The 55,364-nt window shown below is 43.1% G+C and overlaps 1 protein-coding gene across 1 annotated transcript; it reads right to left on the reverse strand.

Annotated features, from left to right (window-relative positions):
- Nucleotides 1-5,801: 5,801 nt before the first annotated feature.
- TRAF6 (TNF receptor associated factor 6) lies at nucleotides 5,802-28,000 on the reverse strand. Its single transcript, XM_037040529.1, has 7 exons — nucleotides 27,800-28,000; nucleotides 21,476-21,793; nucleotides 18,333-18,483; nucleotides 17,493-17,651; nucleotides 15,782-15,853; nucleotides 13,760-13,837; nucleotides 5,802-12,239 (listed from the first exon to the last, which is right to left on the reverse strand). The coding sequence occupies exons 2-7, from the start codon at nucleotides 21,769-21,771 to the stop codon at nucleotides 11,370-11,372; spliced, it is 1,626 nt and encodes a 541-aa protein (XP_036896424.1). The 5' UTR covers nucleotides 21,772-21,793; nucleotides 27,800-28,000; the 3' UTR covers nucleotides 5,802-11,369.
- Between the last annotated feature and the right edge of the window lie 27,364 nt (nucleotides 28,001-55,364).

Below are 55,364 nucleotides of genomic sequence, written 5' to 3' on the forward strand. Positions count from 1 at the left end.
TTGTGCAGGTACTGCCAGAAGAAAACCACAAAGCCCTGGGAACAAACCCACATCTGCAAAAATATCTCCACCCCCAACCCCCGGTACAATTCAGTATCAACAGCAAATGAACCAGTATTAATAAGGATGTAAAGAGATTAAGACTATAATTGAGAAAGGAGAGAAATAAACTATAGTATAAATTCTAGTAACTTAATATGCACAAGGTTTCTGGACAAGAAATGAATGTTAAAAAACTGTGCCGGAAAGAAAATATTGCTAATTGTGTAGAAGACCACAGTGGATTTTGTCTCAGTAGCCTCTAGTATTTACCACTATCTTTTCTTTCTGCATCCACCTCTGGTGATGTCAGATATTGACCCCCTCCGACCTTAGGCAGCCTGCTCTGAGACTGCCAGGGATCTGCTCTCTATGGTTATGACTCAGCAGTCAGGTTTAAGTACGATAGGGTGGGGCAGAATTTCTCCAGGAGCCGGGGCTATTGTTTCCCTTCAGGCTGCTGCTGCTCAGAGGTCAGTGGTCTATCTGAGCAGGATGGCTGCTGCAGTATGGGTGATTACTCAGCATTGTGATTCCTGCGAGTACTCTCTCAGTTCTTTCTTCCAAGCCTCCTCCCCTAGTCTCTCCTCCCCCAGTCTCTTCTCAAGTTCCTCTAGTCCACTCTGACCCGCCTTTGCCAGGGATGTTTGTGGCTGTCTCCTTCACTTGTCAGTCTAGTCACTCTGCACTCAGTAGTCAGGCTTAAACACCACAGAACCAGAGCAGAGTCTTGGGGGTGGGGCTGTTGTTTCCCCTCAGGCTGCTGCTGCTGCTCAGAGGGGAGTGGTCTGCCTGAGCAAGATGGCTGCTGCTGTTTGGGAGATGACTTAAAACTTGGATCCCTGTGGCTACTCTCTCCATTCTCCAAAGCTTCCATCCCCAGTCTCTTCTCAGGCATCTCCAGCCCACTCTGCTCCCACCTTTGCTAGAATCCCAGGTGAGTGACAACAAATGAAAATTTGTGCGTTGGCCCTTTAAACGACTCTTTGCATATCCAGCTGTCTGTCTCTGGCAGAGAGCAACCCTGCTGCTTTTCACCGCTGGTTGTCATCTGTGTACTTTGGGGCTCTGGTGCTCTAGGCTGGGGATCCCAGGTTAGGGTTTAGACCCCATTCTTCTCAGGGGGATCCAACCTACCGCTTAATTAGTTCTCCAGTGCTGCCACCTGTGGGTGCCCAGCCAGCCCTCTCGAGTCTCCACTGCACTCCTTACCAGTCAGATTGTGCCGAAGGTGGTTTTTCTGTCTGTCCGAGGTTATAAGGCTTCTGTTTTGCAATTTTTCAGTTGTTTGTTCTGGGTAATTTATCCACAGTTTAGTTGTAATTACAGATTGTTCCTGGGAGGAGGTTAGTGTGGCTTTCATTCACTCCTCTGCCATCTTGCCGACTCTCTTAAATCTCATTTTTTTAATATGGTAAAAAATACATGCAATTTGCCATTTTAATCACTTTTAGGTGTATAGTTGAGCAGCATGGAGCACACCATATTTGCATTGTTGTGAAACCATCACCACTATCCCTCTCAGAATGTTTTCATTTTCCCAGCTGAAACTCTTTCCCACTGAAAAAATCCCATTGCCCCTCCCCCAACCCCTGGCAATCACCATTTTATTTTCTACTTCTGTAGTTTTGACTATTCCAAATACTTCATGTAAGTGAAATCATACAGTATTTGTCCTTTTGTGCCTGGCTTATTTTGCTTAGAATGAGGTCTTCAAAGTTCATCTATGTAATAGCATGTGTCAAAATTTTCTCTTTTTTAAAATTGAATATTATTCCACTGTAGGTATATATCACCTTCTGTTCTTCAATTCATTCACTGATGGATAGTTGTGTTGTTTCCACTTTTTGGTTATCATGAATAATATCTTCATGAATATGGGTATACAAATATCTTGAAATTGGTTGACTTTATCACATAGAAAACTACCTCAATAAAATTATTTTACAAGAAAAATTATTTTTCAAGATGCAAAGAGCTAATAAATGGTAGGTGCTATTATCAGTAACTTAAAGTTGGTATTTTTGATCACAGTGAGTTTTTAAAAATTAAGTTAATAAAAAAGACATGTTCATAGTTTTCAAAAAAGAAATATACAGAAAAGTATAAAGAAGGAAGCAATTATCTGTAATCTCACCTAGAAATAACATGGAAAGATTACTGTACAAAGGTTACTAGAGTTTAATTTTACTTTAAATTAGTAGAAGAAACTGAAGTGAAATGAAGAGTTGATGAACTTAGGCCCTTCATTCACAGCAGAGATATTCATTCTAAACTACTTCTCTAAAAAAATGAGTTCTGAAAAAAATATTGAGATTGGTTTTTCTATTTAAATATGTGTTTCTTGATGGCAAAGCTTAATTCCCCCACGTGGACAATTGTTTCATCCAAATCAGAGGATATTTCTGATGTTTGAACAACTGAAATGCCTGAATTTTTAGATTAAAAACAAAGGAACAAGGTTGAAAATCTTAGCAACCTTTCAGATAAACTTCAAAGGGAGATTGTTAGGGAAGGACTAGTTTGTGAGCCAGATATTTACAAAGGTGGCCGATCACTTACTTCAAAGGCAGGAGGAAGCGATTATCGCTAGTGTCCGACACAAATCCAAGGGGGATACACGTGAATCCTGAATCTCAGTCCGTTTTCTCCACCCTCTGAATTAACTGGTTCTTGGTTTTGACTGTATCTGCTCCAGCCTGAATGTTCTCATGCAGAGGTATCATAAACACATTCTGTGTGCAGCTTTCGCTCTCTGCCAAAAAGAGTTATTTAAAATTTGGAAATAAGGCAGAAAGTTAAGCGGCATATTGAAGGATGATTTAATTTCCCGGGAGAATGTGTCTGTGTTTTGTCCTGCTACTTATTATTTGAATATAGCTCAGATACTGTGAGATTACACATTAATTTGTATTTTTCTATCTGATAGGAAAGATTATCCCACAGGTTATAATTTTATTAGCCTACAGGACATTGACCAGTTTCTTCTGTAACCAAGCAATCTTAACATTCTCTCTTGTTTTGAAAATGCTGGTGAATCACATAGACTCTTTTTCCTTAAATGCTCTTGGAATCAGCTTTACCATCTAATGGTTCCATTATAAATTAATGAGCTGAATAAAACCCATGACACATGTCTGTTCTCTATTTGAGTGAGAGCGACGATTTTACCATTTTCACAATTAGACTTAGTTGACAGACCTCAGACGGTACTTCCTCAGCCCTTCTTCTGTGACTGTGTGTTGGGTCACCTCTAACTCTCGATGCCTCTGTGAGTGACGTCCACAGTGTCCTGTCCTCCGCAGCCCTGCTCGGCCTCTGTAGACTCATGCCCGTGGCTTGTTTTATGGAGTCCGTCCCTTTCCTGGTTGGCCTTCCTCTTTTCCTGCTGCCTCCTCTTCCCCCTGCGTTACTGTCTTTTCCAAAGAGCCCGGCCATCTCACCATGTGCCGGCAGTAGGACAGCTTCAGTGCTGTGACGACTTACTCTCTTTTGCAGAAGAGTCACCTGGGGTGTCCATTTAGGATTCAGACTCCCCAGCCTACCCCTCAGGAAGTCAAAAGCCCTGAGCTTGGCATGAGGCCTAATGACATGCGTTTCAGTAGGCAGCCCAGGAGACGCTGAGGCTGTGGTCCTCAGACCAGACACCTTGGGAAAGCCCTGCAGTGAACTGCCTGGGGGTGCCGGTCCTGAGCCGACTTGGTTCTCACTGCTCAGCCTGGGCAGAGGCAAAGCGGGTTAAACGTTGATGCCTTGGGATGAACTACCGTTCAACAGTCCATTTTCTTAAACTCCATTTTGGCAAAAGCAGTTGATCTCATATGTTCACCCACCGATTGGCTGAAAAGGACTGGGAAGGGGAGAGGGGCACCCAGGAATGTGTATATGTAGGTTGAAATCACTGATATTCCTCTTTCTAATGTTATAAAAATGGTAGTTTTGCATGGGTTGACCTAATCATTCCTCAGGTGTTTCCAATTTGAAGCTAATTTGGCAATCAACGTGTGACTGACAGTGGGGGCATGGAATTTCCAGTGTCTGGGGAAAGTGTCTTACGGCTTTGATCAGATTTAAAGCAAAAACAAACAAACAAACCCAAGATGCTCTTCCAAGAAACATGCTTAAATGACAACGTTTCGCCCACCAGCTCAGGAAGTTTTGTGGATTCAAAAGGCCGAGGACTCCAGTTAACCCTGTTCCCACATGGCTCTCTGAGGGCTGCCCCCTTCAGGGATGGAGCTTTGCTGCCCCCTGCTGCCACCTGGTCCTCAGGCTGGGTTGGCCCTCCTGGCACCCGTCTTCGTTTAGAGTTTTGGAGGAGCTAGAACAGGCTGTCCTCTCATCCCCACTGACAGAGTGGCCCCGTGCCAGGCAGGCACGGGCGCCACAGACGTGCTGTTTTGTCACTCACACATTATACTGAACTACCGGCAGTGCAGGGCGCAGGCCAACGTTGCGCTTTGACGGGATGCTTGGCCCTGTCTAGTCCGGAGCACACCCTTCGGGGGATGGGATTCCGATGCCGAGGAAGCTCCTTCACAGCTCTGTCCTGCAGGTGACGGAGAGCGAGGCAGTATCATTCTTGTTTCTACACACCTTGATTTCTCTCCCCCAACGAGGAAGAAGCTAAGTCTTGCCTCCATTTGGACATGTATTTAAATATTCTGCTTTGCGTTCTCTTTGAATGGGTTATGTTATCTGCCTGGTGGTTCCTTCAATAAGAGTTAATGAAATCTTTTGTTTTTAATTTATCGAAGCTTGATAGTCCAGAATGTTTTTTGGAAATTTTATTTATTTTAGAGAGACGGGAAGGGACGGAGAAAGAGAGGGAGAGAAACATCAATGTGTGAGAGACATATTGGTTGCCTCTTACATGTCCCCAGTTGGGGACCTGGCCAGCAACCCAGGCATGTGCCCTGACTGGGAATCGAACCATTGACCTTCTGGTTCACAGGCTGCCTGGCACTCAATCCACTGAGCCACCCCAACCAGGGCTGTACAAAGATTAATTTTAAAAGCATGACCAAAAAAAGATCTGTCAGCGGTGTAACAGACATTCACAAGAATGAATCAGAAGTGTCAAGAAGCCACCCTAAAATAGAGGTGGAATGTTTTTAAAAAGTTATGGCTTATTCGGGGATTAATACTTGTATTTCACTTTTGAAACTTTAATGAAAAAAGTTGAGTTTTGTAAAGCATTGACATGTCTTACCAGCGCTTCCCCCCCGTTCAGGGTAACGGTCTCTTTGTGAAGAGACAGGCGTTGACGCCTAGAAAGCTTCCCAGTGGTTTTGACCGCCCTGCAATGGAGGCAGCAGCCTTGTAAGAACTCGCCTGGGCAGGTGGCTGAGAGGCAGCCGAGCCTGGAACTGGGGAGCTGAGGCTCTCGTTTACTGGTTGGAAGTTCATGCTGCTGTCTGCCTGGTTTCACACTTTCTGTTTACCTGCTGGGGTGTCCCCTCTCGGGGCCTCCTTCTGTTTTGCAAAATGCATTCTCAGTGGCCTGAGGGCAAGAACCACAGTTTAGGCCACAGATGAGAATGAATCCCCACTCACCATTTCTTGAAGGACCTAGATATTGTTTATTTTGAGTGAGAATGAGTGCCTGGAATCATTCTTCCCTCCCACTATAGAGTTACAGTCCCCGAAATAGAACAAAGATAAAGCAGAAATCAAAGCGGTCTAGTTATTTTATTAAAAGTATCTGGAAAAGCACGTATTTTCAATATATACATATTTCATTTTGATTCAGAGTACTTCTGGGGTAGCGATATGAGTGCATTATACAGGCTGGAAAGAGTATCAACAATCAACAGAAGAATTAGGCATGTCAGTCGGGCACTTGTTTTCCTTCTTATTCTGTAAGATGCCATTCAAGGAACAGCTTTGGGCACATCCTTGCAACCACTACTAAGATGTGATCTGAAGCAGAAACTCCGTGCGCCTGTGAGATCCATGTGACTCCACATTCACAACCCAGATTCAGAAAGAGCAGGTCACAGAGCCACTAAACAGAGTGCGGAGACCCTGCTTCCCCTCCGCCCACCCTGGGCTCTCTGGGTGCAGGGCCCTGATGGAGACCGTCAGCGGCTAAGCCAGGCAGGCAGGACGGGCTTGTTTTCTGTGGGGACGGTGGGGGGAGCCCCAGGGGTGCGGCAGTAAGTCTGGGTAATTCCTTGACGCTCTCCACCCCTTCCACACTACCTCTCTTAAAGGGAACACCGCCTTTCAGTCTGTGTGCGTGCAGCGCCCCCTCCTGCCACACGTCCTCCCCACGCCCTTTCTCGACACACTGCTTTCAGAGTCCAGATGGCCTGGGAAAACCACTCACAAACTCTGTGGTGATAATTCAGTTCTGAGCAACGGCAGGTGTTTTGATAAAACTCTTCCACCATATGCTTTGATTTTCCAAAAGTCAGATTTCATTCCATAGCTTGTCACAGTTGTAAAATTGTACGAGGCTCCCTGGACTTGTGAAGTGTCTTTCTTAATAGGTCCACACATTACTGTCACCCATTACTTAGTGATATCTAAACTTCAAATTTTGGCCCCTACTTTACAGGTAAATGGACACAAAGACAAAAAGAACTGATTTGCCCATGTTCAGTCAGGAGCAAAACCTACAGCTTAGCTCCTAATTTGATGGTTTCTATGCTAAATTACACAGCCTCCTATCCTCTGGGAACATAATCCTGGAACCTTGTATAAGCACAACGGAGCCCAAATACATTCTCACCACAGGAATCGGATAGTTTATCAAGCATGAAAAGGACATTAGAATATTGCGTACCACTGATCATGACTTTCAGATAAATCCATTACTAAAAAAACATCCTTTCAGGCAAAATAAATAAGATTAAAATTCAGCATAACAGATTTACAAGTTTGAAACTAGCTTGATACGTGGACTACAGTTTCCACCTACACGCACATATCACGTTCCCCAGAGAGGGCAAGACAGTCCCACTGAGGCTGTTCAGTCGCCTTGGCCGTGAGGTGTTTATTTAAGAGAGAGCTCCTAGCTCAGAGAGCTCAGTAGCTGCAAGAAGGGGCAGTAAAAGTAACATGTTAGATGACATAAGAAAAGGTCATTTGCGGAGGGACGATCACTGTACAATTCTCTCAACATTTCTGCATGTTTGAGAAATTTCATAGTAAAGTGCTATGGGCGGGGGCGGCACAAAAGATGCCATCTATGCCTTACGGCCTAAAACCGACACGCTGAACTCTCAGGAGTTGGTCAGCTGTAACCAGTATTGTCACCAAATGTTCATTACTAAACATCTGAGTGGGATTTGAGGCAAGCCAAGAGCAGCAGTAACTGAACAAGGGGAAAGTACTTCAAAGTCCTAAGTTAGGGAAATCTCAAACAGTTAAAAATGGCCTGCTCATCAGGGATTGGAGGATTCTCTGGATAAAGGAATGACAAGCAACCGCTCTTCCCTGAGAAGGTATCCTAATTGAGTGTGTAGTTCACAAACATGCTGAGTTGCTAAACTTACGGGCATACACAGTAGTGGAGGACAGTTTTACATCTTTATACCTACTACAAAACTGATTGCTAGAGACCAGTATCTCCGTATTAGTGCATCATTCAGGGGAAACACTTCACCTTTCATTCTATTTCACTGCTTTTCTCTTCCACGTTTAGTCTCCAAAACAAAAGTTGCATCATGTTACAGCAGCGGTTTTCAACCCTTTCCATCCCAGGGCACACACAGTCTACTCACTGAAGTTCTGTGGCCACCAAAAACCTGATATATATTTTTTTGCTGATCTGACCACAAAACAGATACAATTTTGATTCATTCACACTGGACGGCTATTGTGCTGGCTGGCTTCATTTTTTAATTTGACAATCTAGGGGGGAAAAGGTCAGTGCCCCTGACTGAACCGTCAGGTGTGCATGTACTAAAAATGCCTGTGCCACGACGTCGAAGACCGCTGTGTACACAACAGCCAGAAGCTGTCACTGCCCCACAGCCAGGACAGTAGAAACTCCCGAACTACAAAATCGACAGCCCGACTTGTTCTCCAATAGAAAAATGCGTCTTGAGGCAAGTTGCATTCAACATTGGGTCGGCTATGTCTGAGAAACAAGGAAACAACTGATTTTCAAGTTAGCCATGTCCACAGATGATGTCAAAAGTTAAGTTAAAAGGTTGATAAAACATAAATACATGGCCTAAATACTCGTAGGCCAACTGAGCTGGTTTCAGAGGGCCGGGCAGGAGGAGATAGGAGAAACAGGCCAGCTCTCCAGGAAAGACCTGATTGGGAGGAGAAGTCATAACAAATGCTTCTATTTGCAATGACGGTGTGGCCATGACTTTTACCTGCTATTGACAATGAATGACTAGTGTAAAGTAAGTGCTGGTTTATTACAAAATGCCAAACGTTGAGGGTTAACAAAAATTGCTTATTGAGACCCAGATGACAGACACTAAGTTGAAGTCAAGTGTTATGTCAGCAGAAAATAAAGCCATTTTCTACTGGCTAAATCCTTTTCTAAGTATTGTCAACACGTTGCTAGTAAGAACTCAGTTTCTTAGAGCAGAATGTCATGGTTGGAGTGGACCGTAGAAACATCTAATCTAACTGCTTATCTTACAAATAGGAAACCTGAAGTCACACAAAAAGCTGGTGTTGTTTGGACTATCATTCCTGAGTAGGAAAAACAAAAACCAAAACCAAAACCAAGCAGGAAATGACTCCTCAGTACCTAATACACAGCCATGCTTTTAATAGAAATTTAACCAGACCAGGAAGCTTTTAAATATCATTTCCTTTTTTGATGGGGTTGAGTATTTTGTGGCAACTCTTAATTTTTTGCTCTGATAAAAGTACGCTTTTTAAAAATAGAAAATGTAAATACAACCTACAAGAAAGCACACAGAAAATAAGTCATCAAAAATAGTCTATTTCCTTCCGGCTTTCTTCGGGGCAACAAAAATAACTACTGCTCATGGTTTAAATGGAACTGGAAAACTTTCTTCACTGACACACGATCTCCCAGACGGTGGCGCCGCGGTGCGGTGCTTCTGGGGGCTGGTCAGAGAGCAGGCAGAAACTGCCGGCCAGAGGAACTGAGGACTCGGTGGGGCCTTTTCACTCCAAAGAGAAACCCACCAGAGCAGAGGCCTGAACGTGGGCTGGGGAAGGAAGGCAGACAGATAAGGGAAAGGTCATAGTAACCTTTCTAGGTTGGGTCTGCCTAGAACTGAAACCATTCTTCTCCATGAAGTCTCTTGGCTTCCTCTTAATATTAAGGCTGATCTTTTCTTTCTAAAAAATTTGTATTAAATTTATTTGGGTGACATTCATTAATATAATGATATAGTTTTCAAGTGTACATTTCTATGGTTCATAATGTGTATACTGCATTGTACGCCCGCCAAAGTCAGGTCATCTTCTGTCACCATGTTTGTCCCCTTAACTACTCCCTCGGCCCCTCATTGCCTCTGGAACCCACCACACTGTTGTCTGTATCTATGACTTCCAGTTCTATATCCTGCATATGAGTGAAATCACATGACTCTTGTTTTCTGAGGCTGATCTTTAACACTGGTCAGGGGGCTACAGTCTGGCTTCTCTGGAGACACAGTGCCATCTCTCATCACCACACAACTTGAAACAACCTTGTGTGAACAGCACAGTGTATGGGTCCTCTTAGATTCTTTTTAAAAAACCAAATTTATTACCCACTACATAATACGCTTCATGCTATGTAACACACTGCATAACCTTCTAGCAGGGGTGGATGAGCATAACTGGGTTATTTTTCATCAATCAGGAAAATGCTTCCTCAATCAGTATTTTCTAAACCCTCTGACACACAGTAACGATTAACTCTAGGGACAAGCCCATCTCTTTCCAGCCAAGTCCACTGCTGCGCATAACAGGCAACCCTTTCCTCGCCCTGTGAGCGGACCCTCGGAGAGTGGCAGCCCCGGGGATGGGGAAGCGTGTGCCCATGACGGAGATCCCTGGGAGAATCTCAAACCACATCGTGGCAAGGTTCCCGAAGCTTAGATTCTTGGTAAGAGCCCATACTAGTTCGGGGCACCCCGAGAGCTAGATTTCACCATAACATTGAATACCTATAGGCCGTTAACAAATATATGATGGCCCAGAAACCACCTCTCCCTATTAGGAACATGTAGTCACTTCAATACATTCCATACGACCCCCTCAGGCATGAACTGCCGAACTGAAGCAATTGCTCAAGCTAAGTCCTGATACAACCGCTGTGACTTCCAACCCTAGTCTGCTGAGCCTCAGGTACCACCCTGATCTCCCAAACATTAAGAAATTTTGCTTTTAGAAAATCAATTTGTTCCACTTAACTGAATGAAACCAGAGGGTGTTCAAAGGAGCTGACAATCTGTGGCTTGAATCAGAGGGCTAGTTGAGCCCCTTTAATTTCCACGTTGGTAATTATGTGTACGCATCTCCTCGTCCTACAAGTATTAGGCATCAGAGAACATAAGCAGGGCCATGTAGTTTGCTCTGCATTGAATAGACAAAAAGGGGTTATACAATAGCGTGACACTGAGCAGTAGGTACCCATGTGACTGTCCACATTCTAAACTCTGAAGATGCTACGTTGTAGCCTCAAAGGAACATGTAAGCAAGGTAGAATGAAACACCTGAACAGGAATTATTCAACAGACAACACGTTTACACTGAATAAGTAAGGTTGTATTTAGGGTTTAAACTAGTCCCTGAGTATCCTTAGTAACACCCCGGGGCAGGGAAGGGAGGGAGGGAAATGGGGTGAATGAGAACTTAAGCTTTCCAAGGATTAAGGTTCAAATCCTCTGAATGTGAGGTTAAATAAAATGAGAACTCAACTTTATAGTGGTAACTCTTCTTGCTGGCAACAGCACGAGGCGGTAGTGATTGTCAAGTTTAATATATTACATACATACTACAAAAATAAGCTGAAGTTTTAAGGAACATTATTATAAAAGGTTTGAGCTCTGCTACTCTAACCCAGGGCTTCTGACAGAACATTCTGGAGCAAAAGCCCACAAGAGCACGACAAAGAGGTATACTAACTGACAGAGAGCTGCTGCACTGTGCCACAGGCACTTCGGTTTTAACAACGTTAAGAAGCACGGAACGTGCAGACTGCTGAGGGAAAGCTGCTGTAGGTATTTATGACGGAAAAAGTGGCAAGCGACCTGTCTCACCACATTCACTGGTGGGATTCCATCTTTCCACTGTTTGTTTGTCTGTTTAGACATTGTTATTGAGGGCAGGGCAAGGAAAGGCACTGCTTTCTCCAGAAAAAAAAACAAACAAACAATAAACCAAAGGAGCGGATGCTATACGCCTGCGTCACTACTCCGTGGCTGAAAGCCCTCCCTTCGGAGGCTACCCATGTCAAAACGAGTAGTGACCTCACAGCGTACCAGTAAAGTATCATCCTTAATGAAGGTTCTTTGTCTTAGGGCTTCCAGATGCATAAAAGTCACATAGCCAAAACCTTTTGGGTTCCGTGGGATTGTGGGCCTCTGGAAGGCAAGCAGCTCTGGTTTAGCATCCATTATCTCCTCATGGTTTTGCCTTATAGGTGCTTCAGACTGATCAAGAATTGTGAGGCGTATTGTACCCTGGAAAGGCCAGGGGAGGTGGCTGTCATACTCTCCTTGCATTGTGTGGACAAAGAGGGATATGTAGTTCGCACAGCGCTGAGCCGTGGGCAACTGAAGGTGCAGGCGCATGCAGAGTTTGTAGCCAGGTTTGCCCGTGTAGAATCCAGGGCTATGAATGACAACAGGTTTCTCCTCTTCTTGAGATTTCAAGTGCATCCCGAAGTTACCGATCTTCCAGATGTAAATCCCATTGCACTGCTGTGCTTCTATTTCAGCAACTTTGTCCTCAAGGGTTCGAATAGTTCGTTTGAGCTCACTTACATATATGCTCTGAGTTTCCATCTTCGCAGTCAGCTCCCGGATTTGATGATCTTGTCTTACAAGGCGACTCTCTAATTGTTGAATGGTTTCTTGGAAATTCTGGACCTCTGGGTGACACCCAGAGGAGGCCCGGGGCAGAGAGGAAGACTCATACAGGAGCACGTCACGCTGAGGCCGGGGAGCCACAGCGAGGTTTAAACTCTGAACAGCCTGGGCCAACATTCTCATGTGTGACTGAGTATTCTCCTGTAGGTGGCGTGCCAAGTGAATCCTCTGCATCTAAAAACCAAGCACAGGCTTTAGGCTGGGAATAGGGACTGTGAGGATGAGGAAAGGGGCCTAGCCATGCCAAAGGAAAGGTTTTCGAGTAGTGTTACCGTTTCCCTCAATCCCCTACAACCTTGTCTCCACCCGATTCTCCATCCAAAGAGATTGTCTTGTCTCCTAATTTGCAGGAAAAATGAGGCTATCTGTTGAGTATGCTCCCCTTTTACTCAGACGAACCTCCCTCCCACTTTCAAATGTATCAGGATCCCATCCTTTTCTTCTGACTCAGAGATGACTCTCTTCTCATCCAAGGTTAATGCTCCACCTGGCCTCTTAAATGGCACCCACCCCTTTGAACACCTCAGAGGTGCTGCTCAGTTACTCCCATCCTTCTTTATCTTCCCACCTTCTCTCCCCCTAACACTTTCCTTCAAAATGTAATGATCTTTCCTGTCTTCGTAGTCTTTGCAGGCCATCAAGAACACTGTAATTATTATGTGAAAAAATATTCTTTTAATATTTTAAAATAAATATTTCAGATTTTTTTAAATAAATTTATTTTTTACATTTATTTTTATATTTATAGAGAAGGAGAGGGAGGGAGAAATACAATTGTTCAAAGAAACATCAATTGGTTGCCTCTTGTACACCCTCAACTTGAGACCTGGCTCACTACCCAGGCATTTGCCCTGACCAGTAATCGAACTGGTGAACTTTCAGTTTGCAGGCTGAAGCTCAGTCCACTGAGCCACACCAGCCAGGGCTGAAAAAAATATCCTTGATATAACAATTTTTTAAATAAGAATAATTTATGTATATCACCCAGTCAGGGCACATGCCTGGGTTGCAGGCCAGTTCCCAGCAGGGGACTCATGAGATGCAACCATACATTGATATTTCTCTCCTTCTCTCCTTCCCTTCCTCTCTAAAGATAAATAAATAAAATCTTTAAAAAAATAATAATTTATGTATATTATAAAAAATAAAAAATTATAGATAATAAAGTTACCAATTATCTCACTTAATTACTAACATTTTGATACATTTCCTTGCTCCTTCTATTTTATAAAATTATTAAATGCATGCTTATTGTATAAAAGTCAGATAAAAAACATAATGGAAACGCAAAAGTATACATGTATTCTCCAGAAAGAATGACTTTTAATAAATAATGATCTAGCTGAGACATTTGGCACAAGTGCTCACTAGTCTTGAAGCTAATTTTGGCGACTACAACAACACCTTCTCCTTGCCTGGGTCCTCAGATTCGAAGACTGTCCCCTACAGCTTGTTTCCTGGCCCACTTCCCCTGCTTGTACACATGCACTTCATGTGATCTCAGTCCTACACCTGCCATCCATCATCACCTACTTCCCCAAATCAATATTCTGGGCTGCAATTTCTCCTTGGAGCTAACACTATAGACAATGCACGTCAGCCCCTCCATCCCCACTGGTATTCTCCACTGCACTATGTAACTGAATTTTCTTTATCTATACTCAAGCATGAAAAGAAATAAACACCTTACTTACCTTTTCATTGCAACCAAAAGTACTGAATGTGCACGGAATTGGGGCTGTGGGACAGTCTAGATCAAAATGATTAGGCATCTGAAAACCAGAACAAAGGTTGAAAAATGCTTTTCTCTGTATATCATGTTCTAGTTCGATGAGCTCACACTTGAAATAAAGGTGTGTGTCCCACTGAAACAAAATCATGTATTATCTACGGCAGCATCACAACAGCGGAGTCCGATAGTTGCAACAGACACCAGGTAGCCCAAAAAGATTAAAAAAAAATACTTCCAAAAGTCGAAAATGTCAGTATCTCATATCATCCCTGAAGTCACTCAAAATTTATTTCAAGAACATGAATTTGTTCCTGTGGCTGGAAACTGGAACCCTCTAGTGGCATTTTGAAGGAAAAGCACCTTCCGATGTCACCCTCCACTGCAAACCTAAGCAGGACTCTCACTGTGTGGACTGTCCAGGCCATTCACTCCACAGGCGCCCGTCAATTGTACACGTTAAAGCCACGGAGCACACCCAGCACCTGCCTCGTGACCGCCTTTCACAAACCCCCTTAGCTTTTGTTAACATGGGCACGTTCTGGCTACAGAGGGGAGAGGCTCAGAGGGCAGGAGGCATCCTAAATCACATTAACAAAAGTTCTGAAGAAATGTCTCAGCTCTTGGTATGGGGGCTCTAAAACAGTCTTTAAGGTAAGATCCACTGTAGAGAAACATATTCTTTGAAACTAGTATCAAATTCCCCTTAGAAATTTAGGTTAGCTGTAGTCATAGATGTTTTAAGCAGAAACACCAGAGACCATTTAACCCAACCCCTCAACTTTGCATAATCTAGACTAGTCAGCAATTTTTTGGCAAAGGGTCAGATAGTAAGTATTTTCAGCTTCGTAGTCCCTGTGGGCCCTGTCCCGAGGACGCGACTCTACCACTGTGGCAGAAAACCCGCCATATACTACAGACAGACACCCGGGCACGGAGCCGTTCCAACACAACTTACTTATAACAGCAGTCGGGGGCTGGCAGGCTGGGCCCTTATCTACAATGTCCACTGTCTTGCCAGAGACCAAGCGGGCAAGCCACTGGCACAACCAGGGTCCGAACCTAGGTTTTCTGACTCAACCTAGGATTGTTTCCTACACTAAGTTTTATTTCTATTGGGTTTTAGATGTGTGGTTTCCTTTAAATAGTACAACAGAGCAAAAAGAACAACCAGGGAGGTGAGACTTCACAAGCAAAAAAAGTTTAACACCTTCAAATTAAGGCTTTTTTGGAAAAAAAACCCCCAAAACTAGAGGACTCTGTTAAGACCAATGGAAAAGTTTAGTCGAGTGACAGGTTTTGCATGCCTCTAGTTAGTAAGGTGATCAATGATGCTCTCTGGGTTTGCAGATTTCATGGGTGTACAAATAGTGACTAATATTCAAATCTTGGGGGTAAATCCCCCAAATGTCAGAAGAGAGCAATCAAACCGTTTTCCTATCTCTAGTAATAACGTGAATGCAGTTTCTACTATACTTGCTGCTGCCCACCCATGGCCCACCCTCAGGACCGCTGGACAGAGGGCTGCCGGTCCTGGTCCTGGAGGCTCCGCTCCACATGTCTCAGGGCAGCGGGGACAAATGCAGCTCTGCTGCTGAGCAGACGGTCCTTCTCGCCGTCCTTTCAGCTAGTCTCTGGGTACCCAAGATCCTTATTTCACAGCATGTTAGTATGTGTTTCTTAAGGTGTTTTTTTCTTTAACTGGGGATTTTGATTATTTGTATCTTAAAATTACCTGGTTTTGTCTAGAAATTTTATAAATATACATAAATATGGGTATTAAGTTAATGACTTTAAATACTTAGAGAGGTCTAAGTATTTTGTTCTTTCTGAAAGTATGCATTATATTAATTTATGATACATGTTCACATAGTTCTGACACTTCTTCGACTTGTATTCCTTCTGCCTTACAGATTTAATTAAAAACCTAACTCACTTCTTCAATCTATTAACAAAAATACTAGCTTATGAAAGAGAATCATTATACCTGTTCTCTGATGAGCATGGTATTGCAGTATTCACAGACGACATTGGCCAAAGGACAGTTCTGGTCATGGATCTGAATTTTATTAGAGAAATAAAAGAAAAACATGAGAAAATCTGAAAAAGTAGAAACAATCTATTTTTATAAAAGTCAGTTTTTCACTATAAACAAATTGAGGACATCAGTGTGTGAAAAAAAAGGAGAATAATATATAAAAGATATTTTGTCTCCCTTTGCCAATACAGTGATCAAAAACGTCTCGTGTTTCAGCTCTTTAAAAGAATACAGCAATATGTAAAAACATCTTGTAAGTCACTTCTTTTAACCTGAGGCAGAGCACTTGTGACTAGTTTAGGGCACCATTTACCAACACAATCATTCTCCACAGGCATCCCTCCAAACACTCCCAGCAACATCCTGATGATTGAAACGAAACTCCTAGCAGGAAGGTTGAAGAACAGAAGCAGTATTAGGGCAGGAGGCTCTGGTGCCCAGGTTCTCAAAGGCCCGGAAGGGTAAGCCTTGTTGTCTAAAATACGATGAATTTAAGAAATAATGAACCGTTCAGGTTAAGTCCATTTACTTTACTTAAGTTCAGGAAGACATCGATTTGTTCTAATTATGCCTCAGACTTCTCCCCATTTATAGCAAGTTAGCTGACTTGTTTTGAGTATTTCATCAGCTTCATGAGTATAATATGCTTGATTTCTTAAAATGGAGGAAAAATTACCAAATAAACTGATAAGAAATAAAATTTAAGGAAGTATCTTAATGGCTCTAAAAGAATGTAAGTTATATGTAGGTTGTTTTAATGAAGAGGACACAGACTAAGTATCTGGCGCTAGGATCTGAGTGCTGGCTTTACCATTACAACATTAATATAAAATTACTTATATTCATACAATACGTAAAGTTATTAACCTGCTTACATCTCAGTTTCTGAGTGAAAACACCGCTCTGTCAGCACGATGTTGTCCAGTGCTCTGAAGTGTCCTTTTAAAGATAAATGTTCTAATTGATGTGTAACATACTTACAGAAGAGTGAATTTATTATATGTAAAAGCTCAGTGAATCAGCACCAAAAAACCACACGCTATGGGATGTAATTTATTCTCCATGAAAGTTTTAACGACCCCGTCTCTTTTTCAAAGAGTAGAGCACATGTCTGATTCAGTAATCATCCCGCTTGCTTGTCTCTGCTCCCAGACTGGCCATTAAAGTGTCTCATAGGAAAGTAGATCAGCACATGTCTTTCCTGGGAGGCGTGGTTATCTGCAGATCTACTACAGTGTTAGGTAGCACTGTTTCTTAGAAAACAGTGTTTTCTAAGAAAGATAGACAAATGTGAATCTTACACTTATCTACTAAAATAGTTTGATGAACTTTGTTTCTTAAAAAATCAATCGTCCCACAACTGGTAATATAGACTCAGAATTGGAGTAACATCCTCATCTATGGCATACACCCCTCAAATGTACATAAAAAAAATAATTTGAGGCCCTTGGCCAGGTAGCTAAGCTGGTTAGAGCGTTGTCCTGATATGCCAAGGTTGTGGGTTCAATCCCCAGTCAGAGCACACTGTCAACCAATGAAAGCATAAATAGGTGGAACAACAAACTGATCTCTCTCTCTCTGTCCCCTCCTTCTTCTCTCTCTAAAATCAATAAAAACAAAATTTAAGTAGTGAAATTAACAAATCCAAGTTAGTACATGCCTCTTTATCTTCAAATGCCATCGACACAGCACAGTTTATACATGAAACCTGTCTCCTTGGACACTCCTGGAGAATGTGAATATTAAGGTGGCACTTTTGGAAGGGACGGTGGCATTGGGGACAATTCATAAGAGCAAACTCACAATGTGCTTGATGATCCTATAATAAGGAAGAAATAATCAATTAGTATCTGCCAATCCTTAAGGCATCTCCTAAGCATAATCTCTTCTGAGTATATATACACCATTCTCTCTCCAAACACTCACTCCTTCACAAGGGGCTAAGTAAGTGGGGCAATTTGCAAATATGTTTTAAAATTTTTCGACTAGATCATAAATAGTATTTAATTTCTCATAAAACCACTAAGCTAAAGACAAATTTATTTAATTTAAAAGGAAATCCTTTTACCTGACTGCTTCAGTGAACCTCAGGTTTTAGGACTTCACTTAGTTCATAATGAAATGCACCGTTTAGGAAAAGAGAAAACCGCACAATGAGGGTGGTAAGACCGTGGCTACATGACCCTTGCTGTTTTTTCCCAAACAAGAGAAATGAAGTTATGGGATTAATACATGACATCTACATATAAAATGTTCTTCAATTTTATAGCAAAATAATGTTTTCCTCCCAAATTTGAAGAATACTGATTTCTTTATCATCATTTGGCAAAGCCAGAGTAGCTGAGATAAGAAATTTATGGTTTCTACTTATGTATCTATCCAGTGATGAAAGGGCTGCTGCCTGCCGGGCACTGGCAGTACACGGACAAACACAGCAAAGTCTGGGTTCTCTAGCAACTGCCTCATCTATATGCTAATGGCTAGAAAAGGACTTTAATACCTCAAGATGTCTCAGTTCCATCTTGTGCAAACAACCTGCATTTGGACACTTCACCGTCAGAGAAAGAATCTCCCGTTTTGCAAAATTGTCAGGGAACAGTTGAGTTTCCAGGAGTATTTCATTATCAACTGGACACTTGTGACCTGCATCCCTAAGAGAAACAAGTAAGGCACATACATTTAGTAGATTTAAACAAATATTAACATGAAAAAGTTCAAACAACTTTAATTCACTGTGTATAAATTCTCTATTTGTTATTTCCTATGGAAAAATCATTTAACACACTGTATTGCACAATATTCCGGGGGCGGGGGGAACCCCTGTCCTTTTGTGGGCAGTTCAGGAGCTGTTCTTTCATACAATGAATACAACTGGTACCACATTGGTTACCTAGAAGAAATGATGGGATTTTAGATTGTGGGACAGATCTCAACCAAAAAATGAGAAAAATTAACTGCGTAAGGTCAAATTCTGATTGTTGTAAAATGAAGTAAAAGGTAAGGGAGCGTGCACCAGCTGTACAACATGCTAGTGAGAGGAACTACACATGCTGCTCGCAACACCAGCGACAAGTCTACAGTGTGCTCCCTACATGTGAGCAGAAATTAACCCAGCCAGCAGTACCCCTACCAGCACACATTTTAAGGTTTACTCTGAACGGTCATGATAACATTCTGCCTCATGAACAAGTTTTCCTTCACTTTTATGACTAGGGTATAATTTTGCAGGGGTTAAAGGACCTCTATTTCCTGCTTTCCTAGTGGCTTGGTTATTTCATCTTATGATGAGGAAGACCATCCTCGGGAAGTTTGGATGTCTGTTCACCTCCCTTTAACTTTTTGGGATGTCTCAATCTTCACTCTCAAACCGTGGCAGGTCGGGTTGGCCACAGAAGCACCAATCAGACATGCGAACACCCGCTGAGCACCCCTGTGTGGGAGCCAGCACTAGCCAATCAGCAGTGCTATTGCCTGGTAGGCACAAAGGCGCGGGAAATGGGGTCTGCGGGCAAATGCCTTAGAACCGACAGAGGTGAGAGGCACGGCCAGTCTCGAATGGGGCTTCTCTCGGGCTGGTGTGGTCAGTACTCTGTCAAATGTTTTATAAGAAGCATGGAAAACTATAAACAAATTTATTGAAATATACACCCAAAACCTAAGTGACAGATGTCACTTAGAGAAAAGAAACTTGTACAGCAAACTGGAAACCATTATCCAGAGCAAACGGAAGTAGATTAACATGTGCTTTAATTTCACACAGGACTATTTGGGTGAGACATTTCTAAGCCATTCCTTCAAGAACATTAGAGTCACAGTGGTGGTTACTTCCAGCTGAGAGGGAGAGAGAAAAAATAAGCCTCGGACTTCCTTTTGTGGGTTTTACTTCCTTTTCAGACCACTGTCCATTACTTTCATGAACACCTTGCTATTAAAAAACTGATAAAGATGAGCCACATTCCTGGGCATGATGACACTTGGTAAAATATTGTATATCTCTACAAAAAAATCAAGAATCCATAATATGGTGCATACAACTTACTAAGAATGAATCATAAAGAATCAGAAAATCTGAACATTAGTGGTTACTAGTGAGGAGAGTACCTCAGTAATCAAAAACCTTCCAACAGGAAAAAGTGCATGAGCAGATGGCTTCACTGGTAAATCCCACCAAACATTTAAAGAAGAATAAATGCCCATCCTTCCTAAACTCTTTCAAAAAGTGGAAGAGGAAGGAATACTTCCAAACTCATTTTATGACTTGCATTACCCTGACACCCAAACCAGACAAGGACACAGGAAAGGAAGTCAGTTTAAAAGGTGATAGGGAGTAGCCAGCTTAACCTACTTACAAATGATTTCAGCAGCATAAACTAGATGCTTATTTATCGAAGAACATAAAATCCTCCCACTTCTTCCAATGTTTTTTTGTTGTGTACAAAACTCCTTAGTCACCTAAAATAGTCCCATCTAATAGTTCTGAATTATAGTAAAATGTCTTCATTTCTTGGGAGATGAACTTGAATCATTTGTGGAAATCCCACGTACCTCCATTCAGTTACAGCAACCATGATTCACTGAGCACTTACTATGTGTCAGCAGACAGGAAATTGCCAGAAGTAAAACAGATCTCCACCCCTACTCTCAAGGAGCTTATTTTGCACTTAGGTAAGACAGATTGGGAGTGTGGAGACAGGGGAAGGCATGCTCTGGTATGAAGAGAGTAGCCAGAGCTCCTATGAGAGGTGAGATCTAAGCCACAGTGGAGGGAGTAGAAGGTAGGTGTTAGCTGGGCAGTTAACTGAAGTCAGGGTGTTCCAAACAGAGAGAACAACCAACACCAACCCCCAGGGCAGGAGCATGCTTGGCATGCTGCAGGAACGGCAAAGGGAACTGGCGGAAGGCAGAAGAGCATAGCAGAGGGGAGGTCAGAAAACGGATTATGGAAAGCTTACGGATTAAGCCCCCTATCCCAGGGGGCTCAACGGGCACTTTGGCTTTTTCTTCTACATGACCTGCTGCAATGTTCTGAGCTGAGACAACATCACCTTGCTTATTTAACCAGGTTCACTTGGGCTGCTATATTGAGAACGTTCTGGAAGAAGGCAAGGGTAGAATCAGGGAGGCCTGGGACAGAGCTGGTGGTGATTCAGAGCAGGGTAGAAGCAGTGATGGCAGTGAGAAGGGACTGAATTTTGGATAAATATAAAGGTAGAGGCATTGATTAGTACTTAAAAAAAATACTGGCTATTTTACAGTTGTCCATATGTATCCGGGAATAGACAGACTTTAATGTGGTTGAAGTCATAATAACTTATCAATTAAGTCAGCACTCTTTGGTTGAGATGATCATATTTTACTATCATTTAAGGCAGATTTATATTATTTTCTTCAAACATAGAGAACTTATCCACTTCTTATTTATGTATCTTAGGGTTAGAGAAGGGCAGGAGACAGAAATTACTTCACACCACAGCAGAAACTAGGCTGAGCATGTCGATGTCTCAAGTTTCTGCCCAGTGTTCTTTTTCCCCCCGAGCACTTTTCACACGTAAGACTACTCACTTCGGTTGTCCCGTGTTCTGTGTGCACTGTTCTCTGCACCTGATTCTGTTATAGGACACAGTTCTCTCTTCCGTCACGTACCTTATTGATTTGGTGATGCAGGCTTTGCAGAACCTGTGGCCGCAGGGTGTTTGCACTGCTTCCCGTAAGGCCATCAGGCAGATGGGGCACTCGTACTTGCTCTCCAGGGGCGGGTCAAACTCCACGTCGTAGCCCTGGATCTCTTCCATGAAAGAGCTGGAGAGAGTCCCTGTGCTGGCGTTCCCACTCACGCTGTCGTCTTTGGCTGCGGCACTGCAGGCACTGGCCATGGCCGCGCAGCAGTCACTCTCAGACTGGCTGGACACACAGCTGTCCTCACAGTTTAACAGACTCATAGTAACGAGATTGTCGACTGCTCTGTAGAAACAGCAAGGAACAAATGCCTTAACACACACACACATGCACACACACACGTCACAGCTTATCCATGCAGGTCACTTTTTAGTTTATGTACATAAGCTGTGCTAATATTATTTATGGAAAACTTTCAAAGCTTTTTGAGCTTTACTTCATGACTACTATTTTACAATAAGTAAAGGGATTCAAATATGTAGATAGAATAAAAAGTTAAAAGAAGCAATCAGCTCAATTGTAATACTTAGCTACATCACAGCTATCTGTTTCAACGTCTGTTTTCTGTGACCGAGGTCAAGAACTTAATTTTCATATCCTCAGTACCCAGCACAAGATCTTTCACGTAATGGGTGTTTATTAAGCCTCTGCTGGAGACCTTACTTATGCTGCTGAAGTTCCTTCACGTATTTCGAGCTTGAGAGAACAGGAGGACCAGCAGGCAGTGCAAGAGCAACGCACAAGGGACGAGATGATCACACTTGGCTGGGAGGTGCGTGGTGTGTCGTGTGGGGCAACCTAGCCTTTTGGACCTTGGTTTCTTTTTTGAGACCTAAAAGCTGTGAGTACTTCCAAATGTTCAGAGATTTCTATTATGTAGAATGAATAAAACTGAAGAAGTATATTTGTATGTCCTGCTTTCAGTCACATGAAATGACCCTGTTTCATGATCTGACAGGAAAAAGAAGTGAGGTTTTGTTTGTCTATGGAAAGCTACTGCTTTCATGGGTAGGTGGGATGCCCTCAAATTCTGAATCACATGACATTTTTGATAAACTAATGTCTAAAAGCAATTCATAGTCTATGTCATCGGGTCCCTGTAGTAGATAATCAGACCTATGGGAAATTCTTAATATGTGCCGATATAAATAGTTCCAGAAACAGAATGTAAGCTTCCAGTCAATGTGGTAGACCATCATCCCCCTGGTGGGTTACAGGAGTAATCCTCTATCTTTTTGCAAATCTCTATAGATACCTTTTTTTCCCCTTTCTCAAGAAGATTTTTGAGTACCACGTGATGAGCACCGAAAACAACGGGGCCTGTTCTGGCTGCAGTGGCAGTAAGGCGAATTGGTAAACTCCGGAAAGGATCAAACACGTTGCTATGTGAAAGCACTTAGAACTGTGTCTGGGAGAATGCGTTATGGTTACGTGCAGCTCCACACAGCAATTTTACATTACAGTCTCATTGCTGCCTCCCTCTGGTCAAAACGGAAACTACGGACCTTGGGAAAGGCGAAGTAACTAACCCGCCGGAGTCAGTAACGGCTGGACTTCGAACCCAAGTCCACTTGGCCCCAGAGCCTGTGCACTTCGTACTACACCACGTTTGTCTCTGTGTTTTGACAAACTTGTCTATAAAGCTGCTTTTAAAATTTCCTTCCATTTATGTTACGCTGGACCAGGGATTTTCAACCTTTTTCATCTCATGGCACACATACACTAATTACAAAAATTCTGTGGCACAACAAAAAATGTTATAATTTTTGCCAATTCAACAGAAAAAAAGTATAATTTTGGTTTATTCACACTGGATGGCTGTTGTCAATTTTTTTTTTTAAATTTGACAATCTAAGGGAAAAGAGCTCAGTGCCCCTGACTGAATGGTCAGGCAGTGCACATTCGTTTGTTTTTTAAATCTTCACCTGAGGGTATGTTTATTGATTTCAGAGAGATGAAGGGGGAGACAGCAAAAGAGAGGGAGAGTGGGAGAGAGAGATGGGGAGAGAGACAGACAGACAGACAGATATCAATGTTAGAAACATCGATCGGTTGCCTTCCGTACGCACCCTGTCCAGGGATTGAACCCTCAACCTAGGTATGCACCCTGACCAGGAATTGAACCTGCAACGTTTTGGTGTATGGGATGACACTCCAACCAACTGAGCCACCCAGCCAGGGTGCATGTTTTAAAGATTCCTGCGGCACACTGGTTGAAACTCACTGCACTAGACTAATGTGCTGCCCACAGCTTCTTCCTAAACATGACCTGCCCAAGCGCTATTGTACTAGCGCTTGACAGGATTTCAAAGATGCAGTAAAGAAAAACTGACATTTTGTTTTATTTTTGTCATCCTACTTTTGAAAAGTTAAAAACAGCTCCCAAAGCCTTGTTACAGCTAATGCAAATTCCGCAGGAAGACTCGGTACGGAGAGAGAGGAAGGAAGGGATGGCAAGATGGTGGCAAACAGAACTAGTCATTCTACCTGTGCTTCAGGGTGGGGGGAAGACCCCCGTTACACCCTCAAAATCTGAAGACATATGACACTGTTACACTGTCCTAGGGTTTATGTCCTTTGTTCTTTTTCTTCCCTTACACATTTCTGTGCCCAATACTTCCTTGGATAAATCTCCTAGAAGCAGAATTACTAGGTGAAAGGGGATGTAACTTTCCCAGGTTTTTAATAGACAATGCTTGTTATCCAATACATATTGAAGGCTTTTTAACTCCTACTCCCAAAAGCTTGAGAGACCATTTTATACATCCTCGATGATTCTAGGTATATTTATCTTTTGGGTATTTAACCATTTATTTTTTAAAAAATAATTACTCCAAGAACTTGGTGTTTGTTACTCAGTTGTACAGAACACATCCAAGTAGTAGTCAGAAGACGAAAGCAAGCTGCCAAGCTAAGTCTACTGCCCCACTGTGCAGCTACAATTCAGGTCACTGGGCAGTCTACACACTGCCCTCTTGCAGCCTGGTTCCAAAGAGCTGAAGGTTGTTAGATTTGAAGAGACCTTTCATGGCAAATGTGTTACTAGGGAAACCTGTGTAATCAGTCACAATTCCTTAAAAAGAATTCCAGTATAGGAATGCAGTGTAGAACATGAAAGTGTGCACTCTTAAAAATCTAGGTCTTCAATTTTTCACACTACTTTTCCTTCCTTCCCTCCTTCTCTCCCTCCCTCCCTCCCTTTTCAGAGACAGGGGAAGGGAGGAAAAAAGAAAGGGAGAGAAACATCAATGCGAGAGAAAAACATTGATCAGTTGCCTCCTGTATACACCGCTACCAGGGACCGAACCCGTAACCCAGGCATGTGGTCTGACTAGGAATCAAACCAGTGGACCTTTCAGTTTGTGGGATGATGCACAACCAACTAAGCCACACTGGTCAGGGCTATTGAGGATTCTTCTTAACTTCAGATGGTACCACAGGTATCCACTTCATGAGAGGCTACAAAAGCAGGATGGATGTGAAGGATGGATGACCCAGGTGGAGCCACATTACAAGAGCCCGAGTAGTCATTCCAGAGGAACTGTCCTGCGTGCCTTATGTTTCTTCATCTTCCAAACTGGACCAAACCACCAGCCCTCTGAGTCAGTAAGAAGAAGCATATCCTGTTTGTAAGGACTGATGAAAATGAACTTTGCTGATGACTGAATTCATAACCAACCAATGAAGCACAAATCTAGTCTTTGGCCTGATGACCGAGCATCAGGCCAATCTACGCAGTACCAGTCCAACCTTACCTGGTCTGGCACCAGCGGACTCTTCTGTAAAGTAACTTACTTCACTTTCTTCCCTTTCCCCTCAAGATGCCTGTGCTTCTCTCCTGTGCTGGGGGGCCCGTTTGGGCTTCTGCTCCGCAAATTGCATTCCTACAGAATCCCAAATAAATGCTTACACTGTCTTTCATTTTGACTTTTTATTTTTTAGGTTAATGAAGCTAAAATAAGTAAGAATGAATATATGTTCTTTCCATAAAATAAAGATTTCTTATAGCCTCTTTTTTACTCTTAACATTCAGAATGTATGTGGTCTCTACATGAATTAATAGAAGGGATGGAACAAAGTTTACCTCATTCCTTCCCTTGCAGGTTGAGAGCTTCGCGACTCCAAGTCCTTTTTGCAGTTGTGAGTCTAGCATAATAAGCACTGACTTAATTAAATATTTTGGGATGTAGCTATTGCTAACTTAATTCAATTGCAAAAAGAATAAATGTTGAAGACAGCCTTGTCATAAATCACAGCTTAAATCCACGTATTTGTATCTGGGAATATACAGGGTCCAGCAGAAGTAACACCTGCTTGAGTGTGGTTGGTAGGGTAATGATATGGGTGTAATAATTTATAGTTTTAATTTGAACATTTCACCTAAAATGTCATATGGTGTGCTTGAGTGTGATGTTGTTACAGAATTACATGCTTATGATTTTGTAGTAAAATATTTTGTAATAAAAAGTGGCATTATTTGTGCTGGACCCTGTATTATAACCCAAAGGGGATTCTGTTAAAAGTCCAGCAGGAGGGTGAGCAGGGAATCGTACAAAAATTTGTTTCCCTAAGATCCACAGGTGCTAATGAGAGAAATGTCTAAGCTAAAGAAATCAACAAGTTATATCTTGAATTGGTCCATTTTAAGCCAATGGAAAGTCATTCACAGCTAAACATGCAACTTGTAAGTAAAACCACATAAAACAAGCAGATTATGTATCATCCACATGTACGATTGAAACCTATATAATCTTATTACCTAGTGCCACTCGAATAAATTTAATTAATTTTTTTAAAAGAACAAGAAATTACCTTTAATTTTCTGCTAAGTTTAGAAATGGGAACTATTTACTAACTCCTTAAAATCTATTCTCAAAATGCAAAGACCGCAAATGCAATACTGCAAAAATAGTCAATTGTTATGCCTTAATTTTGAATAGACTCAAGGGGCAGTCCCCTTCCTAGGTACTATTTGTTTCCCCCAGGAGGCAAAGATTTGAATAACTTTTTTCAAAATCTAAGTGGACAAAAATTTACCAGCATCACAGATTCAAATTTATGCCAGAAAAGACCTCGAGGTACAATCCTGCAATACAGTGAGTATACGGCGCTTGCTGGGTGAAACTCATTATCACGCGGGCAAGAAGTGCCTGAAATACCTTCCTTCCCTGACTTCCAGAGGCCCCGCTGTCCTCATCCCACCCGCAAACGCAGCTTCAAAGTCAGAAAAGCCCCCTTTACCCTCCTTAGTAACCTAATCACCAGGGAATGGATAAAACGCCAACACTCAAAATTTCTGAACGAGTTTTTCTGTCCCTGTGTAGCTAGATATTTAGTCATTTGTTCTCCCGAGAAACAGAAGCGGCATGCAAACACTTTACATGAAAGCTGCTGATACAATACTTTAGGTGCTTTCTGTTCACATTCATGACAGTCCTACCTCTCAGTCCGAGTTCCGCTAAAGCCAAATACTAGGAACAGCTTTATCAACCCAGCGTCTGGAACAATCGCTGAACGACGAGTGCAGAGGCGGGGGAGGAAAGATTCATGTCATCTAAGCCTTTTTTTTTTTTTTTAAACCTGCTGCCTGGGACCTCTAACGATTCAAGGAGGAACCCAAAAATAGCTTTCCCATGACAGTGACAGAGGAAGCCGGTGAGAACTTACAGGGATTTTTTTTTTTTTTTAAAGCTAGTATCAGCTCGGAGGGACGGGAAAATCCAGGAGGCAGTTTCCTTTTCTGGGAAGGGGATAATGCGGGCTGACGCGAAGTGGGCGCGGGATTCCCACCAGGGAAAGGTGTAAGAGGGGAAGGAGGTCGCCGCGGGCTTGGGGCGCAGAGGGGAGGGGAGAGGAGGCGTCCACAGCCCGTGGAAGGCGAAGAGACAGAAGCGACGTCCCCAATACGAGGGAGACAAGAGGATGGGGGCAGCGTCCCCAGCCTCTGGGAAGAACAGGGACAGCGGGCGACCTCCCCAACAGGGCAGAAACAGAGAGAGGGGGCGTCCCCAACCTCCTGGAAGCGAAGGGACAGGGGGCGACGCCCCCTGTCCCGAGGGAAACCAGAGGAGGCTGAGTTCCCAACCTCCGCGAAGCAAAGGGGCAGGGAGCGACGCCCCCAACCCGTGGGAAACGAGAGAGGAGGGGGCTGTGTCCCCAACCTTTAGGAAGCGAAGAGACACCGGGGAGAGGTCCCCAACCCGGAGGAAGAGAGAGGAGAGGGGGCGGCGTCCGCACCTGTGGGAAGAGAGGCCGCGGCCGCTCTGGGGGAGACATCCGAAGGGGACTCACCGCTCTAGTCCGCTGGGCCGCCGATTCCACGCCACCGCACGACTCCGCTGAGCCAAAGCACCAGGAGGGGACAGGCACAGCGCTCCGAGCCGAGGCGGCCCGATGCCAAACTCCCGGCCCGAAGGCCGCCGCTAGCGCGTCCCGGGGCCGCCCGGAGCCCGAACCCCAACCCCGGACGCCCTACTTCCGCCTTCTCTGCTTGCCCGGGGGAGTCGGGGGCGGGGAAAGGGCCGGGGTGGAGACGGAGAGGCCGAGCTGGGCCTCTGCGCCCCCTGGCGGCGGTCCTCCACAGGTGCACGGGCTGCGGCGCAGGCGCAGTGCAAATCCAGCTGTCAAACCAGAGCACTCACGCTGGGTTTCTCTCCCAAAGGAGAACTATGACGTTGAAACCTGTCCCGGAGTAAGTGTGAGCGACCTAGTGAGCAGCCACAACAACAGCAGTAATCAAAACTGTGTTTTTATAGCTTCCTGTATCCAATCAGGAGAAACCCCCACCTGGGCTAGATCACTTGACCTTCGGGGATTCTTATACCACTCCCGGATTGCATCTTCCTTGCCAAGAAAGTTTCCATGGTAGGCAGAACCCAGTATTATCACCTGGTCCTTCTACTTCAACCTGTCCGAGCGAGTCTAGCCCATGTGTTAAACATTTTTTCCCCCTGACACTGCTATCAACACCACCACCCATTTTTTTCTATCCAATGACACAGGAAAGCTATTTTGAATTTTCCCCGTTTAACTGGATGCAAACCTCTAAGGAATGTTAAAGACACTTTGCAGGAGATGCATGAAATATTCCTACCCACCTCTGCAAATTTGACTCATCTTTCACCTCTTGGGGAGGTATTACAGGGTGGTGGTTTTTATGTGTACATACCCTGAAACTACAGTGTTTCGTTTAAATCTAGTTTTTTCCCCTTTATATATTGTGACTTCAGATAATGTGTTTAATCTGCCTTTCTTCATTTTTTTCCATCTTATCTTACAATGGGGATAATAACCTCTTTGGGTTGTTGGAAAGGTGAGATTAACTGGTGATGTAAATACATTATTTAAGACTATTAAGTACAGCAATTTTCAACCAGTGTGCTGCAAGAATTTTAAAAAACCCTCAATACCTCACTATTTAGTCAGGGGCACTGACCTCTTTTCCTTTAGACTGTCAAATTAAAGAAGTGACAACAGCTGACACATCAATAGCCATCCAGTGTGAATAAATCAGAATTATACCTATTTTTCTCAGATTGGCAAAAAATATAACATATTTTTGGTGTGCCAAAGAATTTTAGTAATCGGTGTAAGTGTGCCATGAGATGAAAAAGGTTGAAAATCTCTGATCTAGGATAAAGTGCGTTCTCAATAAGGATAACAGCACTGTATTTCCTGCTATCTGGCTGTCAATATTCACAAAAAAAAAAGCTTAAGTTTTCAAGGTAAGAACTTGTCACTGATTCTCAGACGCCCTCTGCCCTCCTCCTCTTTTTAAAAACATATTTTGAGCCCTGGCCAATGTGGTCAGTGGTTGGAGTGTGGTCCCATAACTGAAAGGTTGCAGGTGATTCCCAGTCAGGGCACATGCCTAGGTTGCAGGTTTATCTCTGGTCATGGTGCCAGCGCGTGTGACCCCCTGGTTCTGACGCATACCATCCCGGTCCTGGCATGGATCCCTGGTCTGGGTGTCTGTGGAGGCAAGCGATTGATGGTTCACTTGCATGGATGTTTCTCTTTCTTCCTTCCTCTCTCCCATTCTCTCTCTCTCCAAATGAAAATGTCCATAAGTGAGGACAAAAAAAGAATAAAATTGAAAGCATACTTTGAAATATTTCAGACATAAAAAGAATTATACACACACATTTGTGTGCCCACTATCCAGGTCCAGAAATAAAACATTGCAGGAGAATTGCCAGCCCCTGTGTACTCCTATTCTTCCCCAGCTCCCCACCTACCTTATACCAATAAATCACTTAGGGGGTGACAGAGCAATCATTACAGGAAATTGAAAGATGGAGAAAAGGCAGAATAAGGGAGTTCGACCTTCCTCCTCTTAATTGTATAAAGCCTGAAGCAAGTTATGTAACCCTCATGACCTTTAGCTTCCTAAACCATAAACATGGGATAATATTTACCTTCCAGGCTATTGTCAGGACCCACTCATTAAAATATACGTGAGAGAACCTGGCACTGGGCTTTCAGAAGCATTAGGTGTTCTGTGTGCTCAAGGGGCCTCCTTCTGCTCCCACAAATCCCATTTGTTCTTCACTGTTTCATATATGGAGGAGAGTTTTACTGCTCATCCATGCCCCAGGCACACAGGAAGCTTTCACTTTCCTGTCTCCTTGCAGTCGTGCAGTGTCACACGACTAGTTTTGACCCACAGGCGACAAGGGAAAAGGATGCGATTTGTTTCAAGGCCAAAGCATTTGATTTTCATTTCAAACCCTTCCCCGTGTGGCAACCAAAGAGACCATGGGGAAGCTATAAAAAGGTGCATCACTAAATTGCTGTGTGGAAGGCAGTTGCTTTAGGAAGGCAGTCTACTTGCATTGGACTTAGGTGAGCAGGACGCAAATGTCTGTTGCTTTAAGACATTGAGATGTTGGGGTTGCTTTCTGCAGGATGACCCAGGCTGTCCTACGCACACTTCCTCCTCGAGGTCATTTCTAACAGTTTGTTTCCTTGTTGGACCAGGAGTCAGAACACCAAAGTTTAACTCCTGGCTCTGCTCCCTACCTAAATCTGGACCTGGTCAGGTGTTTTTTATCTGTAAGGTTGGAATAAAATCTACCCTGTCTTGTTGTCAGAGCTGTGATAAGTTCAAGTGAGATCATATATGCGAAAACGATTTTCAAACTAGGAAGTCCTATACAAATGAAGTGAAGGGAATGTTTAGATGAGGGGAGTTACGGGATGTGTAGAGCTGCCAGGATATTTCATATCCTGAAATGCTGCTGATTTCAGATATTTTGCTCAGCTGTCCTTATATAAATGAGTCAAAGTGTATAAAAATATTATCATCATATCATTCCTGGATTGCTGTTTTTCACATCCTATTTGAAAAATGAAGTAAAATAGACCTTGTAGACTGTTGCAGGTGAGAGATTCTTTTCCCAAACACTACAGTAAGATGGCTAAATTATAAATACAAGCTAAATTGTAAAATTAAAACACAATTCATTCGTTCAAAACATTTATTGAACAACCCTTATGTGTGTGTGGCAGTCAGCCCTGAAGACATATTTGCACCTTGTGTGATCCCCTTGCACAATGAATGGGGTGTAAGCAGTAAGATGTGAAAATGACAGGATGTGACTTCCTAGGCTGAGTTGACTCTAGGGTTCCAAAGGAACCAAGCCAAGAATTCACAGCTGCAAAGGGAGAATTTCTTGGACAATAAGGAGAGATCCTGTAGGAAATACTCTAGGTGACTGCATCCTATTTTATTCAGAAAACAAACTCAAGAGAAACCATAGCTCTCTATGATTCCTTCCATCCACTTCTTTCTCTCTCCCTTCCCTCCCCTTCCTCCCCTCCCTCCCCTTCCCTCCTTTTCCCTTCTCTCCCCTCACCTTTTCTTCCTTCCTTCCTTCCTTCCTTCCTTCCTTCCTTCCTTCCTTCCTTCCTTTCTTCCTTCCTTCCTTTCTTTCTTCATCTTAACATACATCCATTTGTCTATGTACTCACATATGATGTTTACGTCTATTTTAGAGTTAAAATTCACAAATAAGATGGTTTTTATGATGCATGTTATGGGATTGCCCTTGATTGGAAACTGATGGAAAGGGAATCTGATTGATTGAATTGGTTTGTCAGTAAGGACTGGCTTTGCTAATTAGGTATGTGGTATATTTGTATGTGCAGCTCCGAAGTTTTGTCAAAAAATATGTAAAGCATGTGTAAAATAAATGTATAGTAGAATGAGATTCTTTGCAATTATTTGAGTTTATAAAAAGTTAGGTGCCAACCTAAAAATGTGCAATGGAATATATCATTTTACAAGAGTACCTTAAAGTCAGAATCTTTCTCGCACCAGAAACTGGGAGAGCAAGAAAGTAAATGTAATAACCTTTGATGAAACTATAGACAAGAAAGACTCAGTTAATCAGAAGAGGCACTGGAGATGTTGGAGCCTAGAAAAAGGTCAGAGAGATCCAGGGTGGCATTTCCCATGTGCGTTCTGTTTGGGGCAGTGTGGGGGCGACTTTGCCTGCAAGTGCCCCCATCCACCGCAGATGAAAGTAACACTACCAAGACATGATCTGCTTGGGGAGGAGAGGCAGCCAATTTCTCAGAGGAAAAAGGCCGTGGAGCCCCTTTCTCAATGGCTTTTATTGGGTTCTAATACACAGGAATACAGGCAGCAAGGATCAAACAGTAGATAACATTTCAAAGAAATCTGAGGGCTTAATCTGAGTCAGTGTCTATCAGGTAAGGGAGTTGCAGAAACTTTGGGAGACACACTCATTTCCTGCTCGGACCCTTAACATACGAATGGAAACACTCTTAGCAAAGTAGGCTTCACAGGACTTTTAGGAAGTCTTTCTTATGCCCGATCACCCCTATCCTGCTTTAGCTGGGCAAGGGGCTGCACTGCCTCCCCCATCACAGGTTTTTAGGCTTAAGTGGATTAGAGCCAGGAAGCACTTCTCCCAGAAGATATGGGGACTTGGGCTATGTCAGAATAGCTGGGGGGTTAGGGTCCATCACTAAGCCCCCCCGAGTCCTTCCATGATAGCTTTCCAAGTGATCTTGTCTGGCTTAGGTTGCCCCTCCTCTGAGGAGTCTTACCCGACATCGACTAACCGACCAAGCATTGGGGGCAGGGGAGTAAGCCGAGGCAGCGTTCGCTACCAGAGACAAGCTTTGTCTCCTGTGGCTCGCATTCCGGAGGTCACTCACTCATCCTTAGCCATGGGAAGCAGTTACAACTCCTGAAACCAGGCAGAGCGGTTCCCAACAGGCAGGAAGTGCCCTGCATCAAAATCTCCTCTTAGTTGCCCATTTCCAAAGGCAGGAGTTTTGGAGATGGCCTGATGTCATTAACCTTCGAGTTGTAAAAGCAAGTACCTATTCAATGTGTTCATGCTTGCTAATAGTGGCTAAACAAAGCCAAAAAGAAAAAAAGAAAGAAAAGAAAAGAAAACCACACGAAAGGATGTTGCTCAATAGGGGACTCTGGCCTTGGCATCGATTTCAAGTAGAATAAGTTTTAGGGCTGCCCTCACCATCTCTCCCTCCTTCTTCTCACCACACTGCACCACAAAATAAGGGACCGATCTCAGCGAGCAAAGGAGGGAGTAGTCGATGACCACTGAAGTGGCAGGGGCAACCAGGGAAGGGGACTGAAGTGTGTAGACAGGGGAGTGTGCACAGTAAGGGTCTCGGGGAGGTGTTAGGCAGCAGGCTTTGATGGTGTGCCCTTGGCTCAGTGCACTGTCCATGCTGACGGCTGGCTGAGCCACTAGGAATCAGAAGCTGAGTTTTGGAAGCTGCCTTGGAATCTAGGGAAGTTCCCGGTGTTGTCCATGGTGATGGGTGTTCTTTGGTAGAGCCTGTCTACTAACAAGCGGTACAAACACTTGCCCTTCCTTCTTTACCGTCTTCCCAAATCCCAATCGAGAACCCAAACTTTTTGTGGTACACTCATTTTTCCTTCCCCTGGAGAAAGGAGAGGATTTTTTTCTTCTTCATTTGGAAAAATGGGGAGTCTGGGCACATTTCCATTGCCCTGGGGCCGGTGTTTTCATAGTTGTACCGCTGCTCATCAAGCAAAGTTCGGATGATTAGTTGACCCAATCTACTACTTCCTTGAAGGAAAGATGGTACCAGCTACGGATGGAACTATCTGATCGATTTGTGAGTTACATTTTTAATATAAATGAATTGCGTTTGTCTGATTTGTATACTTCTTTCCATCCATTTTCAAAGGCTGTTAGTGCACAGGCATACTGGGTGGATAGTACCAGTTATCAAAGAATACCTTCTCACTTCTCCTGGTACATCCTCTTCTGGATATTTTTAAAACAATTACTATTAAGAAAAATCATCCAGTACTTGAAATATGGCAGGAGGAAGACTACATATCCTTCAGTGTTATTGGTTAATATGTTCACTGAATAATTACTTAGTTATCTATGTCTGAGAATTCACCTATACTTGACTTTGCTATTCACTATTTGATTAGAGATCAGACACATGAACTGAGAAATTTCTGTCTAGTAAAAAATTAAACTCCAGAGGTGAGTCCACTAGAAGATATTAACCAGTTTCATATATTGTAAATGTCTATATTTTGGTTATACTATTACAGTTGTCCCAGTTCTTCCCCTTTTTCCCCCTTCTGCTCAGCAGCCCCCTTCCCTCCAGCAATCTCCCCACTTAGTTCCCGTCCATGGGTCGTGCATATAAGTTCTTTGGTTTCTCCATTTCCTATACTATTCTTAACCTCCCCTGTCTATTTTGTACCTACCAATTATGCTGCTTATTCCCTGCACCTTTCCCCCCATTCTCTGCCTTCCTCCTCCCCAGTGAAAACTCTCTGAATGACCTCCATATTGATGATTCATTTCCTGTTTTGATGGTTTGCTTAGTTTATTTATTTATTTATTTTTAGATTTAGTTTTTGATAGTCATGAATTTGTTGCCTTTTTAATGCTCATAGTTTTCATATTCTTCTTTTTCTTAAATAAGTCTCTCACATTTCATCTAGTAATGGCTTGGTGATGATAAACTCCTTTAGTTTTACCTTGTCTGGGAAATACTTTATCTGCCCTTCCATTGTAGATGATAGCTTTGCTGGATAGAGTAATCTTGGATGTAGGTCTTTGCCTTTTATCTCTTTGAATACTTCTTGCCAGTCCCTTCTTGCCTGCGAAGTTTTGTGTGTGTGTGTGTGTGTGAAATCAGCTGATAATCTTATCAGTACTCCTTTGTAGGTAATTCTGCTTTTCTCTTGCTCCTTTTAAGATTCTCTCTTTATCTTCAACCTTTGGCATTTTGATTATGATTTATCTTGGTGTGGTCTTCTTTGGGTCCAACTTGTTTGGGACTCTCTGTGTTTCCTGGATTTGTATGTCTATTTCCTTTGCCAAATTGGGGAAGTTTTCTTTCATTATTTTTTTCAAATTAGTTTTTAATTTCTTGTTCTTCTTCTTTTTCTGGCATCTCTGTGATTTGGATGTTGGCACATTTGGAGATGTCTCAGAGTCTTTTTATACTATCCTCATTTTTTTGAATTCTTGTTTCTACTTTCTGTTCTGGTTAAATGTTTATTTCTTCCTTATTTTCCAAATCACTGATTTGAATCCTAGCTTCCTTCCTTTCACTGATGGTTCCCTGTAGATTTTTCTTTATTTCCCTTAGTGTAACCTTTATTTATTCCTTTATGTTGTTGCCATACTCAATGATATCTTTGAACATCCTGATCACCGGTATTTTGAACTCTGCATCTGATAGGCTGGAGATCTCCATTTCATTTAGTTCTTTTTCTGGGGTTTTGCTCTGGTCTTTCATTTGGGGAATATTTCTTTGTCTCCTCAATTAGGCAGCCTCCTTGTGTTTGTTTCTGTGTATTAGGTACAGCTGCTTTGACATCCCGTAAAAGGCACCTGTAGATTGTGTGGGGCAGAGCCTTAGGTAATCACCAGGATGGGCCAACCCGATTCACTGCTTTGTGGGTCTGTGTGGGGGGAGGGCTTGGAGAGGGGACTGTGCTGCTGCCTGGCTTCTGGGGATTTGCCCAGCACTCACCCCATTTCCAGTCATTTTACTCATTACCCATATATGACTGGCGCCCTTCTAGCTATTACTCTTACTCTGGTGTTGAATCCTAGAATGGGTGGGTTTGCATCCCTTGTAAGACTGAGAGAGCCTTTGAGCAGAATTTCCTGAAAATCTGGCAGTTTTTTCTGCCGCCCCAACCCCCACTGGTTTCTATCACCAGGAGTTAAGGGAATTTATCTCTCCCGTGCTGGAATCCTGGGCTGTCTGGTCTGGCCTGCGCTGGGATTGCTGGCTCCCAAGGTGTCCCTCCTGATTTGTACCCGCCACATGTGAATGTGGGACCGTCTGTGCCCATTCTGCCACCGCCATTGTCTCTCCATGCCACATCACATGTCCTCGACCCTCTACCCCTCTCTGTCTCCGTTCTCCTACCCATCTGGGTACATGTGGCTTTTTAAATCCTTGATTGTTGGACTTCCATCAATTTTCTGACAGTTCTGGGTGTTATTTTTTGGAGATTTAGTTGTAATTCTTTTTGTGGTTGTGGGAGGAGGTGAAGCATGCCTACCTATGCTTCCATCTTGACTGGAATTCCAGAGTTTCCCAGTTTTGTATCTTTTGAGCAGGTAAATTAATTTCAGGACTCCTTTGCTAACTATATAAAACTTGGTTTTTCTAAGTTTCCTTTGAACCAGCTTGATCATCTTGCTGACTCATTAATTAATGGACTGAATAAAATCTTAGACATATGTTCATTCTCTGTTTGTACAGCAGTCTTGTGTTTAATTTTTGGAAAATTATTTTGACATTACAACATTTTTGCTTGGCTCTGAATCTTTCCAATGTTTGCGTATTGGCTGTATCGGTCAGATTTTTTGCATGTTTGATGTTTGACCTCTTGAATGGGACAATGGGACTTCTTGAATAAATAAGTACATTGGGATTCTTATGAAAAGGTACCTTCCTCATTTTGTGCCCTGTAGCCCCAAACCAAAAATGTAATATTTTAAAACTCTTGGCTTACCCACATTCTGGAACAATTAGAGGCTAATCATTTAGGAAGGTTCTGCATTCACCAGCCTGATTCGTGCACATGCCTGATGGCTGCTGAGTGCAGGAGCTCTCACAACAGCATGGGAAGAGGAGCATCTGAGGCAGAACAAAAGGAAGGGCGTCCTGGACTGTGGTTAGAGCAGGCTTGGTGAGGAGAACAGGAGCTGTTGTGGATTTCCCGCGTTCCTGACTAGAATTTACAATACAGTTTCCCCCAAAGGCAATTGCATGAATAATATCAGTTTCCCTGAATTGCCCATGATGTAGTTGAAATAATGTCTTGACGCAACAGTATTATTTTCAGTAATTGTGTCTTTTCATTGCAATATGAGTCAAATAGTCTTTTGTGGGGCAGGCTGGGAAATTGTTCCCAATTTATAACATCGTTTTTGTAGGAAATACATATTGTGTTAGAAATAACTAAATACAAATGCTTTGGGGGAGAATATAGAATTCTTTTATAGGTTGGAACAGCTGACGATGAGACAATAAGGTTTATTACAATGACAAATTAAGTACATTAGAAGCTGCTTAACTATAAAAGGGAATGTGGAGGATGTGTGTGTGTGCGTGTGTGTGTGTTAATGCTATTACGCCTTTTAGGGTTTTTTTTAAATCATGTAGAGTAGGCCACGTTCCAAATTCCTCTGAAGTCTTTGCCTACATTTGCATTTTCCATATGGTGCTGTTGTTGATACCTTGTGACTGTTAAGAACAAAAATAATTTTCAATTTCAGTATCTCACCCACCAAAAATATAACATACTTCCACCCCAATTTCCACCGGAACAGAACGATTTTCTAAGTAGCGCATTGCTTTCATGAACAACATGAGACTGACCACTTCCTTATAACAAAGTAATTCTCGTGTTCTGAATGGTAGTTTATATGCTACTCCTTTCCTAAAGGACGTTGTGTAGGGCGTACAACACATAGTAATGTTAAAGTAGTAATGATCTTTGAAGATTTGATATGTGCACACTAGACAATATCCAAGAGGGTTTTTTTGAGGCCGATGGGGGTAGTATGGCCCTCTTAAGGAATTTATTAAAGGTCATTTACATTCTTTTGTTTTCTGTGCCCGTAAATTGACATAAAGAGTCAATGCTAGAAATCTGTGTACAAGAGAGGATTTCATTCCCGACCAGAAGGATGTGCTTTCTGATAGGAAATCCTTCCAAACTAAGTTGGGAAGAGCCAACCATCATATTCCAGAGAGGAAATAAAGTATTTGAAATTGGAACACAAATGGAAACTGGTGTGATTCATCAGCTCTAGTTCCATTGCTCTTAAAATAGTTTGTATTTCATTTCTTATATCAAGCATTTCCTAGGTGATTGAAATGCTATCACATAGGAAATAATATTCAAAATAATATAATGATATTAATAAGAATCAAAATAATAAGAAACAATAATATTAATAAGAATATTTAATATAATAATAATATTAAAGAATTAAAGAGTGTACAGTTTTCTACTTATATGGGCATGCCTATGATAAATTAAGTATTCTTCCAAGGTTATTTCTACTATATTAGCCTTTATAATGTCTCAGTGAATTTGTGTGCATGAAACCTTCCCCATATTAAATCATTACTCTAAGATGGATTCCTTCAACAGAAATCGGTAGGTCAAAAGCTATAGATATAGATTTGTGACTTGTGTTACAAATGATTTCCCAGAAAGACTGTCACTTTGTGTTCCATGTGGGGCTCGACGTGTATCTAACTCATTCTCCCTAGAAGTCTACGACTGAGTATTATTTCAAAAAACAAATAAGCACAAGCTAATAATTTTTAAAAGAAATGCAAGTTCACCCACAACATAATATAATCGTGTTACAGAAAGGTGAGAAGTAAAAGATAAAACTTCTCCCCTTATATTTCTGAAACTCACTCAGTTCTACTTTTTTTGAAGTAACCACTAAGATGGAAAAAAAAAGGTGGCCAACTTAAAATTTAAAACCAAGACCTTGCTATTTATACAACTGCATTTGAGAAGGAAGGGCGTGCTTACCTGCTAGGGCTCAGGGACCCCTGCAGCGCGACCCATGCTTTCATCAACGTCACAGCTCCACGACACAGGTACAATCTGAGAGCACCTGTAAGCATTGTCTGGCCTTTTGCTGACGTTCCAGTGGGAGGAGAGAGAGCCCCGGACATTCAGTCAGGAGGGGAAGGTGGACTTTCCAGCCACAGGTTGGCAAACTTGAAAAGGCTGTTGAGAGGTACTGGTAACAGGCACCTTTGAAGAGGGTTACAGGATCCAGTCCGTGAAACATTTAAAATTTATAAGAAGTTGATAGCATTTATCTATGAGAGTGGAAAAGGAGCCCTGGTGCTTATCTAGAGGAGTAAGACATTAACCATTCTGATTGTAGGATGACGTTTGCAACTGCTGGTTATGGATGCTATTTGCCTCATCATTACTTTTTGAGTGTCTTGCCTATTTGCCTATCTTACAGAAAGGTTTCATCTTCTCCCTCCCTTCTTCCCTCTCTCTTTCTCTCTAAATTATCTGAGAGTTTTTTAAAAAATATATCTAAATTACTGGAGAGTTAGGCGTAGATGTTGTTAAACATTTCCCTTAACTTCAGTGTATGAAGAATAAATGCAGTTACATAGTCTCCAAAATAACTACAACACTATTACTGCACTCAAAAATGTAACTTATACAATGAATTTTTTATTAAGTGTATTGGTGTGATGTTGGTTGATAAAATTGTACAAATATCAAGTGTACACTATTACCATACATCCTCTGTATATTGCACCGTGTGCTCATCACCCAAAGTTTAGTCTCCTGCCGTCACCAGACATTTAACCCCCTCTGCCCTTTGCTATGCCTACCCCCTTCTCTTCTGGTAACCCCTGTCTGTCTGTGCCAATGATTATTTGTTTGGTTTTTAAAAATGATTTGTTGCTTTCTGTTTTATATCCTACATATGGTTCTGGTCTTTTTCCATATGATTTATTTTGATGAGCATGATATTCTTGGGATCCAGCCATGTTGCTGCAAATGGCAGCATGTCATCTCTTCATGCTTTTTATGGCTGAGTGGTTTTCCATCATGTATGTGTACAATGCAATCATCCGCTGAAGGACACTTGGGTTGTTTCCATGTCTTTGCTACCATAAGTAACGCTGCACTGAACATAGGGTTATGTACTAAATACTAACCAAACTACATCTGTATTTCAATTCCTCCAGTTTTACCCCAAATAATCCTTTAGAGCTGTTACTTTGGTTTCGTTTGCCATCCAGGATACAGTTCAGGTTTGCAATTGCATTTTCTTGTCACTAATAATTTATACAATTAAACTTTAATTTTGAGATAATTGTAGATTCACATGCAATTGTAAGGTATAATACAGAGAAATCCCGTTTATCCCGTGTCCACCAATGGTAGCATCTTGCAAAACCACAGCCTTTTTACTGTGACCTGCTTTGAGACTAGGTCAGCTTTCTTCCTTTTTTCTTCCCTCCCTCCCTCCCTCCCTCCCTCCCTCCCTCCCTCCCTCTCTCCTTTCCTCCCTGCCTTCCTTTCCTCCTTGTCCTCTTCCCCCTCTTCCCCCTCTTCTCCCTCTTCCTTCTCCTTCACATCCTTCTTTCTTTCGTTGCCTTTGAATGTCCAATGAATCTAGTACCACTTGTGTAAAAGGCTATCTTTCCTCTGCTGAATTGTTTTGGCACCTTCGCAAAAACTCTATGGAGTCCAAGCCTGTGGATGTGGAGGGATGCCTGTCTCACATTTTGTTCACCTGTTCATTCGTTGATGAATGTTTGGATTGCTTCTACCTTTTGACTATTGTGTTATCTTTAAGTTTCTGCGGGTCAGGAATCTAGGCAAGGCTTAGCTGGTCCTCTGCTCCGTTTCGCGGGGCTGCAGTTTTATCAGAGGTTTCACTAGGAGGAAGTCTGCTTCAGGCTCCTTCAGGTTGTTGGCAGAATTCGTATCCTTGAGGTACTGTGACTGACAGGTTTGGTTTTTGCTGTCTGTTGGGTGGGGGGCCTGCTCTCCCTGATGAGGGGCGGCCCAGCTTTCCCTGTGGGGTGGTGCTCTCCACAGGCCCTCACACAGCGTGGAAGTTTACTGCTTCAAACTAGCAAAGGAGAAAAGTCTCTCTCCTGGCTACTAAGACAGTGTCTTCTATGATGTAGAATAGCCAAAGGCGTGAGTAAAACCTTTGTCATATACCCTTGCCTAGAGTAAGTGATAGCTTTTATCTGCATTCAAGCAAAGGGGATTTGTACATAAATATTTTTGTGCACTTCTCTTTATGTGTAATATGCTTCATAGTATATTTTAAAAAATAAATGAATTGAAAAGAAAAATAACCACAATGAGATACCACCTCACACCAGTCAGAATGGCTATCACTAACAAATCAACAAACAGAAAGTGCTGTGGGGAAGAGGGAGCCCTATTGCACTGTTGGTGGGAATGCAAACTGGTGTAGCCAGTCTGTGGAATTTCTGCAAAACACTAAAAATGGAACTGCCTTTTGACCCAGTGATTCCACTGCCGGGATTACACCTTAAGAACCCAGAAACATCAATTCAAAATAACGTATGCACCCCAATGTTCATAGCAGTGCTATTTACAACAGCCTAAGTGCTTATCAGTAAATGAGTGGATCAAAAAACTACGGTACATTTCCACAAGGGAATACTATGCAGCAGAAAGAAAGAAGGAACTCCTACCTTTAGTGACAGCATGGATGGATCTGGAGAGCATTATGCTAAGTATAGTAAACCAGGTCATGAAAAGATAATACCAAATAATCTCACCTATAAGGGGAACCTAATGAACAAAATAAATAAACATGCAAAAGAGAACCAGAGGCATCGGAACAAGGAACAGGCTGATAGCAACCAGAGGGGAGTGGTGAGGGGGATAAGGGTGGAAAGAAGGGGAAGGGATGAGTCAAGGAACATGCATGAATGACCCATGGATATGGACGATGGGGTGGAGACTGACTGTGGGAGCCAGCGGTGGTCGGGCAGAGGAGGGCAAAGGGGCAAACATTGGGACAACTGTAATAGAACACCAATAAAATATTTAATTTAAAAATAGCATAGATAGGTGAAAAGATGGAGATGATCTATTTGTTTATCATGTATCTATAGCAAATTAAAAACAAAAAAAAAGCTAATGCAGAGTAGCAATAGTTATCCTAACAGTAGTTAAAACATTAGTTAAATAGTTAAAACAAAGAAAAAGCATCAAGTAGCATAACTGGTTATTTTATTTTCATCATAGTCTTAAGTTTTGTTTTTCAAAACAATTTTTTTCCAGGAATGGATAATTTCAAGGTCTTTTATCATTCTTTAAACTGTAAAATTTTAGTAGCCTGTGCCTTGGAAGAGCTCTCTGTTCATTGTCTTTATCCAAAGGTGGTGATGAGTTCTCTCCCAAAGCAGGAGCTTTGTTTGCATTGGACAATTGACTTCAATCATGCCTTCAATAATGTTTTTATTCCACTTGACTTGACTGGATTCAATTATGTTTGGGGAGGCGCCACCATTCTTTGGGTTCCATTTCACCATCTCATCTATCCTACAGTATCGCTCCCTATCTTTTTTCTCTCATTATTTTGATATCTTTGTTCATTGGCAATGTGATCCGAGAGTGTTTCTCTAATTTATCTTCTGTATCACCAGGTTGCAAATTTGTCTTTTTATAGCATCCAATGTGTTTATTTTGTGTCTCCCCCTGGATGTTAGTCTCGTCACGCTTCCCTCTTTTCTTGGCTTGTCTTCTTTTCAAGGCCCCTTCTTGTTCAATACATCCCGTTCCTTATAGCAACAACAGGAAATGAATATTTCACATTTTTTCTCTTTCAGAAAAAGCTTTTTTGCACTGAAATATTTGGTAATTAAAAAAATGATTCTCTCGCTGCTGTAGAATTTCTTCATAGATATCATACTGGTTTTGTGCTATTATTCATCTTAGAAAGAGGAGACTTCGGTGTGGAGCTGCTATAAATGAATACTTATGTCTATTTCAATGAGAACCTTTGCACCTTCATTTCCAGGGGCTACCTGCAGTTTCTGCTTGAGTTTTAAACTAGGCCTACTATGTGTAGGAAATACAATGTTATCTTTTTTTCCAACTGTAACTCTTCAAGGCAAATGCACAGGGACTGATGTTGAAATTGTTCTTACTTTATTCAGTGGGTTCTTATTTGACAGAATGAGGAGACAGGTAGGGATAGACGCCTGACTTATTGTATATTTTGCAGGCTCCTTTTAGTTTTGTGACATTGTTTTTTCATATGGTAAAATGAATATGTGGTCATTGAACTGGGACTAAATCTTACACGCATCTGAAGCTGCAGTTGCAAAGAGGCAAAAGGAGTTTGAGCGAGAAGCTTTCTGAAGGGCTCTTTAACCCCTTCCTCTGCCCGATTTCATGGTTAGTGCAGTGCTTCTTGCCCGAAACAAATTTAAAAAAATTAAAAAAAATTTTAAAATTATTGATTTGAGGGAGGGAGGAAGGGAAGGAGGGAGGAAGGGAGAAAGAGAGAGAGGGAGATTGATTGGTTTGTTGTTCCACTTCTCTCTATATTTATTGGTTGCTCCCTGTAGGTACCCAGACCGGAGATCAAACCCACAGCCTGGGTGTACTGAGGCGACACTCTAACCAGCCGAGCTTCTTGGCCAGGGCCTGAAGTCTGTTTCTATTCTTGTTGGTGGCCTCCCAGGCACTGCAACAGCTGCTTGCCTGAGGTAGATTCTCCGCGCGGCTCCACGCTCCAAAGCCTTTCTGCTCCTGGTAGCTGCGTCCAGTATGGCAGCCTCACTCCCCATCTCTAGGCGGGAAGGCATCCCTGCGGCCAACCTGCGGATCAAGAAGGAGGCTTCAATTCCATCTTTGTCCTTGCCTCCCTCCCTTCCCTTCTCTCTTCCCCCTCCCCCATTCCCCTCTGTCCACGCCCCCCCACCAGGATATTTTCTCTGCAAAAATTGAAGTGTAGATTGGGATCCTTGTATGGTCTGAATTGTGTCCCCCCAAATTAATAAATTGAAGCACTAACCCCCAATGCGACTGTATTCAGAGCTGTATTTAGAGCCTTTAAAGAGGTAATTAGGTTAAATGGGATCGTATAAGTGAGCCCTAATCCAACAGGACTAGGGTCCTTATAAGAAGAGGCAGAGCCAGCAGGGATGTGTAGTCGTAGATGAAAGACACAGCAAGAAGGTGGCTATTGCAAACCAAGGAGAGAAGCTCTAGGAGAAACCAAACCTGCTGACACCTTGGTCTTAAACTTGCACCATCCAGAACTGTCAAAAATAAATTTCTAATTGTTTATATTCCCCATCTGTGGTATTTTGTTATGATGGCTCTAGCAGAGTAATGTAGACCCCGTCTACTCATCATTCTGCTAATCTATAGGGACTCTTACTAGGGACCTTGGTATGTGACATTTTTATCACTAATGCCTTATACTGCTGAAATTTTGTCTCATTTTGTAGGTTTTATAGGCATTTTAACAGGTATTGGGAAAAAAAGGTCCACTGGCTTTCCCTTAATCTCCTCTGAAACTTCACATTTCTTATGGCTTCTAGCATGCAGTTTAGCAGTTACATTCTATCTCATTCCATTCATTAAAAGCAACTGTTTTAATGTCGTCTGCCCAATTAACCTGTAGCTTACAAGCAGCAGGTTATGTTCTGTAATCCCTATCTAACACAGCGCATATGCTTTAAAATGCTGGAGAGCTGGCTGATTGATTTAAAACCTCCAATTGGATCCATGGCACAGGGATCTTCTCCATGCTTTCTGTCTCCTAGGTTTTAGAGGGTGAATTCAGATTCCTGAGGACTGGGGGCAGGGGGCCGGGCCCTCTCCCAACACATGGGAGTATTTTGGAGGCCCAGTCTGGTTCCTGCAGGAAGTGATGTACGGGTCTGTTGTTTTCCTCTGGGACCCAGAGGCAGATAGATGTAGACAAACAGCAGGTGAGGAGGAAGTGCTGGAAACGAAGGGAGCTATATTAAGAAAGTGCATCTGCAGTGTCTCCATCCTGCCACCCACTGGGCATGTTCCCGAATTGACTTTTTGCAGTCAGTGGCTCAATGACAGGTGCCGGATGATTTGCGACGGGCACCAGTGTCTCGGTGTGCAGAGACATCACACTGAGTCTCACTGTAGTGCATGAAACACGGTAGGCAGTGCACAAGAGGATTTCAGGTGGAGGCATATTCACATTGGGTGCACTGGACACTGAATTGCTTTCCCAATTTTCTTTCAACCCTTTCAGTTTGGGGAAGGAGAAAGTGCCTGTTTGGTGCTGGTAGATCTTTATGTACACTAACCTTCCCTCCTGCATTGCATCTTTGCTGCTACCACTTGATAATATAAAAATCATTTTTGGTATGTTTTATTTTAGGATTTTTACTTGTTATTTAAATTTTTTATCATTGTTCAAGTACAGTTGTCTCCATTTTCCTGACACCACTTTCCCCTGCCCACCCCCCCACCTCTCACCCTCAGTCCTTCCCCCCTTTGGCTTTGTCCATGGGTCCTTTACACAAGTTCCTTGATGACTCTTCTCCTTCTCCCCAACCCCCGTTATCCCCCTCCCCCACTCTGGTTACTAAATGTGATTCTATTTTTTAAGTAACTAAGGCAACTTCCTTTAAAGACAAATATCAAACAAACAACAGTATAGGTGGTATTTGGATAAAGCGAAAATCGTGAGCGTGATGCAGAGCGAAATAGTGGAGACCCTGGCACCTCATCTTCCTCCCCTTTCGCTTCTACAAATAAAGAAACTGAGGCACCGTTCGAAATGTTTCACTGAGAGGCTGAGTTGGAAGTTAGGGTAATTGGCTAGGAGCATCTGTTATGACCAGGATATTCAAGAAAGGAGAGGCTGTCCCATCAGTACTCAGAGCCCGGTGTCTGTGTGGCTTTTTACTGTGGCATTGCCTGACCCACGAGAGGTCTCTGAGCAGTCACCCTTCCACAGGTCACCAGGAGGCAAAGTGGAGAGCAGTGAGAGGAGAGAGACCATCACGTGTATGGGAGCGTGGCCCCTGAGGCATTAAAAGGCATGGGAATAATTGAGACAATGGTGCAGAGAATCCTCTTGTATATCTCTCACCCAGTTTCCTTTATTACATTAGTGACACATTTGCCACAGTGAACCAGTAAACTTCCTTTAGCATTTTTAAGGTAGATACAATAGGCTAAATAAATAACGCCCTCCCTGCCCCCCCCCATACCAGGCTCTAATCCCTGCAACCTATAAATGCTATCTTCATGGCCAAGACTTTGCAAATTTGATTAAATAGAAGATTTTGTAATGAGTTGATTATCCTGAATTATCCAGATGCACCCTAAATGCAATCACAGTGTCCTTATGAGAGAGGGGCAGAGGGATGCTTGACCCTGTGAGCACAGGGGGCAATGTGACCCCTGAGGCAGAGGCTGGAGTAACGCCGCCACACCCGGTGGAATGCAGCTCCGCGGGCCGGAAGAAGCAAGGAACTAATCCCGCCATAGGAGCTTCTAATTCAAAAGGTCCTGGAGGAGTCTCAATATCTCTCTCCAGTGGTCCCCCTTTATGAAGGCAGCCAGTGCATCTTTCCAGAAATAACAGATGCATATATAAGTAAAATAGAAACTTATATACATATTTTTTCTCTTTTTGTCTACATGTTAGCCTGTGCTTTGGTGTGTAGCCGGATTTCCTGCTGCTTTTTCACTAACAAAGCTCTTGACTATTATTCCATATGAAAGCACGGAATAATATTTTTTTCCTTTTTTTATAGTTCTTGGAAGAAGAGAAAGAGACACGAGGAGTTCAGACTCGTAGAGAAGAGACCATGTGAGGATGAAGGGAGAAGGCAGCATCTGCAGACTGAGGAGAAAAGGACTCCCCTGAGAGCAACTTTGGATCCTAAACTCCCAGGCTCCAGAACTGTAAGAAAATACATTTCTGTTGTCTAAGCTACTGAGTCTCTGGTAGTTTGCTACAGCAGCTCTCTGGATGTATCCAGACTTCTTCTTGTAAGGATATCAATCAGATTGGATGACAGCCCACCCCAGTGACCTCGTTTTAATGTAATCGCTTCTTTAAAGGCTCTCTGTGCATCTAGTCATATTTTGAGTTATGATTTCAACGGGACACAATTCTGTCCCTGACACCCACCTTCACATCAATAGGCATTAAACCGTAGGTTACTTCAACACTACATTACATTGTTATTGATTATTACCAAAGAGAAATGGCATTGTCGGGGAAGGGGAGTTATGGGTCCAGGCCGCCAAAAGTCCACTGAACCAGGAGTTAATTTCTAGTGTCTCACATGGTCTCTGCATAACAGTCTGTGGGCAAAGAGAAGCAGAGAAGCCACAAGGAGACTTAGGAGGTCTTACGACTATTCATGTTGTCTTTTTATGTTTTTCTGATATAATACATGTAGTACATACTAATAAGAGATAAGCATGGCTTTTTGTTATGGTTGGTGTTTTTTGGGGGGAGACGAGGAAGGCAGGGGGCAATACAGAGACTGGACTGTTGAGGGAGGGGAACGAAGATAAATTCTTCTTTGATAGAAGCACAAAGAACGACAAATCTCAGCTAAAACTCGATTCAGCTGGCTTACGTGATGAAGTAAATAAAATAACTGCTACTAGCGGCCGTCTCCCAGTGTGGAAACAAAGACACAGACTTTTGTCTGTCACATTAACGGTAAAGTGAAATTTTTTTCTGCATTGCATTTGGAAATTGTACTCTTTGGTTGACTGGAGGGAAATCCCAGGAAAACTTATAACAACAGAAACATTTAAATAACATAGTCAGTTATAAACTCTGTGGGTGGACACATGCTACAGACAATTCATCGGACATTTCTGCACAAAAATGATGAGAAGTTGATTCTACCTTTCCATCTCTCCCCAGAATCCTTATTCATTGGTTGAAAAGGAACATAGTTTCTAATTAAAATTTGTTAGACATTTAGCCATTGTTCTCATTTATATAGAAAATGAAGCCATGTAGTAACTATAGATAAAAGCCCTCTGTTTAAAAGTATCCCTTCCTTAACCCTCCAAAAATTGTTGTGACATCCTTGGAGCCCCCCGAATTTGGGGGCATGGGGCCGTTGCCAGGTTGGCTTTTGGTGAAGGTATTTATTGCTGCCTTGCAATTGGTCATGTCAGGCCATTTTGTTTACACTTGGCTTGAGGAAGCTCGTTCCTCAAACTTGAATGCCAGCCCTGAGAACTTTGGATCAAATTCATCCTCCAATGGTGGTTGCACTCATTCTTAGATTGCATACAGCTACATAAGAAGGAGGAAGGGAATGCCTTTCTGTATTCGGGGTTTGAGAATGGAACAGGTGACCCAAAATTCGGAAGGACGTCTGGTTGAGTCCTGAACATCAGACATCACTTTTCAGTTTCCCCAACCCCCGGATGAAGATGTGGTCCTCATGTCCTCCCTTGTTTGAGGAATGAGGAGAAGGCATTTATTGCATATTTTCTGGAACCAGTGAGCAGTAGCAAAACAGTGAGGCTGGAGTTCCACGTTGGACTCTGATGGTGGTGGAAGACTGGAGCTACATAGCTGTGGGGCCCTGAGCCCATTACTTCCACCGCCTAAGCTATTGGTGCTGTTTCTTAGTCGTAGGACTTATGGGGGGTTTTCCTAACAGGCAGGAAACGGTGGAGGGGTTGGGAGGGAAGAGAGAAGTCGGGATGAGGGGAAGAGAGGTGAGAACCAAACTTAAGATTCCTTCCAAACTAGTTCACAAATTCAGTGAAACTTTGATATTTTTTTTCCTGAAAGCTCAATGATATAGACCAGTGATTTTCAACTGTGCACCATGTCAGGCACACTGGTGTGCCGCAAGAATTTCTAAAACGTGCAATACCTGATTATTTAGTTAGTGGCACTGACCTCTTTTCCTTTAAATTGTCAAGTAAAATAAGTGACAGTAGCCAACCCAATGATAGCTGTCTGGTGTGAATNAGTCGTAGGACTTACGGGGGGGTTTTCCTAACAGACAGGAAACGGTGGAGGGGTTGGGAGGGAAGAGAGAAGTTGGGATGAGGGGAAGAGAGGTGAGAACCAAACTTAAGATTCCTTCCAAACTAGTTCACAAATTCAGTGAAACTTTGATTTTTTTTTTTCCTGAAAGCTCAATGATATAGACCAGTGATTTTCAACTGTGCACCATGTCAGGCACACTGGTGTGCCGCAAGAATTTCTAAAACGTGCAATACCTGATTATTTAGTTAGTGGCACTGACCTCTTTTCCTTTAAATTGTCAAGTAAAATAAGTGACAGTAGCCAACCCAATGATAGCTGTCTGGTGTGAATCAAAATTATACCTTTTTTGGGGGACAGATTGGCAAAAAAAAATTTTTTTTGTTGTGCTGCAGAATTTTAGTAATGTTTGTGTGCGCTACGAGGTGAAAAAGGTTGACAATGGCTGATACGGAACTTTGTGCCCACACGGTGGCACTAGCTGTTTGGGAAACAGGCTCCAGGCTCCCGCTGCCTTGGAAAGCCTGCTGCGGCACTCCCGAGTTTGTGGGGAATGAGCTGCAGCTGACGTTTAGAGCAATTAATAACGCATTAGAAAATTTACTAACAGGGATAATCAACGTTGAGTTAATTAGAACGCAATTTCGAGACTGCGGAAGTGGAGTAGACACGAGCGTGTGGGGATCCTGGCTCTCCACCACCAGCGCAGCGGCACGTTTGCACAGCGCTGGAGACGCTCATCTAGCGATGACCTGTTCGGGTTCTGCTTCGTTGCCAACTTGAGTTTCTTTCCAGGCTAACGGAAGCAAGACGGCTTGGGAAAGAAGGATGCTCCCTTTGCGGTGTAGTGTAAAGGATCTTGTCCTAGGACCAGGGAGGCTGGGTTTGTAATGTTATTTCTGCTCCTAATTCCCTCCTGTGACATTGAACATGGGATTTTGTCCTTCCAGGAGACTGTTTCTTACCTATAAAATGCATCCATTCAGTGAGATAACCCCTTAAATTCCCTTCCAGCTCTAGCATTCGGTTTGATGTTAGAAGATGAGAGTTTTGCTAGCTGCAGATACAGATACATGCTTACATTTGTAATCACAATGTCAGTAAACAGCGTCTGCTGGATTATGATAAGAGCATGAAATGCAGTGTTCACACACTCAGACCACAGCGGCAGGAGGAGATTTTGATTGGTATCAGGAACCGGAGCTCTTGGCTGTCTGGGAAGAAATTGAATTTGAAAAGGTCTCTTTAAAGGGGCCTGCAGGGAGGCAAGGGGAGTAAGGGTAGGCAGCCTGCTAAGGAAGGATGGAGAGGTGGGGGCAGGGAGGGACAGCGGGGTGCACATGCCCAGTGGGAGCCGGCCGGTGTAGGGCCTGCTGGCACCTCCAGGATTAACCACAGCTAAGCACCCCACGGGAGGGCTGTGCTCAAGGCTGAAACCTGGCCTTGAGTCGTCCAAACTCTCATTTGCCCTTTTCATTCTTTCCTGCTGGCTAAATGGGCCAAGATCTGTCAGCAGTATTTTATTTTTTAATTTGCCTGGAACAACGTGGACTTTCGGGCAGCTCTGACTTCGCTGTTTTCTGATGGGAGTGTGAGTGGGCTCCAGGTGGAATTCGTTATGTGGAAAGGATGTGAAACAAGAGGAGTGTGTGGAATTTTAGTGGCAAGTGGGAGTCCTGTCTCACAGCAGAGGACAGGTGATGGCAACAGGATTTCACCGCGGAAGGGAGAGAAGCCCCAGATATCATGCGGAAGAAGAAGGAAGTATTGGAACTCCCGCCCTGAAGCATCTGATGTGAACAAATCCTTTTATGAAACAAAACAGTGAGAAGACTTTACCTTCATATGCACCCAATACTTTTTGTCCTGTTTGACATTGTTAACACTTTATTTATTTGTAAATATCGTGTTTTTTATATTTATAAAAGTAATACATGGCTGCTAAAAATTTAAAATACAAAAAAATCTATGGTAAGTATGGTAAGAAAAAGAAAGATCTCCCATTATCTCGTCTGACCCTCACGCCCCTGCTCCCCGTGGCCTGAATAATGTTGTTCGATGAGTCTCATCGAACAATCTAACTTCTACCAGAAAAAGTTGGAAAAGATTCCATTTGTGAATTTTTTGAGCTCAGAAACTTTTCCAGTTTTGGTTTGGAACAGAGGGATGACTGACTGCCCATGTTGTCTTGACCTTCAGGGCTAAATCCAGGACAGTCCTGAGCAAGTCGGGACAGTTGTTTACTCTGGTTCCACTTAACCTTCTAAGTCATTCTATGACCTAAGCCTGATCCTCGGAAGCCAGTTCTTGCTACTTTTTTCCTACTCTTTAAGATATCACTGTTTCCCTGTTTCCTTCAAGGTGAAGCAAGGAAACCTGGCCCTTTCTTTCCCTGTGAGGTTAGTGGAGGTGGAGGGCTTTGGAGCCTGAGAGGATGGATGGGAAGGACATCTGTCATGTCAGCCGCCTTGCGATCCTTTCTATTGACCGCACTGTACAATATAAAGATGACATCGAGGCACATCCCAGAGGCCCTGATCCCTGCTGATTTGAACATGTGCACTGTCTTTAGGAAAAAGTCTGTTCCCATCTGCCCAGCCCTACAATGTCCTGTGAACTCCAGGTGAAGGTTTCATCCCCTAGGGCACAAAAACACCAAAGCTCCTAGGAGCCACAGGCCAGTTCCCCCCTGTCTCAATATTACTACAGTGGCTTCTGCCCTGTCTTGAGTTTGCCGAGCAGAAACTTGTCCCCAGGACTGTTATGTGGTTGGACAGGCCCGAGTGCAGAACAATGGGGATACGAGAGGAGTATCTAATAAAGGCAGCAGAGCCCAGAGAAATTCTTGCATCTGCCTCTCTGACCATTTGTGCTGGGGACCGAGTGAGAGCGAGGTGATCCTTCACATACTAGCTGAACACAGCGGTGCTTAGAGGGTAGAGCTGGTCTGAGAGCTATAAGGGGTTTTGGAATACAGACTGTTAGGTGTGCTGATTACTAGGTTCATTAGTGAGGCATCCTCACACCGTTGCTCCAAGGGGCCTTCAGTGCTCTCCTTTTACAAGGGAGCGCAGCGATGAGGGGCATGGGCTCTGGAAGCCCACCCCGCCTTCACTGTGTAGGGACCACGTGACCACTGGCTAACAGTCTTCGTGGCTCTAAGCTGCCGCTGCTTCTCTTCAGAGAAAAGAATATCAGATGAGCAGAACTTTTGTGACAGATGACATGCAAAGCACTCGGAAGCCCAGCTTTTTGCTCTCAATAATTAGGAGCTAATACTATTCGTGCTAGGTTGCAGGCGAGGAAATTGAGGAGTCTGTGGACTGGAAAACTCTGGCCACGTTTAACGTTAGTGTGGTCACAAGAAGCCCAGCCTCCCCTGAGAACTGACCAGGGGGGAGGACTCTGGGGGGGTGCTTTGGACAGCACTTCTACATAATAATAAAAATTATTGTGTAGTTAGTACTTGATGGGGATCGATTGTACTAAGCACAGGCACTGTTCCAAGCACTTCCCTGTAACTCTCACTGTATAACCTCACTGACTCTTTGAAGTCCATACTATTAGTATTTCCATCGTATGGAGGAGGAAACTGAGGCACAGAGTGATAGAATCTTGGCCGAAGCAGAGCTTATGTCGGCAAGACCATTTCCAAACAAGCAGGGGACTGAACTGGCAGCTTTGGCGATGCTCCAGCACACACCCATGCGCAGTTCTACACTCAGGTCCCCCAGCAAAGCTTCCTGAAGAGCCAGGTGCCAGCTGGAGCTGGGGGCTCCTGGGCTGTGATTGGCTGCCACCGGCTGTGTGGTTAGCCCTCCGTGGTGGGGGAGGCTGGGAAGGACAGTGGAAGCCGATAAATAATGCAGCCATCTGTTCTGAGGGACAAGAGAGCAAAGAGGGAGAGGNAAACAAGCAGGAGACTGAACTGGCAGCTTTGGTGATGCTCCAGCACACACCCGTGCGCAGTTCTACACTCAGGTCCCCCAGCAAAGCTTCCTGAAGAGCCAGGTGCCAGCTGGAGCTGGGGGCTCCTGGGCTGTGATTGGCTGCCACCGGCTGTGTGGTTAGCCCTCCGTGGTGGGGGAGGCTGGGAAGGACAGTGGAAGCCGATAAATAATGCAGCCATCTGTTCTGAGGGACAAGAGAGCAAAGAGGGAGAGGAGAACACACTTTGCTTTCTTGTTGGTACCCAATAACATCCACCGAATTACAGACATCCCAACACTTTGCCCAGGCAGCCTGCTGAGCAAGGTAACACTCGGACTTTCCCCGCCTTCAGCTCTATATTTATTTCCATTTTTATGTTTCTAATCAGAAATACTTGGGCTTTTTTCCTTGCAGGGGGTGAAGGGAGGGAGTGAAGGAAGCTGACCTCAATTTGATTTTGCTCTCTAATGTATGAACGTAGGAAAGAAATAAGAAGCCAAGTTTAGGAAGACACCGAAGTTTCATAGAGAAGGCACAAAATACAGGAGTTCCTACAGATGGATGCGGTAGGCAGAGGCGTGGTTTAAGGTGTGCTCTTTGAATGCATGAGTAAACAAATCAGCAAGGAAAGGTGTGAGATCTCAGGGGGAAAAATGCTCTGCTGGTCCAGGAAAGAAAAAATTATGAGGAGCGAACAGATTCCAGGGTGGGAGGGAATGTGTACTTTCTCAGCTATTACCAGGTATTGCCAGGAATTCCTTGGACTAAACAGAAGGCCAGTGCTTCCCACTGTGTGACCTGTGGGCCACTCATAGCAGGATCCTTGGAATGTTTATTGAAAAATACAGTTTCTGGACCGCATCTCAGAGAAGCTGAATCAAAAACTCTGGGACCTGGTAATTTACACTGTTACTATTTTTGAAAGCACAAGCTCCCTCATGATTCTGATACATAATAATGTTGAGAATTGCCACTCTAGAAATCCTGCTTTGACGTTATGGCCCAGAGCCAGGATTCCTGGCCAGGGACTGTGGCAATGAACTTTTCTTTCTGAAGTGGTTCAAGCAGTAAGTTGCCTGGAGGAAAGGCAAAACCCTTGGGGATATTTTGTGGCTGCCTGAGACTTAGAAAAAAGCTTTTGATGCTGCCAACTTTTGGATGATGGTGCTGGGCAAATTGTAGACATTAGTATTTGTGGAGTGAATGAATGCATGAGTGGGCCAGGTGTGACAATGAGGGGGTCACACCTGGGCATACATGAGTCACTTAGAAATTGTGTGTTGACTAACTTGAATATGTTAAAAGGTGAGACCAAGGGAACAGTACTAGGATGGGTATGTGTGCAGGGTGAGGAGCTGGACTGGGGTGGGGGGTGGTGCTGCTGCTGTGGCCCACCCTCCTGAAGTAACTGACAGCACTCCCCACCAATGACAGCTTCTGCCTCTCCCAAGCCACCCAGACTTGTTTGTACAGGTGGCCCTGTGCCTGGTACGGGAGACTGCAGTAGCTGTGATGGCAAGTGATGGTGAGGCTGAGATGACGGTGTCCCATGGGAATGGCCCTGAGCCGGCAACAGCCACTCTGTGCTTTAGATTCTGGGGTTGGTCCACCCTGGGGAACTTCTGTTAGAAGAAAGGAGAGCAAGCATTTGCAAGATTCCCGGGTGTGAAAATAATGGTTATAAGATAACGTTTCTAACTTCCTTTTGTCTACAGCTTCATGTTTTAGTCCACTCTCTATGTGCTTACTGGAAGAGAAAGACAAGCTAAGGATGGTGGTCAGATTTGCGATTTAGCCAGGTCTTCAACTTTTCTGGGGGGAAATGTAGAAAGAAATATGGAAAAGTGACCACGAATATACACGTAGATCTGGTCTTTAAAACATTTTCTCCTAAACTGAATTGATGATAAATTTAAAAAATAATGTTTGTTGTGAAAAATTCAAATGACACAAGAATGAACAAAATACAAAATAAAGAAAATATAAAATAAAATGAACAAAAATATAATATAAAATGAACAAAATATAAAATAAAATATAAAATAAAATAAATTACCAGTGCTAATTTTATTTTCTGGAGAGTAAACATGATTAAGATTTTAGTGCACACCCTTCCAGGACCTCTGCACCTTCAGGTATATGAAAATATGAACGAATGTGCATAAAAGGAGCCCTACTATATTGCTATTGTTGTTCTATTCTCTGTTTTGACATGTGGTCATCTTATCATATTATCAATGCATATAGAAATTGCATATATACAACAGCGCATATAGAAATTTTAAATTTTTGTGTGGTTTTCCATTCTATCCTGGACCATAGTTTAATAATACCCCATTGGTGATTATTTATGCTGTTTCCTATTTTAAAGTAACAATTTTTAAAACAAATCTTTATCTCTGTCTCTAGATAAGTGGGGGATATCCTGTGGAATGTTTATTTCTACAAGAATAACCTGTTGGACTGTTTCTTTTTATTTCTTTTAAGATTTTATTTATTTATTTTTGAAAGGGGAAGGGAGGGAGAAAGAGATGGAGAGAAAAATCAAGGTGCGGTGTCTGCTCATGCGCCCCCTGTTGGGGAACTGGCCTGCAACTCAGGCATGTGCCCCGACTGGGGATTGAACTGGTGACCTTTCCGTTCACAGGCTGGTGCTCAGTCCATGGAACCACACCAGCGAGGGCTGGACTGTTTCTGTAGAAAACTTCCTAAAAACAGACTTATTGCACCAAAGATAAAATATACTTCAGCTTTTTAAAGGCATTGCCAAGTTGTCCACTAGAGATATTATGCCAATGTACACTCCTTCTAAAAAGTCTTCATTTCCTCATGCTATTAAAGCTGAGAAATAGCAATAT

The sequence above is a fragment of the Sturnira hondurensis genome, unplaced genomic scaffold (genome assembly GCF_014824575.4).
Source record: "Sturnira hondurensis isolate 20B ecotype Veracruz unplaced genomic scaffold, ASM1482457v3 Scaffold0002638, whole genome shotgun sequence".
NCBI lineage: Eukaryota > Metazoa > Chordata > Mammalia > Chiroptera > Phyllostomidae > Sturnira > Sturnira hondurensis.

What these genes read in the sequence shown, in the direction of transcription:
- TRAF6 (XM_037040529.1), bottom strand. Translation starts at nt 21,771, where the DNA reads ATGAGTCTGTTAAACTGTGAGGACAGCTGTGTGTCCAGCCAGTCTGAG. An exon ending in TGGCATTTGAAGATAAAGAG is followed by an intron (nt 15,854 to 17,492) that starts GCATGTACTAAC and finishes AATAAAATTCAG; the next exon opens with ATCCATGACCAGAACTGTCC. An exon ending in CCATGCTCATCAGAGAACAG is followed by an intron (nt 13,838 to 15,781) that starts GTATAATGATTC and finishes TCTGGTTTTCAG; the next exon opens with ATGCCTAATCATTTTGATCT.